Source organism: Molothrus aeneus, chromosome Z (genome assembly GCF_037042795.1).
Source record: "Molothrus aeneus isolate 106 chromosome Z, BPBGC_Maene_1.0, whole genome shotgun sequence".
Lineage (NCBI taxonomy): Eukaryota > Metazoa > Chordata > Aves > Passeriformes > Icteridae > Molothrus > Molothrus aeneus.
In genome coordinates, this window is record NC_089680.1 from 13,877,741 (window position 1) to 13,949,829 (window position 72,089).

At 37.1% G+C, this 72,089-nt stretch overlaps 1 protein-coding gene across 2 annotated transcripts; it reads left to right on the forward strand.

Annotated features, from left to right (window-relative positions):
* Positions 1–23,471: 23,471 nt before the first annotated feature.
* On the forward strand, positions 23,472–40,011 carry DIRAS2 (DIRAS family GTPase 2). Of its 2 annotated transcripts, none has more exons than XM_066569579.1 (2): positions 23,472–23,560; positions 35,965–40,011. In XM_066569579.1, the coding sequence occupies exon 2, from the start codon at positions 36,004–36,006 to the stop codon at positions 36,601–36,603; it is 600 nt and encodes a 199-aa protein (XP_066425676.1). In that variant the 5' UTR covers positions 23,472–23,560; positions 35,965–36,003; the 3' UTR covers positions 36,604–40,011. The 2 variants fall into 2 exon arrangements, with proteins under 2 accessions (XP_066425676.1, XP_066425677.1); XM_066569580.1 differs by lacking the exon at positions 23,472–23,560 and adding an exon at positions 23,580–23,763.
* The last annotated feature ends 32,078 nt before the right edge of the window (positions 40,012–72,089 follow it).

Below are 72,089 nucleotides of genomic sequence, written 5' to 3' on the forward strand. Positions count from 1 at the left end.
AGAAGTGCCCCAGCAGGACAGGAGCCAGCAAGTGTAATGCCTCCTGTAGGCTGAGCAAGAAGGCTTTATCCAGAGGCTCCCCTAGATCAGAGACATGGGTTTGCCTCTGCAATATCTTGCACACAGACTGTCATGGGATGGTAATAATAACGGGAAAAGCTGCACTTTATTTCTTTATTTTAAGGCTATTTTAATTGTCTTTTTCATTCACTGTAATTTCATTGTGTATCATGTTAACTATGCATAAAGGAGAAAATAGGAACAGGAGGAAAATTTGCAAAGAAAGTACCTCAGTAAGACTCAAGCAAGATTCTGTGGGTCCTTTTCTTCCTTTTTTTTTCTTCTTTTGTGAATAGCTCCTTTTCAGGGGGAACTCATGCAAGATAAAGTAATAATAAGGAGAGAAGGAAACTCATCATGTAAAGTTTTGAAACTAAAATTTTGATGCATTGAAAAGGGGTTTGAAAACAAAATGATGGACAGATTTTATGTGATAGAGTATATTCAAACATAGTGTGAAAAATCAAATTCCTATTTCTTCAAAGTTCATAAATTAAAAGGTACCTGCTTGCTTTTTCCTGGGATATTTTTGTTTCAGTTTTGGTTTTTGATTTTGTTCTGGGTTTTTTTGTGAGTTTTTCTCCTCTAAAATACACCATGATGGATTTTTAGCACAGAAATTTCAAAATCTGAATAGGAAAGGGGTTATGTGTTGCTTTAAGTAGTTGCTGGAGTAGGTAGGTGTTTTTGTACATAACTTTACAGTCTTCAGCTGAATACAATATTTTTAGTATCTCATTTTCCTGATCTCCAAAGTCTTATTTAACACCTAGCAGACAAAAAGAACACAAAAGAAAATGTTTATCTGAGTCATGAAAGAAAACATGAAATATGGGTGTTTAAAAGAAGGAAGTCTATCAATAAATTTTATTATTGTTTTAGAATTTAGACAGACTTTTCCCCTGCCAGCATTCTGTAGAAACTCTGGTTTCTCACTGCTTTTATTGGCTTTTTTATCCACTGTAATTTGATTGGGGAGTCTCTATATCATATCTTGATACTCATATAATTTTTTCAGAGTCTGTATGTTATGAAACAAAGAATTACTTATTTTTTTCCTGACAATTGCAGCTTAAAATCACTATTTTCTCCTCTTTTATTGCACCTGAAGTGTTCAATTGAGTTCACATCCTACTTTCAGTCTGTGAGGCTGTTCAAAGTAGTTTTCAGACTAGAATGTTCTAATGTAGTCTAGGTTCTAGACTAGATTACTCTTCAAAAGCATTTTTTTATGGCAGTGTGGGTTGACTATGCAGATTCAGGATCAGATATGCAGCATTACATACTTAGAAATCATAGCATATAAAGCCATTAAATAACGTATTGTAAAGAAGTGAAAGGATCCTTACCCACATTGTGCTGATGTTTTAATCTTCTTTCTTTTACTTTTCCCTATACACAGGTTCAAATGTTATTGTCTGTACTTCTGTGTTGTTTGCCACCATCAAGCTGATTTTTAATTTATTTGACACCAATGTCAAACTGTTGCTTCTCAAATATGCCAGAAGAATTACTTTCAAGCTGTGGAGGAAATGACGCATCATAGCTTTGATTATTTAGTAAAAAACATGAATGTGAAAGAATATGGTTCAAGATGAGTGAATGAAGGATTCCTCTCATATTTCTATATTATAAAGTGATAGACATTAGTATTAATCATTGAAAACAATTTAGATACATTTTCAAACATCAAACTGGTACAATCACCGCATACAAATCTTCTCTTGTGCATGCCCATCTGAATGGATGTGTCATTAGCCTGTGACTTGCCCACTGGCCTCTCAGGCTCTCAGCTGATCCTGATTTCCATCAGTACCCCACCCTGCTCTCCCAGTGGCCAGGGAGGCCACTGCCTGTTCTGCTCTCATTCCCCCATCTATGCAGCATCCCTGCCCTTTCAGGGCAGCTGCTCTTTGCTTCTCCTTTGATTTTAAAGGAGAATTGCATGCACATATCAAGTACTAAATTTATTAGCATTCTTTGAAACCTTACTCTGTGCAACCATCTGTTAGAAAAGACATGCTTGTCAAAGGCCAAATCTGCTGTCAGGAACTGCCATTTAAAAAAAAAATATGAAAGGAAGAAGCCAAACTCTCTGCTTCATTAATGCAAATTTTCTTGACTTCTTGAAATATTACAACAGAAACCTCTGAAGAAAAATGACTGAAATATTCCATTCCACAATACAATAACAGAATATTCCAGTGACTTTATAATTAGTATAACTATAAAGAATTTATAATTTTTACTTGTCTGCAGAATTGTTCCTATTTTGTTGGGTTTTTTCTTTCAGGTTGAACAAGGAGAAAAAAAATAAAAAGAAGAAAATGAAAAAATGAAATGGTAGAAATTCTAGAAAGAGATTTATATATCAATCTCTTATATAGAGATATAGAGATATATATATAGAGATATTACAGAAATCTTCAAAGAGATTTGTCAATATTTGTTTCCATGGATATTTTGATTAAGCAAAAGGGAGTTTTTGGAATCCAAATCTATCATTTTAGCATTTGTAGAATTTTGTAGAACTGAGTGCAAAAAAAAAAAAATTATTGTTCAAGGCATATCATGTAAAGAAAAATGTAATTTTAAAACAAAGTATGAAAGCAAAGATGCTGCTGTTTTCAGTGCTCTGATTTAGGAATGGGGACACAATTTAGTGTCTCCACTGAATTACTCCAAACCATGCACAGTTCCATTACTCCCCACTCTCTGCATGCCTCTGCGGTGGAATAGACAGGAGAATCGGAGGCACAAAAGGTAAAGGTCATGGGCTGAGATAAGTAAGATTTACTGGAAACAGCAATGAAATGAGACAATGAACAACAACATCAATACTAATGGCAGAGCATACAAAAAAAGGTGAAAAGTTCACACTTGGTTGCTCACTGTGGAACATCTGACAATAGGGAATACCCAATTGCTCCCTCTGCTGCACTGTATGACCTAGAAGGGATCTCTTTACCTGTTCTCAAAAAGTGCTGTGAGATTGCATAGGATAATCCCTGGGTCCTCCTGGCTACTGCAAAAATTAGCTTTGTCCTAGCTGGAACCAGGACAATGTGGGATGAGGAAGAGAGGCATAAAAATTCCTGGAGATATTTTGTCATCAGTGACCATGAAAATCTCTCAAAGTATTTTGCAATCATTTGGTCCCATGTGAAGGGAGAAATACATCTGCTGAAGAATCAGTGTCCAGATGGCTACTCCAAGAGTTAACAGGATGGCTTAATCAAATGCTAAAGGTAAAGGATGCTGGAGCAAGAACTGGATTTAGCTCATATGTTGTCACAAGGCTGACAATGACTAGCTTGTAGAAGAGCTGCTTGCTTAGAACAGCTTAGAACATAAACCTATGGCTTGCTAAAATTCAGCAATATATAAGAACATAGTTGTATGAATGCTCAAGGAAGTCACCTTTGTGGTTCTTTAAGTCAAAACCAAAGTCATATGTGAACACAAACATCATAGAATCATGGAATGGCTTGAGTTGCAAGGGACCTTAAAGATTATCCAGTTCCAGCCCCCTGACATGGGCAGGGACACCTCCCACTTGTCTAGGTTGCTCAGAGTCCTGTCCAACCTGACCTTGAATGCTTACAGGGTTGGGCATCTGCAGCTTCCCTGTGCAACCTGTTCCTGTGCTTCACCATGCTCACAGTAAAGAATTTCTTCTTAACACATGATCTAAACATGCCCAGTTTGAAGCCATTCCCCTTTATCCTATCAGTATGTGCTCTTGCAAACAGCTAGATACTCATGCCAAGCCTTTTGTGACGATTTGCTCTCTTCCTGTAAGTTCCCTCAGATGCCGAAAGGCTGCAATTGGGTAACCCTGAAGACTTCTCTTTCCTGGGTTCAACATCTGCAATTCTGACAGTCTTCATCATAGGAAAAGTTCTCCATCCCTCTTGTCATCTTGGTGGGCTCCTCTGGGCTCACTTCAACTGGTCTATGTCCTTCCTGTGCTGGGGATCTCAGGGCTGGATGCAGTACTCCCAGTGGAACCTCTCTTGAACTCCTGGTTGTGCTGCTTTTGATGCAGCCTAGGATGCAGTTGGCTTTCTATTCATCTATCTTGGTTTCATTCCACTTAGACTCTCTCGGATAGAATCAAATAATTACAATGTCCCTAACCTCTGCCAGGGCCTACGTCAAATCTGTAGATCAATGGTAGACTAAAGCATCCTGTGACTAGTTCCATGGCTTTCATCTAATGCATTTTAATGCTTATGGAAGAAATGCTAATCAATTCTGTGAAATTCCTAGATGTCATAGAAGAGATCTTCAGAAAAGATAACTTAAATCTCATAAAAACACTGGGTTATGAAAGTAAGGGGTAGGTCCAAATTATTTTATGCACATACACAAAAACAAAGACTTAAAAGTATTTAAAAGACATCAGTATTTAACTAGACAGAGAATATAGAGAAATGGAAAATGTACCATAGCCTTGCTCAAGTGTTTTGCTGAAAGCAAAAGAGTAGTTTTTAGTATGTCTCCTCTGCTTCCTAAATAAAACCTGTGCTGAGAAGAAATGTTGGGACCTGCAATTATTATTGCAGCTGTGTTCGGCAAAAGACTCCCATGAATATTTCCAGGGCGTCAGTGAAGAGACATTGGTTGCCATGGCCAAGCAAGGATCAGGAAGATAATAGTGACTGAGTGGTCTTTGTCTTAGTAGGCAATGTTTCAGCACTGAGTATAGTGTCCTGCCATGTCATCATCAGTGTGTTAGGCAGATGGAAGAGATGGAGGAGAAACAAGAGCTTTTTCACAATCTGCAGTGGCACAGCTGTTGATCCAGGGTCAGAGACAAGAATATCTTTGTAAACAAGACACTTTCCTCACGACTGTTTTTCCAGATGAAGCAACAGATTCAATGTCAATCCCTATCTTCTTATAATCAGAAGGGGAAGTAAAAGTTCAGTGTTCTGTGGTAGTTGTTTATTTTGTTTTTTGAGAGGTTTTTGGGTTTTTTAAACAGCAGAAGGAAAATGTTGAGAATCAGTAAAAGGCTTTTGTGCATGGAAATGGGCAGAAATTCACACCCTCAGGACTTAAGTCATTCACTCTTCCTTCAGTGAACAGAATAAGGCTGGTACAAAACCATAACAGAGCTATTAATTATTAACTGCAACAGCAAGCTGTCCTGGTTTAGGGCAAATTTGGACAAGAATTTCCAAATTAGGGCCCCTCCAGTAAGCAAACCCACACAGCCCCTCCCCCCAACCGGTTCGGGAAGGATTTCTCGGAGAGGAGTGGAAAGAACCTGTTTATTTAACAGGCACAGCATCCCCCAGCACACAAAATGAACAATACCGGATGGCAACACTCTGAAAAGAGATGACAAATTCGGAAAGTCTCTCTGGGGGTGGTCACTCTGTTCTCAGTCCCTCCGGCGCTGGGGCTGCTGCTGCAGGCCACAAGGTGCAAACTCTCGGTGTTCCCAGGTCCCAGTCCGGAGCAGGTTCGAAATGGTCAGAAAAGGAAAGGAGAAACAGTCCAGGAAGAAATTGGACAGTTTAGCTAAACTAGCTAAAGAGCAAAAGCAAGCAGAAGAGAAGTAAGCAAGAGCGAGAGAGCAAAAACAAAAAGCAAAAGCAGCAAAAGCAAAAGCTGCAGTCTCTGTGTCCCGCCAGGCTGATAAGAAAACCAAAACAAAACTTTCCCTCTCCAGAGCCGGTCTTAAAGGTACAGAACATAATATCCAACATTAACAGAACACATGAATGGGGATACAAGCATCATAATGTCACCCTAGGACACTCAAGATATGTGGAAGTAAATAAAATCAGGTAATTTCCCTTTTTGGGTTAGTAAAATGTTACTTCACTGTGTTTCTCTTTGGGTGGCTTTTGTCTTTAGCACTGACTCAGTAAAGGTGAGCCAAGGATGGATTTGTTCCATTGTATATTTATGACTCCCCTTTAATATTTTCTTGAGAATGAAGAGACTATTGTTTCTTTTACATCTTGATTTATAGTTGACCTGTTTCATAAAAAGAAAGATGTTTTCCAAAATACCACTGATTTCAAAGTAGCACTTGGGCAACTTGATGTCTTGCTTAAAGAGAGCTGTTTCAGAGAGATAAATTTTCTTTTTTTTTCTGGTCTGGATTTTTTTATTTTTTGTTTGTTTGTATGTTCTTTAATTTGGGGAGCAAATGTCATTTCCTTTCTTCCACCAGCTTACAGATTCCATCACAAGTCATTATAAATTATTATTCATTAGAAAATTATAGAACTGTTTTGAAATAGAAGGTAAATGAATCCATAAAATAATTTCTTCATTTTGTTTTGTTAGCGTTAATAATTTTCCATTTTCTGTGGACATAGTCCTTTCTGGTTCTGGAGGATACCAGTAGGACTTATTTGTCCAGCTTAATTATACTCAGCATGACATAACTGAGCTCACTGATCTGGCGTGAGAATATATATCCTAACTATCATGCTTACTCCAACTCAGACACATAATGGGAATAGCTATAAAAAGAGATGTGCAAAATAACTGACTCAATCTGAAGCACGCCTGTTGCAGGTGTTTGGTTAAGATTTCCCTGTAGCAGTGGGACAGGTACATTTTGATGAGGCCACAGACTACACCTGAAAGAGGGCAGGTACCATAAAATGCCATGTAGGAGCCTGAAAACTGTCCAGTAATTGGAGTTATAGGTGGGCGAAGAGCAGAGATTCTCAGAATGTTCACAATTAATTGGAGGAATTGGCCTGACGCACTTTAAGACTATGTTAAGTTTCCAGCTCAGATAGAGTATTCACCCTCAGTAACCTCAGATGATAAGATGAAAACCGAAAAGCACAATTTGTGCTTCAAACTCCCATCTGACTTTTCAAGACTTACTGAAGAAGTCTAAATGTTTTCTGCCAAAATATGCAAATAACACTCAAAGTCAGAGTAATACATTTAGGGATTTATTATTTGTTCATATAAATATAGCTTAAATAGAGAGTGCAGTATGTTAATGAGTTCCGACGCACAAGTAGCAGCTGTTTTAAATGCAAATATCCCATGAAAAGCAATTAGTTGAATGTTTCTTCTTCATCATCATCATCATCATCATCATCATCATCATCATCATCATTTCTGAAATCCTGTCCTTCCCCTGGGGTTTCTGATGTTCCATACTCATGAGTAGGCTTGGTATGACAAGATCATGGTGGTGGGTTTTGGTACCATCTATCCTAAAAATACTCAAATCTATTTCTTGATGTATTTTAGCCATCTCCTCTGCAGGGTTGGTTTTGGGGTTGTTTTTGTTTGATTTTTTAATTTATTTACTTTTTGGGGTGATTTTGCTTTGTTTTTTACATTTTTTATTTTGGTTGTATTTACTGGGCAAATTTCCAAACTCTTAGGAAATGTTAGCTTATGTGGGTTTCAGTTCCTAAAAGTGTTCTCATGTGATCACTTTCAGAAGCACATGGTTGCCAGCAGCCCACAGACTTCCAATTCAATTACATCAGCCATGTTGCAGTGCTTGAAGCAGAAAAAGACTTAGCACTGCATTTTCTTATTTTGTACCGTCCTCTCAGATGATGAAAAGACTGCAAATCTGTACTAATTGCATTTTCTGGACAAATTTTAAAAAATGCATTAATTATCCTTTCAAAATGTTGGACTTTTGCATTGGTTGGGCTGTGGAAATTGAATATATAACTGCTCAGTACCCAATCCCTCCAATAAATACAGTCAGTGTGATGTGGCCAGTAATCTACATAGATTCAATGATCATTGCAGCTGAGATTCTCCAAAAAATCAGGCAGCCACATGTGTTTAATGAATGAGCAAGATACTGGGAATATGTCTAGATCCTTTTATTTCAATGTCTCTGTCTGTCCTGGTTTTTAAATGGAGTAGGGAGCTGGCAAAGTAGCCATGAATACAAGTAAGTGGGGGTTTTTATACAGTATTTTGTGAATAGTATGTTCTATTTACTGCCTGAATGTACTGTAGTACCAGTGACACTATGGTATTCATTGTTAGATACAAAGAATAATTATCTGGCTGATATATTAATTTCTGTTATATGTACTGTTATCCAAAATAAAAAATCTGTTTTCAAGCTTTAAATGTACATCTAAAGAAAATAAATTTATTTATATATTTACGTATAGCTACATAGAGACACACACATAAGCACAGACAAATAAATGCATAATTTTAAAATGCAGTATAATTGAATGGCAAAATTGCATAGATATGAAGAAATTATTGTTACTGCATTTGAGATGTCTAACCATTAAAATACCTGACTGTGAAAAATAAGTCCGTTCTGAAAAACAAGGAAATCTGTGGAACATAGAGTACAAATCTGCTTGGTGACATGTTATGTTCACCTAAAACTGTAATTCAGACAATTATGGAGAAATTCTAGCTACAGTAAAACAAATGCTACCTATTCTGGCCTGCAGATTTCACTGCAGTGTAATCAAAAAAGGCAGCTTCTATACCAGGGTCTTTTCAAAGTATTTCTTTATCATCTGTTAAAATTGTGGTAGCCTCTGACTTAATGTACTTTTCATACATTCTGTTGGAGGCAGAATGACCTTTACCACATCATTCAAGTCAAAGATGTTATTTTAACTTTGTTCCTGCACTCTTTGTCCCTCAAGGGGCTACAGATACAATAGTTTTCATTTCCCATTTTTATTCCATTTTCTGATTGCCCTTTATTACATGTCCTCCTGTTCAGTACATTAAAATGGTCTTTCTGGGAGCAGGATCCTGAAACTTTACCCTGTTTGAAGCAATTTAGACTGTCCAGCAGCCCCTCTTCCTTTTCTCATTGTGCAGAAAGTTGTCGCATTTAATAGCTTCTGACTATTTCTGTTCATATACGCTTAAAATCCTTACACGTGTAAACAAAGTGGATAAAAAAATTAGATATAAAAATAATTTTTGTGACTAATTTGGCTTTTTTTTGATTAAGCTTTATCCATCACTTGCAGTATTAGAGGTGGTGCATATTTACAGAAAATTCTTGTGATATTCTGTCAATGAAAAGAGCTCTTATAAGATTGCTGGTTTAACTTGCTCCACTCTAAGATACTTTGTTATGTGAAAAGGCAATTTAAAGATAGCTAAAATGAAAAAAGCACTCTGATAAATTACAAACCTGATTCATTTTCTTGGCTTTATTCATTCCTGGTTTGTAATGCCAGAATTGTTGCAGCAGGACAATAAGTGAAAGGATCCCTGGAAGACCAAATGTGTACAGCATTAGCTGAAATTTACTATTTTCTAAATAGGATACAGAAGACAAAGCAGAAAAAAAAGACAAAAACAAAACAGCAAAAACCTCCATAACTGAAACCAAACCTACTGCATTAATGTAGGGAACACCTCTTAAAGACCAGAAATCAGTGGGGGTGCTGACAGTCTTTGTTGTTGTAAAACATGTACTCAATTTCATAATCTGAATTTTTGCATCAGCTGTTTTTACTTCATCAAGTAGTATATGCCATAAATGATCTTTTGACTCATTAACTGTTCTTTTCCCTGTTTCTGTTCTGCACCACCCAAGGAAATGCAGATCAGAGCACTAAATATCAGTTAATTCAGTTTAAGTTTCTAGTGTTGCCTAAATTTTAGGCAACAAATGTTATATTGTCTTTAGCTACACGTATTGGATTTCACACAGACTGCTATATTTACATAGACCACACTTAAAATGTCCAAAAAAAAAAGCGTCCTGGATAATAATATTTAAAAAATACTACTAAAAATATCACTGGAGTCCTAGAGTCATATTTGGCCTCAGTTCACATCTTGTATTACTGTGTGGTGAGAAGAGTAAGCTGCAGTACTAACCTGGTCTCTCATAGCCCTGGTGATAAAACATCTTGGTGATGGTTAACAGCTGAACAGCAAAGTCACCATTGTGCCATTTGAAGCCGAAAAGATCCAGCACAGGCATCATAAAAGGTCTAAAGCAGGAAAATTGGATGCACAAATGATCCAGTCACCCCTGCTGCTCAGAAGTCTAAGTTAGAAACGAGGTGTAACATCATCACGTGTCACCCTGGTCTTGTCTATTCTGACGTCAGGCCACACTTTTTTTGGGAACTTAGCAGTCTGCAAGGCTTCCAAATACAGTCATGGCACTCCTGTGTCCCTTGCAGAGCCACAGCCAGCTGCTGTCAAAGAGTCCACTTGGCATAAAACTGGCGCTGACAGATGCCATGAAATGTTTTCTAGCCATTTTGAGTCCCACCTTACAAAGTGTTAGACCAAAACCAGATGGGGGACATCTTTTCACTCCCACATTGCCCATATACATGATAGACCTACTGTGGGATATTGTATGCTTCTGCTTTATACTCAGGCTATGCAGTCAAACAAAAAAATCCTGAAAGCAGAGTCTGAAGAATCAGATTTTGATTTGCTGTGTTGACTTGAAAGGAAGATTTGTGAAATATGGTTTGAAGGAAGTACTGCAGTGTGGAAATCTGCACCTATATGCCAAGAAACCTATATGCCAAGAAACTCTGAGCCAGAGCAGACTGCTAGTGATTTGTTGCACATGGACCTCTGTCTTCACTTTCTTAGCTTTATGATTAATCACAATATTATTACTGTAGAATGTTTCTGGTTAATTTATACAATTATTAAAAGATGGAACAAAATAATTATTTACTGGAAAAATCTAAGCATATTAACATGCTACACATCCTGGTGATAGTATGGTGGCCTGGTGTCAAAAAATACCTTCTTCAGGAAAGGTGGACAGTGATATGCCCGTAAGTTTTTTTGTATATCTCATTTAATCTCCCTTGCAAATACATTTTTAAAGCATCCTGTACTTATTTTAATTAGACCATTTTTATTTTATCATTTCTGCTAGCCACTCAAATTCCTTTTCTGTAACTTTCACAAACATTCACCAGCATATTGCTGTACTATGTTACTCCTATGAGTTTTCAGAGTACTGGATTTTCTATGAAACTACCAGACACTTCAAGGTTTTCAAGAGGCAGTGGTGAAATATTTCTGGAATAACTGTGTAGTACGCCATAATGTCATATAGCACAGTGCAAGAAGTTATCAAATTTATGTCAATTTTAGCAATAATTTTGTATATTTTTCTGATTAGAAGTATTTTTCTTCATTGTGCTCCTGGTGAATCATTCGTCTCATAGATTTCTAAGACAGTGTCAGTACTTTTGTTCTTGAGTATAAAAAGTGGAAATTTAACCAAAAAACAGACCACAAACTTTTTTTAAGCTACTAGAAATTAGATTTAATCTTAATTATATAGAAAGTTTGATAAAAAGATAGATTCTATAAAGATCCATGTGTCTTGTAATAAGAATTACACTTTTGGATAATGTTTTATATTTTTAAAAAACTATTTATGTTATACATGCTATAGAATAAATTTGTTGCTGCAATAAATAATTTTAAAAGCATTGATTTCAACAAACCTGCAATTTAACTGTTTATAACATTGTCCTTTTAATCCTTTCTTAGAGAGGTAGAACCAAAATTATTATCTTCCCAAATATAACTTGACATTTAAAAAAAAATCTCCGTTAGGCTTACTCTTGTTCAGGGTGAGATAGTTTCAAATAGATTTTTTTTACCAGTGCAGCACCAGGGGACACCCAAGGTTGTCATTACTGGCTAGGCAAGCACTGATGAACTGCTGAAAATGGAACAGACAGAGAAGTTTCCCTCTGTGAACTCTAATAAGGTGTCATCTAAGACACGTTATAAACTTCCCTTCACAGCTTTCTTTAGGGATTGATAAGAGGGGGATCAGTTCTGGTGTCTGTAGCCTCTCTCAGTTCAGCTTTATGTACTGAATTTCCAGACAGACAGAGGAACATCAAAAGTGCATTTGAAAAAACAATGTTGGTAATCTCATTGAGAGGTTTCCTATTCCTGATTCATGAGATAAATGCCTGGATGCTGGGTTTTTGGAAATTCCTTTAACAGAAAAGTTAGAGCAACTTGTGTTGAACCATGTCCATCAAAACCTGCATAAAAAGACTAAAGTGCAAATGAAGGTGGCCATAATATTGTGCTAAAGCCAGCTCTCCTGAACAGAACAGGACTGCATTCAGATGCTGAGGCCACCTTTTCCCTGTTGTGAAAGAGTTATCTCATTTTTTCATAGCATGAGGGATCACACAAGGCATTCATATTTAAATTCATATCATCCTGAAAGAAGACCAACAGGCTGGGAAGGGAAGCTTTCAGTCTGTAAATCTTATGCTACTCTTGTACTGAGGCTACATGAAGTTTGGTGTATTTCATTGTCGAAGCTCTGTTACAAATCTTTGTTTTCAGCTCTTAAAAGTGTGCTGTGAAGAGCTCAGGCCATTTGTGGTGAAGTTTATTTCCTTTGTAGTGGAGCAATAGTAAGGACCTCATCAGAACTTTATTTAGGTCATATAAAGGCTTCTCTGAAGTACTGATAGATGCTGTATTTTTGGGAAATGTACACCAGATTTGCATGACTTTTGCAGACTTTTGAATGTTGACAAGGTCGGGGGACTGGTGTGAAATACACAGACCTATACAAAAGCAAGCAAAGAAGGCAAGGCTAGTGAGCACAGAATAACCCTACCACTAATAATGTGAGGCCACAACATGACCACACATAATGCCTTGGTAAAAGATGCTGACTCATTAAAGACTTAAAGGTAGTTAGCAACAGTTTTGTTTTGTTTCGTTTCTTTTTTTTGATCGTTGTTGTTAGTTTTGATTTTTTGTATTTTTGTTTGTTTTGTTTTTGCTGGGGGGGAAGTTTTATAAAATGTTAGGTAAAAAAAAGGTGTCTTTAGACCAGGCTATTTGCGCCAATGTTTTTCAATGTTACTACCTCATGAAGATGAGATTGGAAGTTCTTGCTGACAAGAATTCACACTTTCCCAAACTCCTGAACTGAGTTCTAGATTTTACTGTGTGGAACAATAGCAATGCCACTACCTACTGACTTTTGACACTATGACAAGATGCCCAGATCTGACACTGTTGGGCTAATATTTATTTTAAAAACTCAAACAAACAATCCTGAGATTACTGGATTCATAACTGTGAAAATGTCCAGATAATCATTGCCAATAGAAATTTTGTGACTTTGGGGTTATTTTGTGGTGATTGAAGATCAGAAGGTCATGGTGAAGGTTTGTAAAGTAATGATATACGCCCAAAAGAACAGAAAGAAAGCTGGCATATTGCATTTAGTCAGATTCCCCAAACCAAAAGGCATGTATATTTAAAATTTTGCTTTAATTGAAATAACAAATTGCAGACTTACAAGGAGCAGCTTCTCTCTTTCTCTCTTTTGCTAAAAGGTACATAAAGAACTTCAATTAAATCTTTTAAGCTATTCTTCTTTCTTGCTTTCTCTGGTAGCTTTCCTCCTTAAGGAGAAGCCTTTGTGTTTAACTAAAACAGATTAAGAATCCCTCTCTAAGCAAATCATTTGTATGCATAGTGTTTCCAGACAAAATTTTATTTAATAAAATGTTTGCCTGATTCCAATTTGTATTCATGAATGCAATTCTTTCTGAAACTATATAAGGAGTATTTTACAAAATGAAACATTTCATGTCTACACAGCAATGAATTAGAGTTTATCTGTGATGTATCAGCAAATTTAGCAAGGGAAAAGCATTTGCTAGATTTAGTAAGATTGTTTTACTCTCAGAATGATGAAGTGGTAGCAGTTAATGCAAGTGTATTCTCTCTGTCTATGCCAGTACAAACTATTTGGGAAGAATATACCTGCATTCATCCTTGTTCTAGCACTGCAGCAGTGTTACAGGATAGAGAGGACTCATTTATTTGGAACAATCTTACTCAGAAAGGTTCAAAGTCTCAGCTGTGCTAATTAGTACATCTTGAAATCCAATTTTGATGAAGACAGGCTACCACCCACTAAGTGGGGCTTAAGTCTGCTTTACCTCTTACAAAACAATTTCAATTTAGCCTGAGAAATCCAATTTTTCAGCAAGTTCTATTACAGAAAAAAAGGGTTACTAGACAAGTTCTGTCTAGTAGTTAAGTGGGCTTTTCAGGAAAATTATTTTCTTAGGTTCATTTATATACCTGAATGACTCCCTCAGAATGAATGCAGTAGTGTCAGTGGTTGCATGGCTACACAGTAAGTTAACCTCTTACATATAGGAGGGCAAACCTTGAATTTTTTGGTCATTGTAGCTGTGGGCTTTTCTGGGCACTAGCAGAGGTCTCAGGTGTGCAAGCATAGTGTCACTGAAGGTGCTGCACTGCACTTTTCAGCAGATTGAATTACTTTGAGAGAACTGATGAGCTAAGGAAGTTGTACTGGTTTTGACTTTGGAGCTGGCTTATCTAGCCAAGGGTCAAGTTTCTCTGTACCCTCCACACTTGAGACATACTCTAAATTTGTTCTTGAGACAAACTCTAAATGACACAGAGCCTAAAAACAGTAGTCATACACTCACCATCCAATTCTACCACTTTACTTCAACAGGAATGTTCAAACAACTCAAGTTTTGATTTAGTAGGTGCCTAGCTGGGTGTCTGCACAAAGACTCTCATGACCAAAGTTAGAGTCCAGGTCTTTTGAAGCTTTCAAAGCTCCAAGCAAAGCCATATTTTTGTATATTTACAAGAACAAGTATTACAATAAAAGTGGCACAGAAAAGAGCAGAATTAACTTGCACATGTGGTATAATTCTTTAATTTTTCTTTATTTTTAAAGAACTAATTTTCTTAAATAAATATTATTAAGTTACTCTGAAAATGTTGCAAGATAACATTTCTTATTTCTTTCAGGGAAAGCAAATTCTGTCTATTCCTACATGTTGTGTCGTATAATAGCACACAGCCCACACAGTAGGTAATTTGAATGAACAGCAGGCCTTCAAATTACTCTAAAAGGGCTGTTATATTTCAAGCAGAGAACATTTTTATTACAGTCACATTCTTGACATCCCACAGGATGCATATACATTTTTTCTTCTCTATTGATATCAGACCAACAGTCAACTAGCTGGAATAAATGGGCATCTCGAAATAACCGTGAACAGTTTACAAATACAGGTACCTCTGCTTTTTGATGCTGGGATATTTTGTACTGAGAGAAAGCTCTATTTTATACTCAGTAACTGTACCATGAATTGCATGCAGGAAGCCTCATCACATACAATCAGTGATTCACAGTTTCATTCAGAGCAGACAGCTACCAATGGCATTATTCACCCCAGTGAGCAGGGATTTGTGTAATGGGGCTTTCCAAAAGTATTAACACAGCAGTGAAGGGAGGTGGCAGCTCAATATTTTCTATTAGTGTTTGACCTTTCGTCATGCTTAGGACCTTGATGCAGCCTTTGCTGCTTCTCTCTTTCTCCCGAAAAAGACATGCCCTTTTTCCTGTAGTTATGCAAGGACTCAAGCAGATGGGAGACCTACACCCACATGTTTAATCTATGTTTGCTTTCTCACCTTGTTAACTCCCTCCTTCCTCATCCTCACTGTCTCTTTCCATTTCAAGGCTACAGAAGGTGTAGTTCATTATAATGAACTGCAGTTCATTAGTGGTGCTCTCACAACCACAGAAATTCTTTTGTAAAGACCTCCCACCCAAAGAAGTCAGATAAAAGACTACAAATTTCACAGTGTTCAAATGATAGTTTGCAAGATCTCTATCACCTAAAAAGAAAACAAACAGACCTTGTGATTCATATAAATGCACACATTTTAATGCACTAAACACAGGGCAGTGGAGTTGTCTAGGCATTTTTTTAAATCTTTCCATGGGGCTTAAGTTTTGTTTTTACTGTCAACTGATATGCAGCACACACGAGTTCAAGAGAGCTATCTATCCATAGCTTCTGGGAATGACTAGTGACCAGACAGTTCTCAAGGACTCAGCAAAGTCTATTCTTAGCACTGCTACCAGTGGAGAAGGTGAGCTTGGACATGTGAATTCACCTCTACTCTACCCACTAAAGTACAGTGACATCGATTTGTCCTTGGGTTATGATCTGATATGTAATTGGGAAAGTTTTAATGCCCCTCTTATTGTTCATGTTTTAGGGTAAGTGAAGAACATGCAAACTCTGCTTATAATCTATTCAAACTTGAGCAGTATTCTAAAAATTGAAGGTCTATAGGTTCAGTTACTTGGCATAATTATTAGACGGGTAAGTAACTTTTTGTCAATGAATGGAATTCACTCCAAATGAATAGAATCTCTGCAAAGAAATTTTGCCTACCCAAAGCTGTCCTTGGGAATGTTTTTTCCTGATGTTTTGGCAAACATTGTTACAAAACTGGATTTGAATTTTGTCATATCCTCTAAGCAACTTTCACTTTGCATTCTCTGAGACAATTCATAAAAAATGAGGAAAAAAAAAAAATATTTTAATTGGTGTTTTGCTTCATCATGCTATTTAATATTGCTTGATCAAGATACTTAAGTCTATTGTGATTTTCCACTGTGGCAATTCCATGTTTCTGTGTGGCTAACAAATTTACTCAAGATTGTGTAATACTAAGAACATGCAGAGCCATTCAGAAGAGAGACTGTTTTTGCCAGGAGGATAAATGGCCCTGGCCTGCTGGCTTCTGCAGGGAGTCCACAGTGATGAGATGAACATGGAGCAATGGCAACTGGTAAGAAGGATCAGGTGTCATTGATGCCATGGCATTTTATATGGCTCTACAGGTAATGCATAAATGTACAGATAGATGCCTGCAAAGGCTGTAAAAATGCTAATACATTGCACAGAGAAATATGTAGTAAGGACCATGGAGAAAACTGAGAAGTCAGCAAAAAGTAAAGGGCAGATAGAAATATTTCCATTGTTTATGTGGAACCCCACAGAAAATTTAGCAATAAGGTGACAAGGGGGAATCTGATAGTAATATTAACAGGGTTTTTAATTCCCATTATTTACACAGTTTTCATCACTGAAAATACATTCAACCTTTTCCTTTACTTTGGTTGGCAAGTAAGGAATCTTAGAGGGGAAGGGGTGGATCCCTGTAACACGAGGTGGCACGAGGCTCCTGCCATTGCTAATACAAACCTTCCTGATCAATGCCAGGAGGAGGAGTTGTCTGCTCAGTTTTCACTCTGACAAGTGTTAGCTGAGCAAGCTGCCCTGCAGAAGCAGTGAGGAACACAAGATACTCTCTGCACAGATTGTCAGAGCTGCTGTCCTAGCCTGCATGTTCTAGCTTCCCGGGAGATTGTCACAGAACTTGGCCATCATGCTGGAACATGGATAGGTGGCTGTAGTGTTCAATATCTCTCTTTCAGCCTTGACAGGTAAAAATCAATTTCACTTGAACAGGTAAAGGGCAATGTTTCTTCTAGCTGAGTGGGGGTAACCTGTAAAATCATCAGCTATTCTTGGCAAGCTGATGGAACACTGCTTGTTAAAATATTTCTAGAGACACACAGGATCTCTGCAACAACAGCAATGCTGGTGAGACTGTTGATTCAATGGTGTAAAGGGCTGACAGAGTGGGACAGGGAAAGTGAAGCACGTCAGTCTATCACTCTATTACATGACAGTGAAAAAGAAATAGACATGTTCTTAAACTTGCTTCATGCCAGACATCTTACTCAGGGTCTAGTTTCTGATTGATATTGATTTCAAAAGGTTTGTTCACTGTGTCAAACACCACAGTAGTATTTGACATTTCATGACACAGTGAGGAGAGCAATCCATTTGATGATCAAGCACTGAAAGACCACAGGGCTCAACTTAGCAGATGCCATTGGCAGATACATGACTCTACTTCCCACTGTGAATATCCTCAAGAAAGAGATGAGTAACACCTCTGTTAATTTACTGGAAGCCATGAGAAACAGAGTTAAGATCAATGAATGACATGTAGTTAATGTCATTCATCTATGTTAATTAAGTCAAAAGTTTCTTAACCTTCCTCCTTCAATGAATTTTCCTTCAGGATGTCTGGCTGATTATGGGTCAAGCACACTGTGGGGTTTAGTGTGAGTAGCAATCAGTAAATGGAAGAACTGTTCTTAACAAACAAATTTATATCCAGTATATTGTGCCATGGGTGCTTATGCATACTAATAAAGACAGAAATACTCTGCTTTTCTATAAAGCATTCTTAACCTGAATTTAGAGATTTCACCAACTTCTAATAATGTTCCTAATAACAGTAAATGTGGTTTAAGGATTTCTAACAAAGCTTGGTTACTGTTTTCTCCTCAAAAAAGTTGAAAGTGACCCTTTTTATGCTTAGAACAAAGAAATTTTCTGTTCCTCTGGCAATTATAAATGCCATCCATACTTTTTTTAAACAATCATGTTAAATACCGAACAGTGCTACACTCTCTTACCCTTTCACAGAAAATCAGGTTAAAAGCAGTTAGCTATCAATTTTCAGTGACAATTACACTCTCCCCTGCATAGCCCAGAAAGATATTAGAGAATGCACTCAATGGTCTACCTCAATGGTCTACCTTCAATCACCTTTATGATATTTGACATCCCAGAAACCAATGAGTTTTATAACTTGTGTTGCTTTCCCTGTAAATCTGCAGCAAATCTCTTGCTGTCGAGTGCTCAGAAGGAAGTTGAAGAGTTGTGACCCTCATACAGACAATAAGGCAAAACTGTCTTCTTGCTCCATTTCCTTCATCAGGAATCAGGTTAAAACTTGGACAATTTTGGTTCAGAGCAGAACAGTCAATAATGGAGATTAAAAAGTCAGAGAGGTGTCTAATGGCAGCTGTATTCATCCTATTGAGGTGTGAGTGAGAAAGACTGGCTGAAAACCACTGAAAACTGGCAGAGAAGAAAACAGCACTCTGAAATCTGACAATATTTTCTCCAAACTACCAATTTCATCTATAGTCTGTAAAGAATGATGTCTTGCAATTTTCCAGGACTAGCTGCTTACTTTTATTGCAAGCTAAGGGCTAGGCAGGATTTTATTGCAACAATAATTTTGAAATTTATGTGTAACTTTTGTGTGCAACACAAAGTTTCCTTGCAAAAAAAACCACCAAAACAAAAACAAACCCACAAACAAAAAACCAAAACCAAAACAAACAAACAAAAGTCCTGAAAGTCCACACCTAGCAAAAGCAGTGTTCCATCTATCTGCCAGTAGGGCCTGAAAATAATACAGTGTAAAATGCCCCTGTCCAGAAGAATTGCTTTCTCTACAACACAGAACAACACTGGTTTTCAGGTGAAACTTTGCCATTTAAACATGCTGGGTAAGGACCCACCTTTTGAATCCAATCAAATCAAGAGGCAGTCTGGAGTTCCTTCATCATAAATGAGAACCTTGATTACAGCCAGGAGGAATCTGGTCCCATCTCATGGTTTGGGTGTAGACCATGTACAGCCTGACACACTACATATGTTTTAATCACATTTGATTTATACATAAGATGTAATTCTACCAGAGGTAGTCACCTACACCTCCAGTGCATTGTAAATTGTCTGTGATGCACTTAGATGAATAGGAAAAGTACAGTAAATAATTTGATTATCATATTTTTTTAATGATATGCATAAGTTTGTTGATAACTGGTTGGTTTTTTTCTGAGTTTCACAGGTTCTAAGCAGTATGCAGGCACTAAAAATACCGTGGAAGTTTTATGCTTCATTTACAAAATGGTGGAAGTTGCCTAGTATTCAGATGTAGTGCACAAATACAAAATACAGTCTTGTGCCTACTGCCACACCATGGCAAGAGCAGGACTCAGCAAATACAGGGCATTAAAAGATCTACGGCTGACAATCAGCTGTCCTGGAGAATCACTCGCAATAATAATTTTTTTTTGAAGACTAATTTTTCCCTGTTGGACAAAATTCCAGTAAATATTTCTGATGCTAAAATCTTTTGCAATGTTCCCATACTGATGATGTAGATTAGCTAATTTTTTAGTACAACTAAATACAGCATAGGAAGATAGCAAAGTATGAATTTAAATTTACACTAACTATTTGCCATTTTGAAGGATGGTTGGAAAGAAGAACTAAATTTCTTTATGACCTTGCATAACTAAGAGAGTACCTTCCCAAACATGCCGAAGAAATAGGATATATTTTAGCCAGTTTGTGGTTTAGTGAAAGTATTCCAGAGAAACAGGTTAACAGGAGGAAAACCATCCTAGAACAGAAAAAATTGAGCTTAGTCCTTGCTCTCTGCTGCCTTCTCCAAGATTTTGTTCTGCCTTGCAGAGAGAAAATCTTTACATGTGAGCCACTGTTTTACATCTTGATCTTTTCCAGGGAAACGGAAGACTTTCTCATTTTCCTGTGCACTATATAGGCCATGGATTGAATTTTGACTCAAAAGCTGTACTTTCAGTACTCATGCAGGTTTGTGCTAAATGTGCATTCAAGCTTTAGGCAGCTCATATTTTGCTAACTAAGCAGATCTCTTGTTCCTTGAATGCCCTCTCTGGCTCGGATGCAGCACAGAAACCTGACAATTATGTAGCTTGCCTAAGACTTTTGTTCATGAGGGAAGCTTGTAACAGAAATACTCTGGTAGAGCTTTGTGCCCTTGCCTTCTGCACTTTCACTTCTATGCAGTAACAGATGATGCACACTCTGTGTTTTATAGAGTGGAGCTCTCTGGTGCCACTGGGAGAAAGGAAGACCTTCACTGCAAACAGACGCTGTCCATTCTGACCCACATTCACGTGCATCCGTGTCCAGAGAAATGCAACCTCCCTGCAGCTTAGGGTAGGAAAATATTTACCCAGCTGTGCCTCTGCTGGCCTGTGTGGAACGGACAGGGGTGTAGTTCTCTGGGATTCTCTGCTGGGATCCCATGTGAATAATATTATTAGGTGAGGCATGCCTGAGATTTTGGAAGCCTGTCTTGCCTAGCACACCTGAACAATGCCATTTAAAGCAGAAATTTTACAAAATGCTCACTGATGGGGGTAACTGCCATGTTAGTTTTTAGCAGAGATAGTCAGGAAAATCCCCCACAAAATTCTTTTACAGTGAATTATAGCATGGCAATTCAGTACTGTGCTTCTAATCAGAAAAATATTGTGGTGGTTTTGGTGGAAGAGAGCCTTGATGGAAGATGTAGAAATTGTTGGACATTTTGTTTCTTAGTGAGGTACATATCTGCAACCTGTACATGAAAAATTTCAGTTCCTTGGACAGGTAAGGAAAGAATGAAAACAGTCTATACCTATACTTTTATTTGAAATAAATTCAGTTTTGGAAAGAATCAGCATTTTGAAAAAGTATGTTTTCAAAGTTTGAACATCCATCCTGTTAGAATAGGGTGCAAGAACTAGATTTCCCAGACTTGTAGTATGAACTCAGTGATTGAAAGCTGTGGCAAGTCAAGACTCAAATTCTACAGATGCTTGCACTCTTTTTAAGGAAAATTGAAAGATGTGTTCACAATAAGGATGCACTCACTGAGGACTGAAATCGGTTTACCTTTGAAAATTATTGAGAAGCCATATTCTTTGTAAATACAAGAGCACTTTGACTTATTAAATAAATGGGTCTGGATTCTGAACCCATGCTACCATGGGCAGAATCAGGAAAAATCACAGACAAAATCCCTGAGCAATATTATAAATTGTATAACTTGACCGTTGCTCTGTTGCAGTAATTATATAGTTAGACTACAATTTTTAGTTTACAGTACAATTTTTTCCTTTTGAGATATTAATCAGCTAAGTCTCCATGCACACAGGATTAAGATATTGCTGAGAAGCTGTGACAAAACCAAAGGCAGGGCTTTGTTGTCAGGCTCTGGGAGCAGGCCTGCAGCACATGGTTTGTTCCACATCTTGCTGCCTGCCTGGGAGCCTGTGGAAACAGGGCTGAGGATTAATCTGTAATGATTAATTCATTAATCATTAATGAACTGCACATTAATGAAAATTATTTCCTCAGGCCATATTTTGCAGGTCATCATGTATCCTAACACACTTAGAGGAGAAACATCACAATTTCTCCCTTCAACAAAAGTGTTAACACAATAAATGAACCTTTCATAAAAGCAATCAAAACAAATCCATTTTTAAAAAACAAATTAAATCTATTTTAAATGCCACTGAAGGTGCCATTTAAAAATTATCACACCAGCTGTAAGAAGCTAGCTGCTCAATTGGTCAGTCACAGCAAGCATAAAAACTGAATCCTTTCCTTGCTGCTGTGACAGGTTCTGGGTGTGACCAGCCCTTCACAGGGCAGTGCTCCTCAAGATGGGCATAGAGCCCTTTTATGTCACAACTCAGCTACATGCTGGCAGCTGGCTTAGAAGAGCCATAGTCCCTGCTATCTGCTTATAAAGGTAGCATCTCACAGATCACACAGTATTCTGATCCACAAGGATCCCCAAGTCCAACTCCTAACATACTTGTTGTGGGATTGAACCCACAGTCCTGGTGTTTAAAGCACCATACTCTAACCAGCTGAGCAGATTGAGGGGTCCACACACCTTCTCTGGGGATTCACCCAGATTCATAGAGACACCCTGTACTAATGCTTCGTTTCTGCAGTGACAGTTCAAAGACCTTCAGTAGACCTCACTTTTAGCCTAGAAAGAAAAGTGTTAGAAGCTGCTTTAAAAATAAACATCTGAAGGAGACACTGGATTTTGCATTTGGATTTTTCCACCAAAAAAATAAAGAAGACCAACCAAAAAAACAAAGCAATCAAAAGAAAACCCAACAAAACACTCCAAAACCCAAAATACCAAAACCAAACTAACAAAAAAGCCCCAAGAAAACAAACAAACAAAAACCCCACAAATAAGCCTCTACACCATTAAAAGTGGAGAAAACCTCTTAATTTATCTTTGTCTATAAATCTCAGCAGTCCTGTTTTATCCTGACAGTGCTGTCAGGAAATAAAAAAATCTGATTTGTTTCAGATGAGTGAAATTCTGAGGTGCTATGTTGGACAAAAGCTATTTTAAAGGCACGTTTTTCTTTCTACTGGTTTGGGTTTTGGTTTTGTTTTTTGTTTCTGTTTTTTTTTGGGGGGGGGGGAGGTTCGGGTTTTTTGTGAATAAATATGAGACCTAAGGGATTAAATTTCCAAGTAATAAAAATCAGCACAGCTCCATTGATCTGAATAGGGCTATGCTGTTTTTTGCCCTGGGGATTAGCCTCACCAGAGGTTTTGTAAGCTTTTTTAACTTAAAGAGACAGGCTTGTTCTCTGTTTCAGAACTGAAAGAAATAGAGAATTGTGAGCTCAGGTTAATGTAATCTACAGCTTTAAATGATAAACTAGAGCGTGTGTCGAGGCTTTAGAGACTAATTGTAAAAATCTACTACATTGGTTGAGAGAAGCAGAACATTACAGCTTTTGTATACATATGCCCACACATACATATATTCCACAATTATTCAGTAGGTGGCAGTTAAAAGCCTAGATGAGCTTTGCAGTCGCCATTTAGGCAGCAGCGCCAGCAGAGGCTGGAGTCAGTGCGCCCGTAAAAGCAGAAGGAGGGAGGCTGCGATCCAGCCAGCAGGAGCATTACCCAGGACCCAGGTACCGGGGCAGGCGGGAGGGAGGACGGGCAGCAGCCAGCCCCGGGCGCCGGGGGAGGGAAGCTGCGGGCGGCGGAGCCGCAGCCCCCCGGTTCAGAGAGGGGCTCCTTTCTGGTGGAGGGAGCCCCGGGCAGAGAGGGAGAAGAGCTGGTGCAATGACAGACAGAAACTGAAGAGCGTTTGAAGCTTTCTGTTCCTACACAGGTAAATTTCTTTCCATTGTTTTTCTACACTATCTTGCACAATAGGCAAAGCTTTGCATGGAATTTCGAGGTCTTCCTTTTCTTCAGCCAAAATCCACAATGCTCACTCGGCCAGAATTTCCTCTGAAGTCGGTAGAGTTTTGCCTGAGTTACAACTGCAAGATATGCTCTAAGCTAATATCTTATGTAGAGAACATGGCATGCTGTAAACTGAGGCTAGCAAGGAAGTCAGATGCTGGTCATAGACACACTGGCCAGTTAATTATCATTTTTCTGTGTGCTGGGATGCTAGTAATGACCTTTTTTTCAAGCTGACTTTCATTAAAACCCAATGTGCTGAATTTTGCCCTAGTTTATAGAACTGCCACTGCAGTGGCTTAAGGAGAGATTAATTTTTTGTTTCTTTGAAATGAAAGCTACATTTCAACTTAACTGATAGAAGAATATAAAAATGTGGGGTCTGAATAAAATAACACAAGGTGTTTCTTTCTCCAAGACGGATACAACTTTGCAGCATCCCACTGACAGACAGGATTTTTTTCCCAGTAGATTGTCCCTCTTCCAACTGAATGAAAGAATATAAATCATGAAAGACCATTCTCAAGTGCCTGAGAGCTACTGAATCAGATTTGATAACACTTTATCCCTTTCTATCTTCCCCATGAAATGTGGGATGCTCTGTATGCTGCACCACTTGGACACAGAAGGGTGAACACAGAATGGAGCAACAAAATTGGATGCATTTTAATCTTAAAGAATTTTCTGAATGTCCTGTTCTCTCATGAGTACCTAGTGAGAGGACTCATATATGCCTGTTTATAAATGCACACACATACAGTTGTGTAGGCTGCATACAGCTATGTACACCCCACTCCTTTTGGGGCAGACAAGGCTGATGAAACTGACTGCTGTTGTATCTTCGCCAAGATTTACAGTTTACCATTATCTAGAATGCTTGCAGGTCTCAACATATTTAACTCTGGCTTTTACAGGGCTATCTTGGCTTGCCCCCCTCCCATTCCCTTTTTTACTTTTCTCACTAATGGACTTCAGTTATGCTCAGGAGCTGCTCTCTGGGGCCAGTCTGTCCTCAATAAATGCAGTAGTACCCAATTCATGCAGAATGGGTTTTGTGCCATTGTTCTGGAGCTATGAAATGTGATATTCCTCCAGGCTTCATGCTTTCTCTCACACCACATGCAGCAAATCTAAGGCTCTTGCATGAAGAACTGTACAAACATGGAACAAGTTCAACCACACAGCTACAAATCAATGGTCCCATGGATATGGAGGAATGAGTGTGATGTGCAGCTATTTATCCTTATTCCTGGTAAGAGAGGAGAATGAATTGGTATAAATGAGCTGTGAATGCACTTAGGCTGGAAGATTTCAAACCATTAGAGCAGCAAGGTTCTTAAATTACATTCTAGTTGAAGTAATACATAGAAAACCTTTTAAATACCTTTTAGTTGTAACTTGATGGAAGGGATTATGTGAAATGGTTGCCTGCAAAGGCAAAGCACTGAATCTGATAATCCAGAAAGTCTCTTCCAGTACTGAATACCATTTTTACTTTTCTCTGGAAGTTGCCTGCACTAAGGAATCCCTTTGCAAGCGAGTGAAGATCTTCGGAAATACAGTTTTCCAGGTATCTCACATCAGTCAGATGAAAGCATATTTCTGCTCTGTGCTGCACTATTGTTTACACCAGCAGACTCACAGGCACTGATGAACCTCAGGCTGAGTAATATCACTTTCTCACAGTGCAGACCAGGGCTCTTAGGAAGTTGATTGGAGTTCAGAAGCTCCTTCTGGCCAAGTGGTCATGATTATATTACACCAGCATTGCAGTCTCTGTAGTGCCAATAAAAATAGTGGGCTGTACATGAACTGATACTGCTGTCCTGAAGTCGTTATTAGCACTGTTTCTAGTTTCCTTTGAGGATAACCTGATAACTTTGTTTTCTGGATTTCTTTTGTGCTAACCAACACAGCTGCCCATGTAGAGATCCCAGCATCATGTGTGAAAAATCAGACTTGGACTTTCATTGTGACAGAGTACGTGCTATTGCTCCCAAAACTAGATTTTTAAATAAATGTGCAATAAATAATATTCTGGTTCAAAGATGCTCCTACAGAAAGACTGCATCCAATTTCATTCATATTCCCTTTTTCTCTCATTATTCAGGTTATAAACTTATATTTTTTCTTTTTTTTTTTTTAATGGTTTTATTTTCTACATTGATTGCATTCAATTCACAGTGTTGCTCAGTAATTCTTCTGTAATACATAATGAGCTGCATTTGAATATGCCCTCTCCCAAACTTAGTGCGAGTATCAGGACATTTGTACATGTAAGCTGAAACAGTATTCACTGTGGGACATTTTGTTTGGTATCGAGACTGATTCCAAATTTTTATTAATTTTCCCTTAATATTTTAGATTACCATGAATAATTGAGCAACAATCAATATTAAATAGAGGAAGAAAAAATGGCAATTTTGTAAAACATGGATATTAGTAATATAAATTTCCTTTTTAAATGACCAATATCCAAAATGACCAATATCCAAGAGAAAATATTTCTAGACATTTTCTTTTCCATTTGGGATTTTAATTTTAAATACAGACGTTTCCAAGTATCAAACAGTTACTTTTGACTGCATTTTTATTGTGACATCAAAATTTAAACATGCATTAAATTATCTTACCTTACTGCTGGAAGAGCAGTGGAAAAGACCACCTGAGTGTCTATGCAGATGTACATACTAATTGAAGCAGAAAATATTCTCATTTACCTTGTTGAGAAAAGAAATATTGATTAGTTTTCAATCACAAAGTATTGATAAAAGAATAATTCTTGAGATGGGTATCAAGGAAAGACAAGAAAATGTGGAAAAGTGTGTGTCAAGTCTGTCACAAATGCACTTTTGACTCACACTGAGGTCAGGAGCACCTCCTATTGATGAAATAACTTTAAGTTGAATGTTGATTTTCTCTATCTGAGATTAAAATTAGTGTTTCTGGCTATGCACGTCTACAATATGCTATGGCAGGAAAATCCAGTCAGCATCAGCCTGACTGCAGATAATGAAATTGGTTTTAGCTGAATCTGAAAAGGATTCTCAAAACTGAAGCTATGTCAGCCTTTCAGTTTCCTCATTCAAAATATGTATATATTAAAGAAACCATATGAAAAGAGCAAATCCATTCCTGGACTGGATTTTGTTGTTTCCTTCCCAAAATGCCCAGTAGTTCTTATAATTAATCTGAAGCTAAGAAAAGAACACTTGCCCTTCTTTTATTTTTACTTGTTTATTTTTTATATTCTTCCCTGAAAATTTAGCTGACAAATTTTATCTCTTCTGAAAGAGTTAATTATTTAAATAATCAAATATTAGCTACTATCAGTAACTAAAATATTGCAGTTAACCCAAATAAATAACATTACCACTTTCCCACTCTGTACACGTAAAGCTTATAGTGTGTTACTCAGTATGTTTTTATCTTCAAAATATAGTTTTTATAAAATTTTTTAATACTACAAGGAAAAGAAACATGCATCTAGAAAAAAATTCTCTTAAGGCTAAACCTACTTGTCTTATTTCAGAATTGAAAGTAGTGCCAGTTGGAGTGCTGAACATTTATAAACAATCAGAAAGGTGGTATTACTATATTGTAGTCCACAGTTATAATTTAATTGTTAGTTTTCAAAATATTCGGATTTGCAGAAGAATTTCAGTAGAAGAACAGGCTGCTTAGTAGGGTCTGGAAACATATCAATGACTGTATTACATTGTTTAATTAATTATCAGGGATCATTTTGGGTCCTGAAACCCACTGCATTAACCTGTTCCCAAGTTATTTGCCAACAAGCTAGTGGCAAAATGTTCTGTTTAAGCCATTGCTTTGAATGGAATATTATTTGGTTATGAAATCAGAAATATTCCAGTGGTCAGGATAGCAATCTAGCTATCCTTCCAAGCCAGACAAGGAAAATTAATGACAGGAGTTATGTCATAAAAAGATACTTAACCTTTAATAATTTTGCTTCTATAGAAGATTTACATAAGTAGTCTCAAATTACATTAACATTATGGAATTGAGAACTACAATAAAAGGCAAAATGGCCACCAGTCTTCAGTGTTTCCTCTGATGAATGGAAAATAGTCTTCCATGAATTTACAATTCTTCTGTGTAAATATACATATTTATAAGGAAATAGCTTTTGGTCAACGCTGGGATTTTTATCTCACAATACTGAGATCCATAAGTCAGAACCTATTTTTTTTTTGAGTGTACAGCTGGAGAAGCAGAAGTTCACGAAACATGTAAAGCCATTGCTCAATACCAAAAATGATTCTACTATTAGAAACCAGAGGGGCTGAAAATTCATACTGAGTCTCTGATCCTGCATTTGCAGGTGTGACAAATTCTGGTTTCTAATCATACTGCTCTGTCCAATGGCATTATGTGTTACTTGTTGAAAGGCACACATATGATGTTGTATCTTGATTAAGTTAAATCAATTGAAAACTGAGGAAAAACTACTGTATTTAGTTAATTAATTTGGGGAAAGAAACTTTAAAAAAAGCACTTCCAAAGGGAGCTAAATAGAATTCTGTTTTTTTGACATTTTTATTTCTATGTGTGCATTAATGACTACCTAACTACACATATGGAAAGTCTTCTGAGAAATTTGTTTCTGAGTTTTGATGATAAGCACTTAGAGATTAAGACACTGGTCAACCAAAATACTCAAGTAGTTAAATCAAGAAAGTATCTGACATGCCTAAAGCAAAGCCTGAATTTAGACAGGAACTCTCATGAAATTCTCCCTTTTAAATCTTAAGATTAACCAAGCCACTAAATAGGAAGTAACAACCAATAGGACACCTATGCACCCTGGGTAATCTTAGAATAATATTTCTGGTTCTGCACAAAAGTGAAGGTTTTTTTAATGTGGTAAATGTATTCACCTGTCCATCCTGGATAAATTTAGCATAATATTTCTGATGCTAATTGAAAGTAAGGTTTTTTGGTTTTTTTGTTTTTGTTTTTGTTTGGTTTTGGTTTTGTTTTTTTCACACAGTAACTGTGTTCAAGGATGCTGAATCTTGTTTTACGGTAATGGTTCATTAGTACATATCTGTTGCAAAAGAGTTAGTTCTGGGTAACAGAGCTCTCAGGCAACAGCAGAGCAAACAATTTCAGTGTGTCCCTATGTGTAGAGCTCTTTGCTGGATCAGGTCCAGCACCTTCTTAATTTTCTTCACATGAACCCTCATCAGGGAAGGGAATCAACAGATCCTACTGCGTCATTCAATCTTCTGCCACCAGTCCTGCTGTCTTCAACAAGCAATGCCACTTTAGTTAAGCCTAATTCCAAAAATCCATGCTATCTGTTGTTCGTACAGGAAACATTGTCTATTTGTCTCTACCCTTTCTTTTTTCCAGTTCTTTCCTGCCTAGCAAAACTATTTCTGCCACAACATCTGCTAGCCATATGTTAGCCAAAGAACAAGTTAAGATTTTCATACAGTCACAACTGTGCATGGGGGATTTCTTTCTTTTACCAAGGGTTTCATAATTTCTTTCTTTTACCAAGGATTTCAAGTTTTGAAAAGGCATTTTTGTGGAAATGAGATTTTCAACATAAGTGTGATGACTACAGGACAGCACAGAGGCTGGCTTCTACCTCCTTTACATACAGCTGCTCTTAAGACAATAGTCTCATGTAAATACAGAAAAAAAATGCAAAAAATTTGTCTGAAAGCCTCCTGTCCTTTCTATTTCTCTTCTGTGTAAGGCCAGGATATTGAAGGAAACCCGCAAAACCTCTTAGGGAACTCTCAGAAAGACTTTGTGATGTTAATTTCAGTTTAAGGACTCTAAATTATTAATTTTCCATGCAAATTGAAATGTTTTCAACATTGTAGAGAACCTAACTCTAAAATGAAATCTGTTTTGGTTTAAACAAATTGAATTTTTAGTTTGAATTTTTGCTTTCTATGAATACATTGAATAATAAAAATGTCTGATTTTATTCCTTACTTTCAGATAATCAAGCAAATTTCACAATAAGGACAATGTGTCAGATAAAATCAGCAGGTTTCTGACAGTACTTTTTTTGTGAAGAAGATGCCATTTTCTAAGGAAATCTCTCTGGTCATCTTTCTATAGCTGAAAAGAATTGCTATAAATGCTTTTCTCTCCAACTGTTGTTGAGAACAACATAAATAAAAAGTGCTACTGCATTTATGCAGTGAAAAAAAAATCATGATTTAGACTAGCTGATCATCAAAGAGCAGACTTTCAAAGAACATTTTGTTTCACATTAGAATAAAAAAATTCTTTCCCTAGGTATTAGAACCTCATGTTGTAGAAAAAAGTTTTTTTAACAGTTATCATTTGGTCTCCAAATGTGTCCAACTTACCCTTGACTTGAGAAGACCAAATAATACAAGTGAAGGAATAGAATGAAAAAGCAAGTCTTGTATTAACAGATGAAGGCACTGGAAGTAGGAAAGTCCCCATTCTTAAAGTGCATATTCATTAGCAGATATTGTGAAAATACTCCCTGAGAAATGTCTCTTTATATGCACAACAAGAAAAAGATCCTTGCAGAGCTCTTTTCCTCTTTCATATAAATAATGTGACATTTTTCACCTTTGATGTTGGGAAATGGACATTGATCTTACAGTCCTGCTGTAATCCATCTTATCTATAGCTAGATCCTTCACCTTGCACCTCATATCTTTGTGTCATGGTGTCATCCCTGGTTAGCCTCATGGACTGTTAATTTAAACTGAGGCAAGATTTTGAACTAAATGTATTGCCTGTACTTTATTGGTTTTTCACAATAACAATGACAATATAAACAGAGACATCGCCTTAGAGCTTAAAAAAAAAGAAAAAAAAATACATGACTGACATGAAATGGTTTTACTTGAGGAAAAAAAAATTCAGGAAATTAATACACAGCATCTGACAACTGCTGAATTTCATATCAGACTGACATCTCAGTAGGACATCATAAGACCTAAAGAAACTAGATCAGTTAAGATGTAATCAAAGCCTCTGACTCCAGAAAGCGAAGGCAACATCACACTGTTTTTTAAAATGAATGCAACACTAAAAGATATAATCTAGTAAAAAAAAAAATCAACTAAACTTACAATTTGTGACATTTTGTGGTAGTCTAACAATGAAAACATGGTGAAAATCTTTTGCAACAAAACCCAAGACTGGAAACATTGGAGATAGGTTGATTTATTTTCTGTGCTTATTTTCAAGCATAAACTGAAAGAATTCACCAGCTGCGAGTTCTAATCTCATATTGCTCTAAGAGTACTCAAGTAGATTAGTTTTCAGAAGTTATTTTTCAGGCTTCCTATAGCTTTTGGCTGTTATTGCATATGCCGTATAGCCTAAATATCCACATGGCAGGCAAGTCATAAGTATATTTGACAAAAAAGTTAGGCTATAAAAAATCCAATTAAAGATTACAGAGAGCTGTGGAGGTGCAGTGGCTAAGTAAAGGATCAGTATAAATGATTTCTTAAATGCTAATATACTCACATGTAATTAATTAAACAGCCAATGAATGTTAGGAGTTTAAACTATGAAGAGCATAATCTGTAACATGAGTTACTTTATTTAGACATTTAAAATACATATTTTTAATAATAAAATGCACTATATAATTAAATAAGTCAGTTTATGTCATAATTACTCAGACCTTGAGCTGTTTCCTTCTGTCAGAAAAACATTTCAATTCTTTCACCTGGCATATCAGAAATATCTAGGGAAAGCATGCAGACTAACATAAAGGTCTGTAGCTAAGTTGGAACTGGAGGCAGTGGTTAAATATGTTGCCCCAGTGAATAGGCCATCAAGCTCACCTGCAGCAACTGAGCTAGAGCAGCTCCAGCCTTGTGCTGGCAAAGTATCTGCAGGAAACATAGCTAAGTCAGCAGAGGTACAGACTCACTGTTTTGTGAGACTCATTGCTGACCTTTGTAGTCAGACAATTCAAAATGAATGGTATGAATGTATGTTATGAAAATTGCTTTGGCTTTTCAAATAAGTGTAGTGTTGATAAACTGACACTTTAGAGATAGGTTTTCACTGTTGTAGTTTGTGAAAGCAGAAAAGGCAGCAAATGAGGCTTCATTACAGAATAAATCCATTCTAACATGTAAAAAGCAAATATTTTTTTCTGTGCAGATTCTGAAAGACTGGTTTTCTGAATCACAAATGATCTTGTACAGAAAAATCAGATTTTAAGGTAATTTTTCCATACCCTCACTGGCCATAATGTCACAAGCTGATTAAATAATGCCATACTTTATTTTGTCCTCCTGTGTGTTTTAGTTAACACATTTTAAGACAAAGAAACATCAGTAAGGCAAGAGGGTGGTATGAAAAGCATTAACAAATGAACACTTGTGTGCAAGTCCAACCATTCATATAGAATGATTGTCCCTGCAGGAGATTCTGTGAGCAGATCAACATAGAGAACACAAAAAAAAAAAGATAAACAACATTTGGGGAATTCTTTCTGTGTGTGATCATAAAGACTTGTGTGAGCTCTTTTTTTGAGGGGGGGGGGGGTGTATTTTTTTTTTTTTTTTTTAGTTCCTGAGCACGAAAAATGTATAAAAATCTGTAATTTTTTATTTTGGCAAAACTGAGGATCTTCAGGACTCACAGACCAAACATTTACTGGGGTTACTGCTCCTTTGCAGTCACCCTGGCTGGGGAGGAGTGTCTCTGTAGAGAAGGTCCTGGTGCTTCGGTCATGGTCATGATCCTGGTGATGGTCACGGTGATGCTCGGCAGTGGCCCGGCGGCAGCAAATCCCCCTGCGCCTGTGTGTATGCACAGGAGCAGGGCCAGCCGGCCGAGGCAGGTGACAATCCCCCCTGCCCAGCGCTCACGGGACAGCAGCAATGCCGCCTGTCCGGTTCGGGCACCCCCAGCCGGGAAACAGCCGAGAAACTGCAGCAAGGGCAGGTGGGGCACCGAGGGGTCCGGGGCTGGGCGCTGTCCTGCCCTGCAGGCTCAGGGACCAGGGCCGGCTCAGCCTGGGGAAGGCAAAGTTCAAGGGACAGCAAAGCACAGCCCTCGACACCTACAGAAAAGCCATCAAAAAGGTGGAGTTGCACTCTTCACAACAGTAGATGCTGGGAGGAGAGAAAACAGGTATGGCTTGAGTACCTTAGATTAGGAATAAGAGGGAAAAAAACATCCTGACAGTAATTTTGCATCAGAGTTTGTTTCCCAGAGAGACTGTGGGAAAGATTGGGGATTTTCACATCTGTACAGGATAGACAACCTTTTCCAGTGTCATGGCTGACCCAGCTGTGATAAGCAGTCTGGACCAGAAACTACTCAGGTCTCTGCCAACTGGAATTATCCTTTGATACTATGGCAATGTCTGAAGAATATCTACAAAATCTCCCTACACATTAGATCTGCTATTCTTACCACTGTGAAGTTTTCCTATTGTCTAATGTGAATTTGTTCTACAATGCAACCACATAACCTCTTTTTTTTTTCACTACACTCTCCATCTTTGCAACAACTTGCTATGTTTTGAAGATTGTTACCATGCTATTTCAGGATGTCTTAGAACTTTTCTGTATGCTTAATACTTCAGACCATTAAGTGCCCCACTTAAATTTGTTCTATTTATTGGGCTACTATATGTGTCAGTTTTCTTGGAGATTTCTGAGTATTTTTAGAGTATACAGTGTAATACAGCAGGAGTACAGTCAGCTAGCTTTTAAAATTGTATTTTTCTAGTCCACATTTCACTGATTTTCTTAGTAAAAGTTTTCATAGTGCATTTTTTCTCCTAGTGCTGTAGCTCCTAGGCTACGTGTAATATGACTGTGCCATGCTTAAGCTGCTTCTGAAGTGGAATCTGCAGATATTGCTCTCTTGCCTTTTTACTTACAAGAAATTATTAAACTATAATTCTTATGGTAACTCATTCTGTGCAGACATCCACAACTGTAAGCTCTAAGACTGTTCCAAATTTGCATGTCTGCAATTCTTACATACAGATTTATTCTCAGTGGAACAGCATTATGCTAGCTTCTTCTCCTCATTTTTTTTCCAGCTATGTTTTTTCCTTTCGTTTTAACATAATGAGCTGCTCACTCATTTTATTTGTTCCTCAGAGGGTTTTGCATCTTCTATAAACACATACATGAGCATTTTTTCTGAGGCTACCTTTTCTTTCCATTCCTTCAATACTGCTGTCAGAAAAACAATTTTGCTTCAGTGCCTCAGGATGAGCACTCTTATTTATCAATCTTTCCTATATTTATACAAGCCTCTAAGAGTGACAGTGAATGTAGCACAGGAGAGATTGAAGGGGTGAAGCTGCCTTCTGCCTGAAGCCAGGCTGGGTAGACAGAGCTGTGGCAGCTCTGCACTTTGCCTCGGGATCAGCATCCCCAGTTGCACTGGTTATTCTGCCTATGGTATGGCAGATGAGGAAGTACAACTCCTTCATCCAACAAATTATGTAAGGACAGATGTTTTCAGCTTACTCAGACATTAAAATTAGGACACTATAGGATGCCCTGTAAAAGAAAGATAACTACATCAGGATATGCTTGAACAACAAACTGAAGATATTAGTGCAGCATGCATTGCTGTAGCTTAAGCCTAACTGGCATAATGAGTATCTGCATTAAAATGCAGAAACAGAAAATTTGGCATGAGCTTGCAACAAGAATAAGGGCATGGGAAGTCCACTAAGATCCACACCGCTAAACCATCAGTATTGTCTTGCTGCTAGACAGGTAAAAAGTAACTTAAAATCACCCCCTGCAATGCAGTGACTCCTTCTGCTGCATTGAAGAAATAGCTTGAAGGCTTGCTTTCAAAAGGGAAGAAATTCTTTGGGTTGTTCTAGATTTATTGCTGCCCAAGCAAAATTACAACAGGAAAATTTAATCACTTGGTGCCATTAAGACACTTGGGCAAAATTCCCTATAAAGCCTGCCCATTTTCTTCAGAACAAATACAGATGCAGCAAATTTTGCATTTTTTTCCATATGTACCCCTTATATATAACAGTTTGGTCTGAAGAGTCACAATACCCTATGCTTTCTTTAATTTTTAGGGTTCATTTTTAAAGTGTTTATTTGCTTAAATCTTACTAAATATACAAAGACTATGTATACTGATACGCTATGTACCCATTGAGCTGCTACTGATGGGAGGACACATTAATCTTCAATTTATTTAAATGAATTCTAAAACATCTACAGCTTGTAAACATGTGAATATTTTACCATTTCTCTTATTTAAAAATTATTTCCATATTTGTGGTCCTACTATACACAGATGGATTTTGTCAAGGGCAACTGACTGCAGGAATCACAGAATTTTGTGACCTTTGACATATGCCCTTGCCAACCTTAGCAATACAAGCCACTAAAAATGTTATGAATATGTTTGCAGAGCCTCTCTGATAAGTATAGCTAGTCTAGTGTCAAATATCATCGACTGCAAGATAAATATTGGAATAAAGAGGCAGACTGAATGTGAGCAATCTGAGTTTATCAAAATGTACTCTTTGACCTGAAATGCCAGTGGCAAAACACACTAAAGTGGGACATGTGCTCCCATGGAGTTAAAAACAAAGGTCAATAAGTGCTGTTGCTGAATAATCCACAAATACATCTTAGTTGTTGTTTAGAACTGTAGTCTAGTCATAGTGGGAATAAATTCCTTAGCTATTGAAAAGCTGGAATATTCAGAGTAATTGACTGTCATACAGTGATCAGTTTTGACTATTATTTTAGATCTATTTAAGATATAGAAAGATAATTCCCTTTCTACAATTTGTTCAAGTCAAGGCCATGTAGAAATTCCCAGATGCAACTTTTTAGTCATGTTAATATTAGTACAGTAGGAAGAATACTGAAGCACATAATGTTAATTAAATATCGACCATGAAGCAACAAAGATGGTATTTTGCCACCAGTCCAGACTGGATTGCAAACCCTAATTTACAACTGAATTAAATAATTCTGTAACCCCTTGCAAGACTTATTAAATTAGTGCAAGTGCCATCACTTACATTACATTTATTTGTCTTACTGGGAAAGATATCACGGCATGCACTCCACACTTGTAGTAATGTCTCTCTCTTTGTTTTTGTTGTTTTCTCTCCTAGGTTTTCCCCCCTAGCTGAGCAAGTGGCACAGAGAGAAACATGCCTGAGCAAAGCAACGATTATAGGGTAGTTGTGTTTGGAGCTGGAGGAGTGGGAAAAAGTTCTTTGGTCTTGAGATTTGTGAAGGGCACTTTCAGAGAGAGCTACATCCCTACCATTGAAGACACCTATCGACAGGTGATCAGCTGTGATAAGAGCATATGCACTTTGCAGATAACTGACACTACAGGGAGTCATCAATTTCCAGCCATGCAGCGTCTCTCTATTTCTAAAGGACATGCTTTTATTTTGGTTTACTCCATCACCAGCCGACAGTCCTTGGAGGAGCTCAAGCCAATCTACGAGCAAATATGTCAGATTAAAGGAGACATAGAAAGCATTCCAATAATGCTGGTGGGGAACAAAAATGATGAGAACCAAAATCGAGAGGTAGAAAGCAGTGAAGGAGAAGCCATGGCTAAGAAATGGAAATGTGCCTTCATGGAGACCTCTGCCAAGACGAACCACAATGTAAAAGAGTTATTCCAAGAATTGCTAAACCTGGAGAAACGCAGGACTGTGAGTTTGCAAATTGATGGCAAAAAAAGCAAGCAGCAGAAAAGGAAGGAGAAGCTGAAAGGAAAATGTGTGGTGATGTGAAATTGCATCGTCAGGAATCAGCTGTGAAGTCTCATCTGACAATACGCATGTAAACCCATAGACAGCAAACAACCATGCAAGACCCTATTTATTAGTATCTGTTTTAAAAGAAATACTTGGAAATTGAAGAAATAAGGTACTGTAATTGCTTTGAAAAAAATGGAAAAATAAAAATATGTGTAGTCTCACAATCAATTAAAGCATATCAGGAAGAAAACAAAAGATGTCCTGGAATACCTTATTTTGTAATTTACAAAAAAGAATTGTCATCATTCACATAATATGAAAGATTGGAAAACAACTTAATATTACCTGCATTTGCATATAATTGCAAGAGAAAACAATGTGTAATATCAGAAGAAAAACAAAGAAGTGGTAGTAAAGAAACCTAGAACATACAAATACATGCTGGTGGTGTTAACCATTTCCTTAAAAAATGCTGTGGATGAAAAATTGTATGCCATTTTAATTACTGACCGGTGGGACAGTGTGCATAAGACAGTCTTGGATCGCCTGAATAAATGAACTGTTGCGCAGTAAAAGGAAGCATGGGGATAGCAGTGAAGAGGGACAGATATTGTCTCTATGCCCCCAGCATGATACTTCTTTCTAGTATGATGCAGTGTTTTAACTGAAGATCGTGGAAAAGCCAAGTCCTGTAAGTTGGAGATCATCTTTTCTGGGCTCATTGTTTCAAGGACAACCTGAGTTTTTAGCCTAAATATATTTCAGAAGAACAAACATTTATTTGTGGAGAATGCCAGATGGAATGGTGTACATATAAAACCAGAAAGCTTCCCCAGGGAGAACTGACTGGGTAGTTGCCTACGAAAGGCTCTGTGGGAGAGACTCAGTTCTAATGCTGCTGCCAGTTAGATGAACACATGGTGTGGTTAGTGAATGAATGCAATGCTTTTGAACTGGTGGTACCCTTGGAGTGGGGTTGGCATAATATACAAATTATCATATTAGCTGACTGATACTTCTTTACATTACTATATTCCAGTTAGAAGGGTTTATGCTCATGCCCTACGAGGTCTATTGCCTTTATATTGTCAGAAGTATTTTATATTTGCCGTTTAAACTACTTATTTGAACTGCTGTGACTATAGAACCAAATATATATCTGAAGTTAGTGACCACAAGAGTCTCTAAAATGGGGGTTTTTGGGATGAGCATTGCAGGATCTGGAATATTCTGCAGTCAGAATGGAGTTATAATGCAATACAAAGTTCAGAATAGAAAACACATTATTTAAACATCCTGTCAGGGGAAAATGCTCTTCTCAAAACCTTTGAAAGGGAAGAAAAAATTGTGAGCTTTCCTGGATTTCTGTCCAAAGCTTTTTAAAAAACTAATATGAATGATTGAAGTATGTATCCTAGTGATGACAAAGGCCATCTATGATAAAATAAGCACATACAATTTTTAAACGACACATTAAAATTGTGTAAGTCTCAATTTGTACCTTAGGAACTGCTTTGAACCAATAAAAAGAGCCTACCATATTTTTTAGTAAATGTTTATGTCAAGAAACATGGGAAAATTAAGTCGAGTACTAATATTATTAGCCTGCATGCTAGTGCATTATAAATATTTTCCAGGGGATGTTCAAATGCAGTGTTTGCATTAAAATTTGCTACCTTGTTCCTTTTGAAGTTATTGTCTTGCTTATCTTCCACATTTCTAGCAAATGTGCAGATATTTCAGAGGTAGAGTAATAGCATACAAAAGAATTGCTACTAGTGCTGTTTAGAGAGGAGCACAACTTCTGTCATGCAGTCAGAAGTGCTGGCACCTGTAGAATTGAATGTGAAACTCCTACTGATTTCAAAGAGACAATTTTTTTTTTGCTGTTTATTTTATTGCATTAAGAAGCGAAAACTGGAAAGAGCATGGAAAAATTAATGCTCTTCATTAACAGTAAATTCCAGGCTCTTACACAACACTCTTTCTCCATAAATCTCAGAGCACTTTGCAAAAATGACATCATTTCCTTAACTTCTCAGGTGGTGAAAGTGAGGCACAGAGAGAGGAAACAACTGCACATAGATCGTCCAGCAGGATAGTGACAGACCCAGGAACAAAAGCAGTTCTCCTCTGTCACAGTCCCGTGCTCATTCTGTGTTTTGTCAGACTGTCTCTTCACATTCTTAAATAGTTCCTGAAACACATAAAGAAGCCTGGTTTGACCTATACAGCCAAGTGCATCTTTCTTGATAGTCTGTCAATAGATCAAAAAATATTTCCACATCAGGGATATAAAACACTTAAAAGCACTATGTTTAGTAATACTTTTATAAATGTTTATACATTTACTCTTTTTAAAAAAAAATTGCTGATGATGCTCAACATCACAGCAATGGATTCCATGGATGAAGCTGTAAAATCAGAAAAATTATCAACGTTAAGGCATAATGGGTCACATACAGAGGTCAAAAGCCCTCAGATGCTAACACGCCGGTGCCAAAGGTCATCATGTGTGGCACATGCCTTAGCAGCCAGCATAGAATTATGACAGAATCTCAAAGAGAAAAATAAAAACTATATATAGAACCTTTTAACATTATTGCTTGAACTGGAGGAATTATTTACATAGTAAACTATCTTGCAGAAGTACAATATAGGGGATCTAAATTACTTAAAATGTACTGACTGCAAAGATATTACAGGCTGAAATTTAGCCCTGGACTTTTATTTTTTGAATGTGCCTCATAGCAAGAATAGAATAATTGTATAGCAAAGATGGAAATAAAACAAGTACCTGCCAATGTTTAGGCTTGAGGACCATATTCCTTTAGTTCCTAGCTGACTCCTCACCTGCTAAGTAATAAGCCATGAAGTATTTCATGGACTTGCATGTATCAAAGCAAGGCCAGAACAGAAGCAATATTACTCAAGGACCACAGACTCAAAAGAGAGCATATTTTATACCCTTGCATTGCCATCCTTGTTTCTACTATTAGATTTTACATATCTTGCATATGTGTGAGCTGGTTTAAAATGTTTGTTTTGCTATTACAAATCGAATTATTTTTTTTAATATGGAAAAAATAAGGTAGAAGAAGAAAATGTACAGCTTTATTACATTTTGTGTTTTATTTGGGAATGTGGTATGACTATAATAGCCTGTTTAAAATGTTTATGCAAAATATTTAAAACGTGTAAGTTCTACAGTGAATTTTAGCACCCAGAAAACACAATCTAGCCAAAACAGATCTTTAAAATGCATGACTTTTATATGTAGATATGAAATATTAGGGTATGTTCTCGTCATGAAAATGTGTTGTTGCAATTTCTTTAGCAAATATTTTGTTTCAAAACTGAATAAGAAGTCATTTGTGTCTACTAGTTTCCATGTTTGTGGTGATCTAAACATTCAAAATAAAGTTTTAAATCTTAACACAAGTTTGGAAGAAGTCTTGTTGTTGCCTGTATTTGTTTGATTCATATTATATATTTTTTGAAATAGCAAAGGCAATTCTCTAAATCAAAACAGACTCTAACATGTTAGGCAGTGTCCCAAAATCTTCAGCTCTACAAATCAGTTCTGAGAGAGCTAGAGCAGTATTACCTTACCTAATACTACTTCTATTATACTCTGGCAAACACACAAAGAATTCTACCTCCACTAAAAAAAAACTAAGCCAAACAAAACCAAACCAAAACAGCTTATCAGTGGATGCTCCTTTTGGCCAACAAAAAGCAAAATAATTCTGGAAGCAAAATAATTCTAGTCTGTTTTTTATTATTTGCTTTAAAATAATGGCAGATAGAACTATATGCTTGTGAAAAATTAATACTTAATGTATGGATCCTGCTATTCCTGCTCATTTCTAAAAAAATTCTTGATGTTCTTGCAGAACTTCCCACTATTGCATTCTATATTACCAACTGTTGCAAAAAATGTCAAAAATAATAGTTTACAACTTCTTGCAATTCAGAAGATGCAGCTAAAGTTGTTCAGTTAAATAATTATTTTCATATGCAAGCAATAATTACTATTCAACAGAGGAAAGGATCCACTAACAATCTGAAGTAAATAGACACAATGATAGGCACTATAACCAGTGACGAAATATTGAGCACTGACTGTAAATTTAATGTTACTGTGAAGTAATTACATTTGTCAGCCCACAAAGCTTTTTATTTTTAGTAAAGAGCTCTTATGAATTCTTATTATTTTATTTTTTTTTCTTCTTTCAGTATGCTGTCAGTTACTGGTCTTGGTCCTGATTCTGGCACAGTCTATGGCAAAGCAGTGGATGTGCCAATTCATTGTCTGGGGTTTTACACAATACAGTCAGGAATTACTTTATAGATGTTATCATATTCCACAGAAATACCAGAAACATTACAAAATTCCCTTGCTTTGAATATTTTTCCCATTGGTTACTACTCCTGTTTCCCAGTGGAAAGTATTTTAATTTTTAACTCATACACTCATTCAAATTTGTGAATACCTGCCACACTTATTTCACTAGCAATTTAACTGACATGGTTCACCCATCTTTGAAGCACATTTTCTAGTTAATCCACAAATTTATTTCACGTACTCAAGTGTATCTAAAGTTTAACTCCACTAAAACTGCAAAGAGGGAGAGCGGAGCCTTGAAAATACATGGAGGGTGTTCCTTGTGAAGGATGCAGACTCTTCTGTAAATTAACCAGATGTATTTGCAGTTTAAAGAAAGCATTAAAACTCTTCTGTTTCTATAATTTATCTTGGTTGAGTACACTATTTCATAACGGGTCATAGGGGTTAGGAAATTATAAAGAAACTGAAGTTCGAAGGAGGAGCTGTTATTCAATCTGATGTATTTATTTCATACTCAGATGACAATAAGTGGCCCACAAGATGGATCCCACAAGAGCATCTCTATTCTCAGATTCTCAGATCATGTTGCAGCTGGCAAGGGGAAGGAGCAGGGCAGGGATGCAGCACCAAAATCCACCCCAAAACTAAAATCAGCTTCTCAGCCTCCACACCTGTTGCTCTAAAAGCTGTGGATGACAGTGTCTGTCACATGGAAATTACTACTGTATTTGTATTAATTTCAGTAGAGAAAGCAACAAATAAGCAGAATTGGTGTTCTTTCATTAGGCATGTATGGCAAATATTTTTTTTAATATGTAAGAGGAGAAAGAATGTTGTACAGTATCTTTCAAAGAGAGATGGGATGACCATTGAGGGGCCATTCATCCCAATGTATATCTGTTTTGCTGCAACTTCTGTTCAGTGTTATTAAAAGATACTTTGTCTTTGGAATTTGCCTTCCTTCTTTACTGGCTCAGATGTTGCTGCTGACCAGGATGGTCCTAAAAATTATTCTTGGCTTATTTGTTACTTTTAATTACAATAAAATAATGTTGCATACTTGGGCACATGAATTTGATTCCAGATTTCCCCTGTAGGCTAGATGTCTCCTGTGCAGTGGGCTCATTGTAACAAAGTAGAAGTAGGAGGATTATAATTTGGGGGGTGAGGTAGACCCAAAGAAAATTGGAATGCCAGAAAATTTAACATTTTACAGAACTTTCTGTTTCCCAGAAAATTTGAGATCAGCAAGGACTCCTAAAAGTGTTTTCAAAAGAAAAGGCAATATAGAGTGGTCGTGCTAAGCTATACTAATGAACATGGCTCTTTGGACCATCACAAAAGTAGATTCCACAAGGAGAGCAATAGCTTCTCCCTCAATGATCTCATCAAATCTTTAATTCCTGATAAAAACAACTTTACCTAGAATAGATGACTTACATGCCTGTATAGAACACACTCTATAGCCACAGGGTTTCAGCTCTCTTTTTTTTCCTCTTGGACTAGTTTTGGCTGAGGTAGAATTAATTTTCTTCACAGTGGCTGGTATGGGTGTGTGTTTTGGATTTGTGCTGTGTCGGGATCTCTAGCTGGTCAGAGTGACCCCAAGAAATGTTAGAAAGTCTCTTTTCCCAGACCAGTGTTTGAAGGAGTCAGAGCTCTTCATTTCTCAGTCTCAAGGTTGTTTTTTGTATCTCATCTATAAAATTCTTTCTCCTGTCCTGCCGAGGACCACTCAGCAAGACAGTCAGAGGCACTGTGCCTGCCCCCGGGATGGTGTTATGTCTTTATACGAAAAGCTACATGTACAATATTTACAATTACTTTGCACTACCTATCATCTATGTTAAACAGTGAGCTTCTACTCTAAACCAATCTAAAAGTGCCAACATCACAGCAGAGGACAGAGGCCAAGAAGAAGAAGAAGGAGAAAGGCAGGACATGCCCAGATCCCTCCATCTTGCCTCCCTGAATCCCCATTCTAAAAATCCCAAAATCTAGTTTTTCATCCCATGATAAATTCACTATCATTCTATTTAATTTGTCATGGCTTGCAGATCTTCATCTAAGGTTGGTAACTTGCCCCATGGGTCATAATCAAAACCACAGGCATCTTGGGCTCTGTGCCAGGGTCTCTGAGACCCCTGGCAGGTGTCTTGGCTGCTAAGGACAGCCAGAGGGATGTCCTGGCTCCTGACAGTGTTGAACACAGTGCTGATAATTTAGAGATGGTTTTGATATTGCTGAGCAGGGCTTACACACAGTCAAGGCCTTTCTTGCTCCTCGTACTGCATGCTGGTGAGGAGGGTAGGAGTGCACAAGAGGCACAAGAAGCACGAGAGGCACGAGAAGATGGGAGCAAACAGCTGATCCCAACAGGCCCCACCAGACCATACGGCATCATGCTCAATATATAGAGCTGGGTGACAGGGGAGGAAGACCAGGGACATTTGGGGCCATGACGCTTGTCTTCCCAAGTCACTATCATGTCACTATCACTGCTCTCCTGGAGGTAGCAGAAAACCTGCTTGCCCATGGAAGGAACTGAATTCATTCCTTGAGAGGCTTTGCCTGCATGCACAGCTTCTGCTTTACCTACCAACCCATTAATGTCCATTTCATCCCATGATTTTTTTCATTTGTACTTTCAAATTCTCTGCCCAATCCCACTGGTTGCAGGCGTGAGGAAGCAGCTGCTGTGGTACTTACTGGCCTGCTGGGGATAAGCCATAATACCTATTTAGTCCAGGCAGTCCTCTTTCCCACTACATGGAGAGAGACCAGATGTCCTCCACAATGAAAGGAGATGACCTCTACAGCCATGAGCACCACTCCCTTTTCTTCTGCATACCTTGCCCTGAATCACGGCTTGCCTTTTAAAATTAAATTAAAACTCCACTGGAACAACAAAGTCTAATACAGCACCAAGAGTAAGCAAGATAGTCCTACAGAAACACATCTGTAAGTGACCAAATAATAGTATCTTTATATGTAGCTCTAGGAAGTGCATGTTCATGTTGCAACAAATGGTAAAACATTTTGTAAGCGTACAGAGGCTGAATTACAGACAATGGCTTTTCTGGGGATGCTGAATGCAGAGAAAAGGTGAATGTGTTTATTTTCAGTGGTAATATTTCAGAAGGTTGAAAAAAACGAGGAAAAAGCCAGTAACATATCCTTGGAATTATCCTAATGGTAAAATTTATTAGGTCACAGGTGAATCATTCAGAGCAAGCAGCATTCAATATGAACCTTAGAAAAAGATTGGGGTAAAAGAAACAGTCTTAAATTCTGTCCTTTCTTTTTACTGCCATAGCCATATTTGTCCATGGTTGCTCTCCTGTTTTTTTTCAAACTCAAATCTGAATTGAAGACTGCTTAATTATGTAAATTTGTCCTTCACCTAATTGTTTCATCATCTTTTTGTTTGCCTCATGAAAAAATCTGAATACCATTTTGCAAAAACACCAAGTTACCCCACTGTGGTAGACAGCAATTTAAATTTTTTCATTATTTACTAGAAAACAGTTCAAAATAATGTATTTATAATGTAGTAATAAGAGTCATCAGTAGGCAACCACTCTGTTAAATCCATTCCATGAAAGAAAAAAAAATCCTATCAGTTATGTAACCACACATAAAGCATGCTCCCATTGTAGATCTGGAAAATACCATGAAAGCCAGATGGATACAAATTAAGAATTTCATTATGGTGAGATGTGGGGGCTGGAGGGAGGGTGGGGCTTGGACAGGGAAGTGCATCTGTCTATCTCTTTTCCCTGCCTCTCCATGCCCTGAGAAAAGCCAGAAAAGCCAGTCAGCCACACTGCCTTTGCCACAGCCAAAGCACCCACTTTTCTGCTAGAAAATATTTATAGAGCAGAGAGAAAAATCAAAAGAGCCCCATTTGTGGCATAAATAACTGATACTTATATAATGTTGGCAAGTATGGTGATGTGAGTGGATTCAAAAATTATGTGAGTCAAAAGTAATATTAAACTTCAGTGTTATGGTATGGCCTTCAATGCCTGTGAATTAAGACATAGTTCTGCATCTCTCAGAAGTTACCATGTCTAAACATCGTTGGGTCCATTCGGTTACACAGCACCACTTTTAACTATTTATGGAAGCCAAATTATCTAATTTTAAAGAATCAGTTGTGGTCAAGAAAACATTATTCTGCACTATGTAAATGTAGGAGATAATGTATTGTTAAATGCAAACTAGTAGTTAAAACTGTATTCTATTTACTGTTGTGATTTGTTTTAACATGTAAGTTGTGTTTCCTTAGAAGCTTGATATTAGTGCTCTTCTACTGGGTCCTAATATGAGTTAGGTTAGGAAAACAAACTTCCATATCAACATCATTTTCAGCAAGAGATTTTTAAATTACATTCAATGCCAATTAGAGTTTGTAATTCAACAGCAGTTTTCAACAGTCATTTGTAGAGACAGTATTAGTCATCCTTTTCTCCCACAAATATGGCTTAAGGTTTGAAATATCACTAAAACAAGTATGTTAGAGCATCAGAAGTTCAACCAGAAGTTTGAATAGGGACAAGTTTAGCTTCTATTTTTACTTTCAAATGCATGGAAGTATGTGCAAGTTCACATTTTTCCAAGTGCTAGGAACCAAACTTATTCTTGGTTTAGTTTGTAATAAATTTGTCCTGAAGTTTTCCAGTTTGTTTTCAATAACACTGTATTTTGTGTGGTCACAATGCAAAAGGCAGATAAACCTGTAAATTACAACAGGAGACTCCTAGGAAATGTTTTTCTTTTCTGTTTTCTAATTCAAACTTTATTTGAACTATAGCAAAGTAACTAATACCCATGTATCCAAATTCCTCTAGTATACAACTGTAGCAACTTTTTTTTGTTCTTGAGGTTGCAGGAAACGTACAAAGCATATAAAGTGAAAACTGTATTTCTCTATGTCCTTTAATACTGTTTTATGAAATAGGTGTCAATTTTTCAAAGTCTATCATGTCTTCCAAACTTTCAGCACAGGGTGAAAATCTATTTCCTTTGGATACATCGGTGCGTACTCTCATGGTTCTCATGCTCAAGATGTGTTTAGTTTCTAAAATATGGTGTTATTTATGTATTCTTCACAGAAGGTTTACATAAAAATAGAATTTTAAAAAGAGATGAAAGGCCATGTTAGATGAAAGCTTTCTTGAGCATTCATTTGAAGATAGTTTTGCTGAGGAAAAAAAAGAGTTCTCATCTCAGTCTCAAAAGGAACAACAACAGAAACCTATTGATTTCTGCTTTCATTGGCATGATTGGCTTTGCATATGGGAAGTAAGACTAAAATGACCATGTCTTAATTGCACCATGATGCGAGAAAGTCAGAAAGCAACTGAATGGTAAAAATCCCCTGCACGAGATGATGGTGTCTACTGACTTTACTTTTAATTCATGTCTAATGGGAAAAGAGGCCATATTCCCATTAGAATTGTAATGCACATTGTAAATTGTAAACGTTCAACATTTGAGAGTATTTAAGTAGAGAGAAGTTAAGTAGTCTTTAGCTTAGATTTGCTCAGTGACTGGACATGGGCACTTACTGACCAATAGCTCACTTCACCTCTGATGAAGTGCCTATTTAAAAAAAATAAATTCATGGGTACCACTCCTCTTCTCTTATCCTCTTATCCTGTACTTTGTATGGGATTATAAATAAAAAATCCCCAAATTAGTGGGAACAGGTCAGCTTTCCTTATTCTTGGAATATCATATTTCCAACTAGCAAAAGTAGAACTTCCCAGATGCACTGGGAAAGCTTTTGGTGTTTTTTGGCACATCCATAGAGCTGGCTTTCAAAGAGAGACAAATGAAGGAACCTGAATGGGTGGGTGTTCTTTCTGGGAGTAACACTGGCCAATGACCTTCAGTGAAAATTACATATCAAACGTCTTCCCTTCAGTTTTTTCCTTTTGAATAATAAGAATATCAGACATAAACAATTTCTGTTGCTATAGTTGAATGAAATATGAATAGCATAAATACCTTTATAAGACTTTCTACAACAACATCCATTTGTATTATTTAACACCCAGGGAAAATATCACACAAAGACTTGGTCTTGGATTACAAACCAGTGAATGTTCAGAGGTAATTCAGCTTTTCTGTCTCAGTGTAATGTTTTCTCTCCAGTGGAGGCAACAGCTGGAGCGCTGTGTCCAGTTCTGATCTCCAAAGTACCTGACAGACATGGAGCTCTTAGAGCAGGTCCAATGAAGAGCAAGGAAGATGATTAAGGACTGGAGCATCACTGTGAGGACAGGCTGAGGGTACTGGGCCTATTCAGTCTTGAGAAGCGAAAACTGAGAGGGGATTTCTTTCCCTAATTCCAAAATTCTCAGCTGAAATGCCAGGGGGAATAGAGTTTAGACTTTGTTAAAAATAAAAACAGAAAAAAAGTGAAAGGCAACTCTGAGACTGTATTTTTGATGCTGTTTTTTCTTTTAAACTCTGTTATGTTGGTTAGACTTTTGCCCTTTTGCTTCTACCTCAATTAAAGAGAAGATCCTGGGAAATCCTAGTAACAGTTCATAATTATTTTCCATCTCTCCTCAGCCACCTCTACAGCTAAACTTTGGAGAAATAATACATGCAAGGTTTCTTTCTTTAGGAATTACAATTTCCATATTACTGGACTTTTTTTGGCATTTGGACATACTGTGATAAAATAGAAAAATCCCCACCTGGCAACAGAAGTTGCCAGGTTGGCAGCAGTGTGGCAGGAAAATCCTTCTTCACTGCCTTTTTTTATCTTTTATTTCATCATTGCACAGAGAAGGAGTGTATCTGCCAGATTATTACTTTCTGGATTTTGTTAGCTTTTATATTTCCAGATATGAGGAAAAATAGACTGGATTTAGTAATTTATAAATCACAAATTTGTTTTCCATCAAAAATGATGACACATTTATTTTATGAAAAATCTGAAGCATGGATGAATAAGAATCTTGGTAGTTTATAAATTACTTTAATGCCATATGGACAATATGATTAGTATAGCAAGCAATCTCAAAGGGAGATTAATGATGAGATATTCATTGAAAAAAAAAGCCAAACCTGTAAAAACACAAAATAACCAATCTAGAAAGTTGAATGCCTCTCAAAAGTGTTGATAATTTTTGTGAAACTATTCTTTTGTTTCTTAACATCTTCAAGCATTCTTGGAAGGGACATTATGCCTGGAAGGGACATGGAAGATCTCATAGAATTTGAGGATGATAATTTTAATTTTTTAAAATTCTGCTTTATTTCAGTGACTGAGAAAATAAAAGTTTTGATTTACTGCATTGGTTGCAATGGTTCTTTTTTTGTCTTCTGTAAATAAGAATTCTTCATGGACTTAAAAAGCGCAAGTCTTGTTTCAGCACTATATGTGTCTTCTTTGTTTTAATGAACCTGCGCATTCAAACACATAATCTGATGCTTTGAGGAGTACACTACTCTGCTTGAGATGATGCTAACCAATGTAGCTTACAGGATTGCAGATTAAAGATTTTCCATTTTATGAACAGTTTAAAAATTGTTTTATGGAGAGCAATAAAAGCTAGAGTACATTAATTTCTTATTTGTTCCTATTAAAACTCATTTTCTGTTACCTATATTTAGTTACAGTAGGTTATTAAATATAATTATCTAGTAATTTTGAAAGTCAGTTTGCTATGGAAAAGTAATGTAGAATGACAGTTTTTTTTAATGTACAGATTTAAATGCACTATCGAAAACTTCAGAAAAAAATAAAAGCTGTACCATGGTTCATTCCCCAACATAGATGAAATTCTTCTGTGTATATTACATGAGGTATTATTGATACCTAAAGAGACAGAAAATTATTAATATCCAGGTGTTGTTTCATTTTCCTGTGTTTTGTTTTCAGAAGACGTATGATGGTTTCCAGCACTCACAATGCTCTTCTGCCTATCTGAGGGATAGATGGTAAGGTCATTTTATAAATCTGCATGTAACTACAAAGATGAGACGATTCACTTAACTCAGAACCAGGAAGATAAATGTTCAGGATCTTCAGGTTCAAAGGTTCCTGCTTCCTTATTCACTGCTACTTGAGTGTCTGAGAGAAAGGCAATTGCTTTTTCCATGTTTGGTAATATCAGGGCTCGCTGAAATAACTACTGCTTAAAAAGTCACCTTGAAGTACAAATCAAACGTGTTATTTAATTCAGGATTTCTAGTCAATTATTCAGGCTGCAAGATAATGTAACATCCAGATTCAACTCTTCTAAAAGCACAACTTTTTGAGGATTTAGGGTGAGAATAGCCATAGAAAATTTCAAAATTACCTGAGGAGTTATCTCATAAATATTTTTTCAAAAGCCACTAACTGATAATCAAGAAATATACCGATAATGTAGGTAGCAATATTTCATCTAGATAAGTATCAGCTTGCTATTTTGGTTTGATGCCACGCAGTGTTACCATCAGAATTTTTTTCAAGATAAAACACAAAAAACCCTCAGAAAACCCAAAAAACCACAAAACAAAACAAACCTCCTAGCTTCCCAAAAAACAAAAACAAAAGACCCAAACAAACAAAAAAAAACCAAAACCAAAACCAAACCAAACCAACAAATACCCACAAACACGCAAAACAAACAACAAAAAAACCCCCAAACAAACAAAAAAACCCCAAACCCCAAACCAAAACAAAGAAACAAAGAAACAAAAAAAAACCCTTTCACAAAAGCAGGGGAAAAAAAAAAAAAAGCCAAACTCTATGCCATTTAGCAGAAAATTGAGATTTTTGCACTGGTCAGTTAGGTCCAAATTCTAGATGAGGTAATTGAATCTGACTACATGAATTGCCTTCCTAAATTTAGATTCACATTTCTGAACAGCATGAGATGTGGTTGACATGTCCCATCACACAGAGAAGCATATCACTTGTGTGTGGGGAGAACAAATCCAGTCAGCAATATATTCTCCTGGGATTATTGTCAGTGACAGAATATGCACTGCTAACAACTGTCATGCTTTTGGAAGAATGCTCTTTTGCAATCCTTAAAAATATGAGTTTTAAAAGAAGATCACAGAGAAATCCCAGTTTCATGTTAGGAATACAGTATCACACCAGCCCAGCCTCATCAAGAAGAAAGCAAGAATTTGTGTTGTTTAGCACTCTGTTTTCACTGGTCGGTGATGCTACTTTTTTGTTAGTTCATTGACAGGTTTCCTTCACAATCTGAGATAAGCCAGTTTTCCTTTTGTGGGGTTCCTGCCTAAACTTCTTTGCAGAGGATGTAATGAATAGGAAGCCAAAGCATTGCACCATGGATGACAGGTTTCACTTAAAAGTTTCTCCTCATAAAGGAAAAGTGTGCTTCCAAATTGAAGAAAACCAGCAAGTTCATGAGCCAGTTGCTGTCCAGATATCCTTGATGGGATACTGTTGATCTTGCCAACAGAGCTAAAGGTGAAGAGCTGAGGGACACTTGCAGTAATTACCAGGACAGCAAGCTGGCATAGGGAAGTAATTACATCTTAGGTTCAAGGAACTTTATGGAGTCTTCTTCTAGGAAACCATCCCACATCCTGAGTTGTGAATGGGGACTTCTTCAGGGAAGGAGAGAAAATAGAGCAGCAGCTGTGCCAGAAATGAAACTTTAGGTTTCAAGGCAAGATGTGAAAACTTTGCAACTAATTATTTTCTAAGAGCCCATTTACTGACAGATGAAGAAATACAATTATAAGAAGTTTGTCTGAAAAATACTACCATTTGAAATAATGTCCTATTCAATTACATGGCATCAAATCAAGTGGAGAGCTGACAATATCTGACATGTAGAAGGCTGTGGCCAGCAAAGCATAATGCTAAATGTCAGTAAAAAGATACAATAAATGTGAAATCTTTTCTATCAAACAGAAAAGTAGTATTAACACTCAAGGACATCCAGTCATCCATTCCAAAATCTTTGGGAAATACACAGCGTGAACGTTATCACCCAACTAAATATGTTTTAATAGATTTACTTTAACCCAACTATTTTTAGTTGGTTGAGGTGATGTGAGATAATATAATTATTGCTGATATCAAGACAAAATTGGTTGTCTGCAGCTCTTAAAAGGCAGCCTGGGCTTGCTCTGACAGGGGCAGGATCCACACAGAAGATGCCTACAACATCTGGAGGCAATTGATCCAGTTTTGCCCAGTATCCAGAAACATGTTACACCCTCCTGCAGGCTGATGTTTACCAACATCAATGCCAACCATCACAGCTCCCTCCCACCCTGGCAGAAGGTGTGTGTAGGGACGCACGCACAAAGACCTGACTATCATTCATTGCAGTCATAACAAGTCCCAGAGTGCCCCAACCTACACACTTTTAAAACTCTCCTAGGGAAGGCAGTTCCACCACATCCGTAGGAAGCTTGTTCCAGTGTTGGACCACTGTTTCAGTGAGGAATCCTTTTCTAATATCTAATATAAACCTTTTCTGTTGCATCTTGAGTTCATTTCCTCTTATCCTGTCACTCACTGCCTGGGAGAAGAGACTGACTTCCACCTGGCAACACCCTCCTTTCAGGTGGTTGGAGAGAGCAATAAGGTCCCTTCCCAGCCTTCTTTTCTCCAGGAAAAAGATCCTCAGCTCCTGCAGCTGGTTTCTTGACCTTTACTCAGCTTCGCTGCTCTTCAAATAATACTATGGGTATAGTTTTTGATACACAGTCAATGGACTTGCACACTCAAGTTGTTGGAAGGATAAAGTGTGACTATTGCAGAATAACTTTACTCTGAAATTTTATGTACAAATCTCAGCACCAATATTAAAATCAAATATTGAACACAAATATTGGAAGTACTTTTTGTTAGTATTGGAAGTACTTTTTGTTAGTATGTAGAAATGCTTTGATGAGAGGGGACCAGATTAGTACCTTTAGTTCTTATTGTGATTTGTCCTACATTTTTATTACTTTATCTGAGCAGTTAGAAAATGTCTGGCCCTGAAAAATTCCATTTGTTTTCTTAAAATGGATCATGCTACTTGGTTGCTTTTATGTTAAAGTCTTCTTGATGATGAGGTTTTTTTTTTAAACTGACAACTTTAAATTTAAAAGCAAATTAACAAGGTAAAGAAATGCAGAGGAAAATATTATTTTATATAGTACTTGCAACTGTTCATTTCATAGTGAATAAATTACTATATAATTCAGATTATTAGAATGAATAAGGACATTCTAGGGTTTAATTGATGTAGCAAAATCAGACATATTTTTATGTAAATCTGAAAATGAGGTGTTCACTTAGATGTACAGTATTACTACTATGCTTAAAAATTTAGACTAAAAGTTTTCAATCCTTAAACATGAACAATACTTAAATAAAATACAAATGTAATTTCCATTTTCACAGTGCTGCTAACTAATTTGTGTGGTCTTCTTAACAGCATCATTTTAAATGAGACGTAAGAATGTAATAGCAAAAATTAATTTCCATACCCAGAAAGCTTGTTGGATAATCCAACATAGGTATAATCCCAGATTATTGATGATTAAAGAGTGCAGGATTTTAAGTAAAATGAAGAAAAAAACTGAGTAACATTTTTAAAATTAATACTCCTATACTGCATGCACCAATAACTACATTTAAAAGTTGCTATAGTAAATAAATTTTAAAGATTTTAATTTGACAATCTTTGCCTTCACCACTTCTTCAAGGCCAGAAAATAGTTTTCTCTTACATTTGAAATGGGTGAGACTGCCTTACATTACAGATTGTTTTTAAAAAAACCATAAAACCCACAGTGACAAATCACATGATAATCAGCTTAGTTTAGATTTTTCTCATATTTCAGAATAATATATTTCTATATATTTAATACAGATGATAGGTTTCTTTTTTGAAAACAAATAATTCAGCTACGTTCTTAAGGAAAATCACTTCCTTTAATATTTTTCAGATTAATTTTTTCCTCTTAAATGTCTTTGAGATTAAAATATGTTAGCATATGTGACACAACAGTTTGTTCATGTTGTTGACTGTCCAATATCCAGGGACAGCCATAACACTACAAAAATGTAGATAAGGATTTTGACATAGAATTAAGAAACATGTAATGAATATTGCCGGCAGACTTTTAGTGCTGAACCACCACACGGACATAAATTTTGTGCTAGAGCTACCAACTGAAGAAAAATTCAGTCTAACAAGATCAAAAAACATCTTAGAAACATAGTGCATGGATTAAAACTGTTGTAGCATAGCATGTGTTTGTCTGAGAATTTTTCCCCCCTCCACGTTTCTGTTTATTCTTTCACGTTCTATATCATCTTAATATTTAGATGTCTGGAACACAAGTCAGAGAATTTAGCTGTAGGGAAAAAATAGGTTTTTTATTCAATTTGGAGGGAAGAAAATAAAGCCTAAAAAAGCACTTGACATACTCATACAGACAATTTATTAAGCATCTATTAGCAAAACCAGGAAGTGTATATGTACAAAAGATATATACAATGCCACTACAGTATCTCTCTCATAGCACTTCCTACTGAATGTAATCAGAGTAGAGAAACCCCATTACACTTCCTCACAGAGTTACTGTCCTCTGAGCAGAGGACCAGCTGACACAAACAAACTGAAACAAAGGCAGCGCTTTCATTGACATGATGTAGCTACTGTGCTAGTGGCTTGCACATTGCACTTGATTTCACAAGAGTAAAGAAAAAAATAAAAGAAAATTACAGCCACTGTCCAGCTCTGGGTGGAATATGGTACCACAACTGTTTATCTCCCAAAAAAGATGACTCCCAGAGGTAGATGCTTTGGGCTTTGTTTCTGAGGTACATCTACAGATTTAATTAGCCCTCACCTTTAAAACATGTTACTCCTGTGAAAGCTGCTGGTGCTAATCATGTAAAATGTAGTCTTTTGTAAATCTTGAAACTTAAGCAAAGGTAGAAGGTGAGAAAAAGTAGTCAAGGCTAAGAGAGAAATGCAAATTACTGCAACTGGAATTCAAGGTACAATTTACAGGTAAATGAAGAATTCTATTTTCAGAGCTGTTTGCTTTTAAGTCTGGAAGTTCTGTACAACATAGTTGTACAAGTATCTGCTCAGAAATTAATATCCCAAGTGGAACCATTATATGCTGGGCAGGTAATGGGTTCATTTGTGTCTAGAGATTGATAAAGGATGAAATTACATAATTTATGGTCCTGTCTGTTTGTGAAAACCTCCTCCTTGGCTGGTAGGAGCAGTTGCAATGCTGAAGAGAGTTGCAGCATGCAAGTGGTAGTAGCGCATGAGCTACGGAAGTCTGTGAGATGGATATAGCAGATGAAGATAGGGAAATGCTGATATGAGCAAAATTTTGGTTCATCCAGACAGCCACTGGCAGTTACACTAGGAGTGTGGTTTGAGGGTGCTGCAGTGCATAATCACAGAAAGCATTGGTTGGAAGGCACTTCTGGTGGTCGCCCAGTCACATCTCCTGCTAAAAGCAAAAAATCAATGGTGGATTGTGCTAATCAAAACATTTTTTCAGTCAAATCTCCACATCTTCTAGGTTAGAAGTACTACAGCGGAAATTTTTTCTTTTTCCCTTGCTGTAACTTCAGCCTGCTACCTTTCATCTTGTTCCTGCATACTTCTGCCTCCTGGCATGCCTGGATCGCACTATACATGTTCAGCAAACCCAGTGCTCTCAGTCTTTCCAACTAAATGTGCTCCAGTTCCCAGTTATCTTGGGTGGGCATCTTAAAATTTGTCAATATCTTGTTTGAACAGGGAGGCACAGAACTCAGAATAATGATGCAGTTGAAGTTTATGAATACTGGATAGAGGTAAACAGCCACTTCCTTAAACCTGCTTCCTACATTTAGACAGTGCAACCTAGTTTGCAGTTGGCCTTCATTACTGCAAAGACAGACCATCTTCAGTTTTATTGTCCACTAGGACCCTCAAAACTTCTTCAAAGTCCCTTTCCAGCTGTCACCTGGGTGTATTGAATTTGTTCATCAGATGGACATGACTGCAAGTGTTGTTGCATTTTGCAATTCTGTCTTCTCTTCAGATAATAGTCTTCAGTTCCCTTTGACCTTAGTTGGTCCCTTTAAACAGCACTGCTCTCTAATTTATCAATTGCTCCACACAGGTGAGTCTCATTTGCAAACTTGCCAAGCAAATACCTCCCATCATGTGAGTTACTAAAGATATTAAACAGTGTTGGCTTCAGGATCAGCCCATCAAATGCCTGACAGCATTTGTAACCAACCTTCCAGCTGTCAGCACTAGCCTTTGAGCATTATGAACCTGCCACTTTCTAAACCCCAGCAGTCCATTTACTCAGTCTGCACCTCTCCCTGGTTATGAGTATGAGAGGGACCCTTCTGAAAAGCTACAGTGAAGGTAAAAAATAGCTGCTGCTCCCCATCTGTCAGCAAACGCACCAAGCAATGGAAATGAGGCTGGTCATACACATGATGCCCTTTATAAATCTAGGCTGACTGTTCCAGCCTTCTTATTTTTGAATATGTATCCTGTGTGGGTAGAGGTTCTGTCATGCAGTGGAGTATGTAATTAAAACCCAGGTATCCTGATATTTCCTTCAAACACAGCAGCTAATCTGTGTGCTTTGAGTGTGCTCCAATAGCTAGGTGCATCAAGGAGCCAGTAAATAAAATGCCCTCAAAGATGCCTGCAGGGAAGTGAGAGTTCATCCTCTGGGCCAAGTTGGACCACACTGGTTAATACATCCAGCTACGTATGACCAAGAAGTACTTCTTTCAGTTTAGGTAGAAGAAGCACTCTTCCAAATTACTTGGCTTGGCTCATGCAAACTGGATTTAGGCCATAAATAATGGAAATGCTTCTTTGGGTTTTGGATTTAAAACCTCTCTTTTAAATGCTGCTGTCATACACTTCATTCAAATGTATAGTTACTCTGATTCTCTATATCTTGCAGCATTCCAATTACCTCAAAGAGTGCATAATTTTTACATGACCATGTGGAGATTTCATAAGGAGAGTGATCTCACATCCTGTACATGTTGCATTTTTAACATCCTGACTGATGGATGGTGTATTTTCAGCACAGAATTTGGAGCAAGACATACTTTATAGATGAGAACAAAATTTACAAAGCCTATAATAATTTTTTTTACTTGTTTGAATTGCACTTGGAACCCAGCCTGATGACTTAAAAAAAAAAAAAATAGTGCTAGAAAAAGACTTCAAGATTAGGTTCCACACAGTTTTTTCTTTCTTTTCAAATAATGCTGGTGCTCCCATACTCACTCTGAAAGGGGTATCTTTCCCTAATACACCATAATTTTAAACCTGGACTATCACTGCCCTCAGTTAAATTACAAAATTGCTTGCATGGGTTGCTTTTGCACAATTAGTCTGTGCTGCTGGCATAAACAATTCACATTTTGTTAGAATAATTAGGTTAGAATGTTTTACAGGGTCAATATTAAACATTGTTAAAAAGAACATTCTTTTTCCCCAATTGCAATTTGTAATAACTCACTAGAAAAAAAGAAATTTAATTTCATCTAGCAGGGGATTATGCATCCCTTAAAGTAGTCTTCCAGGACAGCCTTAGATGAAATGTGGTGTTTCTAGTTTGCAAGGAACTTATTTCAGTACTTTGCAATTTTGATCCAATTTATCAGAAGATTTTCTTTGTCTGTCTGTGTGTATGTGTGTGTCTGTTTGTGTGTGTGTGTGTTTCATAGAATACAGTTTATATATACACCCTAGTAAGGATTAGGAAGCTCTGTCACAGGAACTTGAAGTCTTCTGGTTCTTCAAGAAGGATCTAGGTCACCCAGGACTTCCAGAGAGTCCACTGTATTTTCAGGAGCCAAAATCCTGAAACCCAAGAAGGAATTTGAGGAGACCAGGGATTCTTAAACTACTTTTTGGAAATTATAGTTGGCATGAAATACTGACACAAAAAAACCCCGACCAATAAACAAAATAAATATTATCTTCTATTAAATAGAGGAATCTAAATATTTAGTCTTCATCTTAGGATCCCTATCAATAACCATGAAAATTATACATCAATGTTCAATTTAACACAGAGTTGTCTACATCCACAAAAAATATTTTGTACTGGAGACATTACTCCAGAAAGACAACACTGATTTTACTGGGGCAGCAAAGTCAGGAGGAACGTAGCAACTCAATGAACAACAGTATGAGCTTTGACATATGCACCGTGCATTCCACAAATGAGTTGTCTAAACCAGCCAGCTCTAGAGCAGAAATGGGCTAAAGCAGAGAAGGAAATGTGTGTAGGCAAATACCATAATCAGAGATTTTTCTGCCAAATTACTATTGAAGTCTCCTGCCACAAAGCAAAGGCACACTAATTTTAAGTATTTAATTTTTTAAATGAAGTTGTGTACTGAAATGCAGAGAGATATTTTCATTCCACGTGGGAAGCAGTTAGCATACCAAAGTGTGAGAAAAGCACTGTAAATCTCCATTTAGGAAAACTAAAGAAATAATAAAGAGGTGAATGTAAGGTTGGAATATATCAGAACTATATCGAATAATAAAATAGTTTGAGTTAGGAGAGACCTTTAAAGGTCATCTGCTTTAAACCACTCTGCCAATAGATCAAGTTGCCCAAAGCCCCATCTGACCTGGCCCCTGAGCACTTCCAGGGTCTTCCCTCATTGGCTTTGTTGTAGGCCCCCTTCAGGTACTGGGAGGCTGCTACAAGGTCTCCTGAACCCTTCTTTTCTCTGGCTAAACAATTCCAGGTCTTGGCATCTTTTCTTCACAGAAGAGGTGCTCTACCCTCAGATCATCTTCACAGCCCTCCTCTGGACTCACTTGAATAGGTCCATGTCCTTTTCATTCTGAGGAACCCAGAGATACACACAGTACTCCAGGTAGGATGGCAGAGCAGAGGGGCAGAATCCCCTCCCTCCCCTGCTGCCCACGCTGCTCTGGATGCAGCCCAGGACACGTTTGGCTCTCTGGGCTGGGAGTGCCCATGGCTGGGTCATGTCCTTCTCATCAGGGCTGCTTTGCCCAGCCTGTATTACGTTTGCAATTGTCCTGATCATGGTGCAGGACCTTGCACTTGGCTTTCTTAAGCTTCATGAAAGAACCTTCTCAGAGACCTGATTCACAAGCCTATTGTGTCCCTCTGGATTGTATCCCTTCCCTACTGCATGCCTATTTTACCACACATCTAGTACAACCCCTTTGCAGCAGTGGGCAGGGAAAGAATGATATGATAGATGAAATAATAGAATTTCTAAATAAAGCTCCCCTTATTATTTTACTACCTTTTATTTTTTTTTTCTTTTTTTCTTTTTCTTTTTTCTTTTATAGAAGCCATAATGTTTCAGGAGTATGAAAAAAGAAAAAAGATAAAAGAGCATAGTATCAATTCCAGGACTTTGACCTGCTTTTTTCACAAGTACCAGCCTTTCTAGAAGAAACAGAAGATTTTAAATTTATTATTCATCCAATCAAGAGTGGGAGTGGGGGGAGGAATCAGAAAACCTTATGGTCGTGCCAACCAAAAAACCTGCTTTCAGGTCTGACTTCAAATTGAAGAAATACATTTTACACACTAAATCTTTTAAATTTTAAAATAATTCTACCATTCAAAAGCAAATGAAAGGCATAACTTCTCAGGGAAAATCCTCCATTAGCTTTAAGCAGGCCTATCTGTATAATAGTACTGTGTTATTAAATACCATAATTTAAGATTGTGATCTGAACATCAATTTGTGGCTGAAGTGAACATGTTCCTCAACAGAACGTTTATGCATTATATGAGACAAGAAACAGAAAAACTATTCTCAATCTGTTTTGGAAATTACCTGGGTGTTCTTATGCAGGAATACTTCATGAACTCAAGTCCCCTTCAGGCTTTTGAACTCCAAGCTTGTGGTAGCAGAAATAGAGAGGACGCTTTGACGTATAATGTCATTATATTTTGTCTCTGTAGCATGGCCTCCGCTCTTGAGCATTTCCTTATTTTAATGTGACTGAGAACCTGCCCTGCTCTTTTCTGCCCATTGTTGCTCATTCTGTCGTACACTTCTGAAATGCCATGAAGATATTCCTCCTGAGGCAGGGAGCATAAAAGCTCTAATTTTGACAATAATGTGATGCAACCTGACAATGCGTCATTAAATGTCATCCACTGTAAACCTGAAAAAAGGCAAATAGCTCTAGCTAAGATTGTGTAGGAGCACAACACAGCCCCACTTCACTATAGATAAAACATCACTATCCTCATCTACAACAAAATGTCACCTTTTACCCTTGCAATGCCTTCTCTTGGTTATGAACATTGAATTTCTTGCTGCCATAAAAACAAAAAAATCCTGGAAGTGACAAAGAATGAATAAATTACTGGTGGAAAAATAAGCACATTCTATTGACAAAATACTTCAGCTATAATAAAAACTAGCAGAAACCAATACTCAATCCTATTTTCTCCCATGTGATATCCTTTACCTTAGGTTAAATATTTTTTTTCTGTTGATTTTACATCCTTTTCCAATCTAAATGCAACCATCATGTTTGATAATAATGAGAATAATGAGAATACTTATTTTTCTTTTTTTTTTCCTTTGCATACATTCGAAATCTGTCAGAGGGCTTCATTTCAGCTGGAAGGACTAACATCCTGTTCTTAACCACTAGGGTATATTTCTGATCAAAACCCCTTGGCTCCATTGTGGAAGGAGGAAAATGGCTGATGAAACAGCATAAAAATTCCTTTTTTTTTTTTAGTTACCACTGCTTTATTCTTTGCTTTTATGTGGTATTAAGGTTGTAAAGAATAGATGTTTTATGGAATAGTTTCTTTGATACACTTTAAGCAGCTCAACTGGAGATTGTCTGGGAAATCTTGTCATAATAAACAGTTCCTGTGAAAGACAAAAGAACTTTTTGACTAATTCTTAGTCAGACTAAATAATTGTCTGAAATATGAATTTTTTTAAAATATTCTGGATTTCTACCAAAGCAAATGCCAGCTTGAGGAGATCAGTTCTATTTTTACAGTTTCTCTTCATTATTAGGTCAGAATTAGGCTGCCGTGTCCATTCACTAAAAGAGTAATTTAGATTAAGTTTTATAAAGATGCATGTTATAAAATGGGAACATAAGGCTAAATCGACATGTTTTGGCATAATTTGCATTTGCAAAATGGCTTTTTTTTTTCATGTTTTCCATCACATCGTGTAACTGAAGGGTTTTGAAGCTTGGCTTCTACCTAATGAACTTTTACAAAGAAGCAAGGGCAACTGCATAATTCTTAAATTAATGAATAGCACTGAAATTAAAAGTTTGTACAAAGTGCATTCTCCTCAGGATGACGAGTGCACAGTGTCCTTTCCCAAGGAGACACCAACTCTTATTGCAAGACTCCCTCAGATCTTGGGGTAATGACCTGGCTGGTGCCACCCAAGCTTCCCACCACACTGGAAATTGCTGGATCTGCTGCAAGATCTCCTCCTACACCCAGCTACTGACCTGTCTCTTCTTTTGTCTTCCTGCTCCTTCCCTAATATTTCCCTTCCCGTTTTGTAGAGCAGGCATGACCCCACAGACCCTAAGTTTCAAAAATGTCCCTGTGCCTCCTTGCAATACTTAAGGCCATGGTGTTCTGTGCTTCAGAAAATAAGGAAAAGACAACTTTCTTAAAAGATAACTCGTCTTTTCTGAGTGCTATTTAATAATTAAATTGGAAAGAAGTATTCATCTTCTTCCTTGGCTGAAAGAAAAAAACTAAAAAAAACACAGAGGCAAAATGTGAAAAGAACAAACTTGAAGAATATCCATAAATTAAAATAACTAAATATATATAATATTATAATATAAATCTCTCTATATAATAATATATAATATATATAATATTGTAATAAAGTAAATAATTGAAATATCCATAAATAGAAAGGAACTATTATATAATTTTAGATGGAAATTAAAAAAAAATATGTATAAGCCAATTAAATTACCTAAAATTTAAAAAAATTAATACTTTCTTTCGCTCTGCTCTCAAACACTGTGATACCTTCTTTCAGAGTCATATATCACAAACATCTATCTTTTACAAATATGAGCAAACTCACAACATGTAGCAAATCTGTACACTCTTCTATAAAAGAACTATTAAATATTGAATGTTAGGAGATAAATGCCTAAGAAAAATTAATTAAAAATTAATAAAGTATTTGCTGGTGATCAGATTCAAATATTTTAAAGCAAAATTAGAAAAAGTAATCACCTAGCAAAATTATTTTTCACCTTTTTTTCTGTAGAAGTTTCACAAGCTAATGGATCATTCTAGCTGAAGCTTCTAAATATTTTCATTCCTTGTATTTTAAGACTAATAGACTTCATAAATCATTAATGATTAGTTGTTTGCTCTAGAAAGAACAGAGTGTAGGCATATGGCATCCTCACAGAAGTACCAGCTTTGAGGAACAGGACTTGAGGTTCTTTCATGCAAATATTCACTTCAATTTGAGCAGCACTGATGCCTCACAACTATAAGAAATTAACTATAAGCTTTGTAGTTATAGTTTTCCTAAAAATGGAATTTCTTGTTTAATTATGAGATATATTCACCAACTGTTAGTAGCAATACATATTGGTATAAAACTACCTTATGAAAGTAATGAAATACTATGATTAAAGCAGTATTTGCTTATGAGGTATTAGATACCATTGAATTAGAGCTGAATGCATTTTAATTATATCATATATTTACATTTTACTTCAATTTCTTTATGATTCTGAGAAAGTTAAAACCATTACATCTCTTCCTGGAATATCTGTTTTATTTAGATTTGGAGTAGGGTGAAGCTGTGACTGTTTTGCATCAATGAGGAAAAAGAAATAGAAAAAAAATTGCTTACAGCATGTTTGCATTTCAAGAGTGAATAATTTGATAACAAGCAATTCTGACATAAAAATTAGTTATTAATCACCACCATCTAGCACACTTCAGCATATTTTCTTCAGGTCTATATTTATTTTTCATGGTAGAGGAAGGCTAAAAATGACACCTGTATATATCAGAAAAAATTTATTTGCAGATTTTAAGTCGTATTTCTTAATTTAAGTTCCTCAATTAATTACTGTTCCTCAGGAATTTATATTTAGTGATAATGTGTATACCCTTGTCACCTAATACTTCTAATAAGTCATAACTTCTGTATTTGAGCTGACTCAGTTACTTAGATTCTCTGAGTTAAACAATGATAGTCTGTCCCCCTGAACAGTTAAGTTCCAAAAACATCATGAGAGAAAAACCAAAACATAAAATCTGAAAAAGCCATGTCAGAAAATATAAAATCGTGTAAAGTCACATATCAGCTACAAATTCAAGCAGGACTGATTAATTGAAATCATGACAGTAGCATCATACAGCAAAGTCATTATTGAAAGACTAGTTCAGTTCTACTTAATTCTATTTTCTGTACAGATCAAATTCATGATTTTTCCCCTCTGAATGAAATTCATCTGTGGCTAAGAAAATATCTTATAGAAGGACTTTGGGAATAAAAAAATAGACCGCATGAACTTTTTGCTGTGTAAAAGGAAGTGAAGATTTCTCTTCAGCACACACAAAAAGATCTGACTGTTCTTCCTCACCCAAGTTTTAAATAGAAGCAATGTCACTGAAGTCAGCTAGAGTCACATCTATGTAGCCATAATTTATACAGTGGAGTGAAAATTCTAGACTTGGTTTTCATAGTACATAAGAGACCTGCAGATGATGAGCTACTATTCTATTAGAGAATGAGAGAAAGAAAGACAAATTAGAGAATAAAAATATTAAAATATTATTGCACTGTTACAAGGTATAGCTCTATAAATCTTGGCTTGTGTATTAAAGGATAGGCTATCTTGGGATTATCTCCCTACCCTATGACTCAGATTCAAGATTGATCATATCTAACATCTGAAAAAGTGTGGTTAACTTTTATTTCCTATTCATTTTCATTTTTTAGCACCCCCAATTCCAGAATTTGGCCAGGTCCAGTAGGGAAGTGCCGGAGTATCTCAATAGGCTCTTCTCTAAGCATCTCCACAATAAACAACTAGACAGAAAAGAAGCCCAATCAACCCAACAAAAAAACAATAAAGTGCTCAACAAAAACCCAATTAAAATGCTTTTTTCTTAGATGAAAGCCAGCTTTTACAGATCTGTGTACCTCAGCTAATTCTGTGAGCTCTTCAAAAGATGGGAGACGTGCCCTATCCCAGCTCTGAGAGCTGCTGCTTTATAATCAACTTAGGTAAAAGCACAAACATCCTTGATTCTTTCTTTGGAACTCAAGCCTGAGATCACCTATACAGCTTGTGGTCAAAACTAATTGCAATTAATGACTGAAGCTTCTTTTCTGTTCATTGTTTGAAAGACAGGTCATATCAGTGCTTTCAAAGACCTTGGGGTATCTTGTTGGAAAGTAATAAGGACTCCTGAAATCATAGCAAGATAGAGGCTCTGCAACATAGTCTGTATTTCAATAAAAGCACACAGACAACTTGAACTCTAGCTGCCTGGATGTCTCTTACAAGATGGTGGTTTGACAGATTTTGTCAGTGGTGTAAGATTTTGGCATCTCTTGAAAGTACACCAGCAGCAGCTTGAACATGGCTTATGTTCAGTCAGTGGGAATCTTTCCAAAGTCAATGAACCTAGATTTGGTCCCGCTGCAGAGAACAAACCTGCAGTACTTGTTAGGTTGTGGCATTAGTATCTGCTAAAACAAATTATTGTATGCAAAACTAATGCTAAGTCAGCATGCTTCTGCTGCACAAAAACTCTGAAAATGTAGACTTGACAAATATTAACTTCTACTCCACATTAACAAGAGAGGAAAAAATGAAAGTTTTGCCAAATGTCATAAAATATCAGTGGCAATAAGGTCTTTAAATCTCTGAAAAAGAGGAAGTGGAGAATTCTGTTCTTCCTATAATGAACTATGATACTATTACCATTTCACTGAAGAGGAATTACTAAATGAAGTTCTGTTTACAGTTATACTCATTTATGTATACATAGTCTTCTATGTACACTAGCCTTTTCCCTTATAGTCACAAAATGTTTAAAAAACCCAATAATTTCTTTGAAGTATGTCTCTTTTACCAATAAACAGTATTTTTAATGCCAGCAACAATGTAGCTAAATTATCATAAATTAGACTTAGTTTATAAGATTGTACCATTATCCTGTTGTATCATTCCTGTACTATGCTGCTATGTCTAACTTCTTGCTGAGCACATTTTGTAAGTGTATTGGGTCTGACTGAGGTAAAGTTCCCAGCCCTCACAGTGCTGTGCTTTGCACTGGTTGCTGGCAGGGTGCTGACAGCACACCCTGCTTTGCTGCTGCCAAGCAGCGCTGTCCCTCTGACATTCCCCCACGTCGAAGGGCTGGGAGGGGACAAGGTCTGGGAGGGCACACAGCCAGGGCAGCTGACCCAAATTAGCCAAAGGGATATTCCATGCCATATCTCACCAGCTCAGATAGAGAAGGTAAGGGAGGGAGGAGGGATGGTCAGGCCTTTGTTGTTCCATAATGTCCCCCTTCCAGAACAGCTGCTGTGTGTGCTGCAGCCCTGCTTCCCAGGAAGGGTCTGAACATCACTCACTGATGGGAAGTAAAGATTGACTTTTCCTTCTGCTTATATGAGCACAAACTTTCGCTTTTCCTGGTTTTTGCTTTAGAAAACTGCCTTATCTCAACCTACTAGTTGTTTTCCTTCTCTGTCTTCCCTGTCCTACTGAGAAAGGGAATGATGGAGCACATGGCACCTGGCGCTCAGCCAAGGTCAAACCACTACAGTAAGTAATGACAGAATGTGTATAGATATTAATATTTGCAAAAAATACAGACATTATTTTCAGGCATCAGGAAATGTCAGTAATACTTCGGGAGGAGATCATCTGACTCCTCACAAAACTATTTTCTAAAGATCTTTCTTCCTTCCAGGAGACTATCCTCACAACTTCATTTTTGCATAAGGTTAAAGAAGCAGAATTAAATTATCAGACCTACTGCAAAGTATGCTGTTTGTTCATTCCTATATTTAAAAACAATGAAGCTGCCTTTTAAAAAAAAGTATCATCTTTTGAAATATGTATGCATAATTCAAACTGCTTCTCTTCATGTTCCATGGAGAAAGACATCACATATTCTTTTGCTAATTTTTTAACATAAAGGATGTAATTATATTTCTATAATATCAGATAGAGTTTTCTTTTGCAGTTTTTTTCACAAAATAATACTCTTTAATGAGAGCCAATTTTACCATTATGCTGGTTTCAATACCAGCCAGAAAATAGACTCAAAATAGCCACTCCCCTTCACCCACCCCTTCCGGTAACGGAAGGACAAAAGCAAAGACTATGGGTTAAGATAACAATTTACTGAAAGCACAAAGCAATGGAATCAGATCCACACAATAACAGCAGTATTAATAGCAAAAAATATACAGAAAGAGAAGGTGCTTTATGCGCCAAAAAGTGTTTACTGCTGGGAACACAACGCCAAGATGGCACACACCCCTGAAGGTCAGGTCTGCGTGGCTTCCCCACACAGAGGCATTATGGTGACTGTCCCCATGTGCCACTCATGTGGCCATCGGGACCTAGGGCCAGATGCGGAGGGGGCTCCCACAGCTTCCCACCCCCCAGCCTGAAACAATGACAAACAATGGCAAACAAGCTCCCCCAAAACCATGTCATCCCAGTCACACCAGTGCTCTGTTGAGCTCAGTTCCATGCAGGTCCCTGCACCACCATTTTTGCTACTGTGCTGCACTGGAGGGCAATCCCATGGGTGAGTGCCCCTTTTTCCAGACATTCTGATGCATCCCTTTTGGCTTGGAATTTCTGGTCTCATCTGGGCTCCCTTCCACATGGTTCAACCATCTCACCTGGGCTGGAGTAACCACTCTAAACTCCTTTTCCTGTGGCAGGCTCCGTGCCAGTGCTGTCAGTTCAGCACTAGTGGGAATTTTCATTTTTTCTGCTCTCCTTTCAGCAACATGTCTTGTAGCTGTGCCCTGGAGAAAATGGCCAGGGGAAGCGGGGGGGTGGCACCAGCAGTGGGAACCAGTTGTTGAAGGGTCTGGTGTCAAGACCTTCCTGCTGGAGAGGAGGAGGCAAAATGATGCGCTTCTGGTGGGGCACTCACTTTTCTCCCTGAAACCAGGCTCTCCAGCAATGATGTGCCAGATATGGAATAACAACCTGGCCATGCCCACACTGCACTAAGTGCCCCCCACTCCCTGACATAAAGGCAGGCATCAATTCTGATCTGCTTGAGATACAGCCTGTTTAAAATCCTCAACTATACCTCACTTTGTTCATTCTCACCACTTAAATTACAGATTTTTTTTAAAAAATCTGTTTATCTTACTTTTTTGCTGAATTTATAATTGTAACAAAGCAACCACTAAAAGCAAACCAAGATGTTGCAATTGCTGAAAGTTTCATGACTCATTAAAACAGTCACTAAAAGAATCAAATAGTGACAAAAATCATAAGACCAAACATGTATCATGACAACAAAAGTTCTTAGTAGAAGGTGTACCTCACAACTTCTATTTGTGATACTGCCATTAAATACTCTTACAGAGACAATATGGGTCAGACAAATTGAACCAAACCTATTGCTAAATTCTCCCCTGGAAGAGTCATCTACCTCTCACCATGCTTCAGATTTCACACTGGAAACAGAACTCAAATAATAGTGAGCTGTTTTAAGAAGACCACATCTTATTTCATTAACTACTCCCACATACCAGCTCTGTCACATCTGGTATGGTCTTAAATCTGCTACTATCAACCATCAGCTCCGTAACTTGAGAACAAGTACTGCCAGATAAAAGAAGAAAGTGAAACTGGGTGCTTTACTGAAAGCCTCTGCTGCACACTCCTGTTTAATTCCCTACCTCCACACACAGACACTTCTGATTAAACATCTAGTGCCTCAGGAAAAGTGATTAGTGAAAATGTATGCATGAAGGCATATTTGTGGCTTTGACCTTTCTTTAAATTTTGTGTTCTGTATAAGAGAAAACAAAACCCCAGACAAAAATGACTCAAACTTTAGAAAAAACAGCATGACAGAGTACAAATTCTCTAAATTCTCTTCTAAGTTCTAAATTCTCTTTTCTATGGGAAAGATCCTTACAAAAACTTCAAGAACAAAGTTGAATCTGTTTCCCTAAAAGAAATGGAAGAATGGGCCAGACAGCTTACTGTAGATATACAGAAAGGCATGTTTCCCTTTAAAGGAAAAAGGAATAGCAACCTTTTTTTTTCTGTGAAAACCTATTTAATTTAGACAGCAGTAAAACTAGTAAATCACTGAGTTCTGAATGTATTATCTCACAGTTACCTTTGAATGTAGCCAAATGTTCAATTGCCTACTTTAGGAGAGACCTGTGGGTCCAGTTATGACTTGTGGAGCCCCAAGAGTCTCAGTAAGTGTGACCTGCAGCAGTGCACCATCATTTCCATCTGTCATCTACTCCTGGTATGCTACATAGCCATTGTATTCTTGTCTGAGCTCAACACTTGGCAGTATTCACTGAGTTTCACTCATTAGTGCTACTCTTGCTAAACTCCTATTAGAACCACAGGTCCTGTCTTTATTAAAAGTCACACTGAGATGAGTAAATTGACTCATTTCCATTTAGGGGTTTTGTGTTCATGCATGATTAATCATATAAAAAATAAATGTGGAAATATAGGAGTTTCCACTCTTCATTTGGAACTTGAATGCACACTCTTCAGTACAAATTTTGCCCATTATACTTTCTCAGGACAGGAGTACTTTATTAAAATATGTATGGTATAGAGAAACCCAGTTCTGAGGGGAATATGTAATGCCCATATTTTTAAGGCTGTTGATGAAAACGTACTTGCATAAAAATTAACTTAGCACATGATGCAACCTTAACTGCACTTGCACTCAAGATAATTCTAACTGTATGTTCACAAATATCACATTTAGGCCTTTCATAATCATTGCATTAAATACAGCTACTTACATGAGAGATTAATTAAGTAAAGCTATGTGATACTTAGGTAAATAATTCAACATGAAGTTCTTGATGATCTTTGGATTTAATTAAAATAATACAAAAGAAGAATGTAAAATGACAATATAAAGTATAATTTTAATTTTGGCTTTATACCAAAATGACTTTCAGCATAGTAGCTACTGATGAATAGCTGTTATATACAGAACTAAAGGGAAATGCATAAATACCATGTGCATTTCCACATCACTAAGCAGCCCTCTGAGCCACTCTTTCTTCCACTTCACCTTTGCCTCCTTTCTGGTAGATGGTGTTCAGAGACTTTATGTGAAAATGAAGGAAAGGAAAAATTAAAGGAAAAAGATGTAGCGTGAAACACAGAGAAAGGAGTTAACTGGAGAAAGAAATTGCAGCATAAGTAACCAGGAGGGAAGAGCTGAGCCAGTCCCTGAGAGAAGTCTGGCACACTATCAATACACAAAAGCAGTGCAATAAGGAATAATTCAATCTAAACACCTTGCTGTCCTTCCTTTCCAATTACTGCTCACCTGTACACCTCAGTTTTGACCGCAGAAAGAGTTTTAAGGAAAGCAGGGGACACTTCTGTCAGATCATGGTCACTGCTCCTCCTGCTCCTCTCTGAAGCCAAACTGTATCTGAAAGAATGGGTAGCCATGCCCAAGCCATCTCCACATATTAAGGATACAAAATGAGTGGGAAAGAAAGGTTACATCACACACTGCCAGCTATCACAGTAGTTAGAACTGAATTGGATTTCCAGCAGGACAGAAAGCAAAGCAAACAGAAATAACATATGTACAAATACTATAAATAACTTACTACTGATGAAGTGATTTGTTCTGACTGGCTCACTTGACATCAAGCATGGCACATTATCTTGGCAAATATCTCATTCATCTTTGCAGGAGAAGCCTGGACTGTCAAGAGAAAGGGAATGCTTGCTACTCTTGAAATACTGTATACAGGGTAAAGTAGAAGAAAATAAAAATCCTGCAGACATCTCATATTTTCTTATGTTCTTTTTATTTCTTAGCACCACATTTCCTGTGGTGTGAAATAAGCAAGTTAATTAAATAATAGAATAAAATTAAAATTAAAAATTAAATTCAATTAATTAAATAACTTCACTTTTTAAAAGCCACACAAAACTGTGAAGGAAGAAAAACTCCTCCAGCCCTCTCCTTTTGTTCCCTGATTTCCATTGCATTCCATTAAACCCTTCAACTTGCAATGCTAAATCACACTGCTGTATATGTATTTCTGTCTTAAAAGAAAACAACTGTACTTCAACCCATAATTACCAATAATTCAGGAAATTTTATTAAAAAAAATCTGCTGATATGACACCATATATGCTTTAGCATGATGCAGTCTTTCACAGCATCCAGTCAATTCCTGTATGATCTCAGAGATCTGAGGCACATTTTTAACTCAGAAAAATGTGTGGAAGAGAGTCTGGAAATCTGTATCTGAACTTATGGTTCTCATCTTGAGCATTGGGTAGATGGAAATTGTTCTGTCCCATGTAGCAACTCCTTGAATAATGTCTCTATTTGATATGGATATTATCCTTCAGTAAGAAATGTTGTGGTAAGACATGGCAACAGAAACTTTTGTTCCTTAGTGCTTTCCAGATTTGTCTAGAGACTGACAGGTTTTCTTTGTGATACTGTTTACATTTTATCACATTTCTATTAAAGCCTGATTTTATTTGGAATAGAAATGGGCATTTCAAAATTATTCACAGGGAAAAGTCTGCAAAAAAATAACTGTGTCAACTAAAACATTAGGATAAAATTTGAATTGACGCTGCTTCCCACTGTTGGGATTATTCCACCTTAAGTACTATTATGGTAACACTGAAGAATTATTCTTTCGCAAAGCCTTTACATATCAGCAGAAGTTGGTTGGAAGATAAATCCACTGAAGCTTCTTAGGCTGAGCTCCAATATTTTTCTGTCTATGGACTCAGTTCTTCTCTTACCCATTTGAATGAATATTGTTTCACCGGAGATACTGAAAGGAGCATGGACTCCATAGCAGTAAACTTATAAAAATAAATAGGAGTGGATGACTGATTCCAGCAGAGCTGTAAAAAAAACTTTGTCATAGCAAATGTGAATGCTGTGCAGAGGAAGGAACTAACCCATAAGTGAGAAAAGTAACATGCATAGTTTTAAGTTTAAAATAAGTTTTCCAAAAGAAGATGTCCACGTCATCTCATTTTGAAAGGACTTCTCAAGCATAAGATTAAGTTACATCAAAACTCTGGAAGTATAAGGAGAACACCCAGGTGTTTTCCCATGGTTATTTAACATGTGTGCTTTGGTCAAACAATAGCAGAGATGACATGATGCATTGACCTTAATATACACTAGCTAACCATATTCTTATCCAAATGGGTTTCAGGGTTGCTCAGCCATGGTGATTCCAGAGCCATGAAGTCTATGCCACCCACATTAGTTAAACTCTTTAAAAAAGCACACCTCTCTGTTACAGTCATAATTTCAGTTAGCAACAAAGACATGTTCTGTAATCAAATATGCGTCTTTTAATTTCTTTTTTTTTTTAACTAAGCCAGCATTGAAATACCATTATTTGCCCTTATATTATTTTTATTTCAGATGTACCTATCCTTTGTGCATCCATTGGAAAAGATGGATCATTTCCAATCTTGAGGGAGCATTAAACATCTCCATTAAAAATGAAGAGGGATTAAAATCATAAAAGATGCCAAAAGTGTTCTGTATTTAAAAAATTAAATTTTAATTCAATTCTAATATAATTGAATTAACATATATTAATTAAAACTAATAAACATTTAAAATTTTGCGGTAAAAAGTGCATTAGAGACACTGAATTCTCCATTTTTAGGTTTTTTAGGTTTGGTTTTTTGTATTAAATTTAAGAAACTTTTACAGAGATGGTATAAAGACCATGATAAATTTACTGAAAATATATTATAGGTGTAAGTTAAGAAGCACACGTTTAATACAAACTTATAAGTATAGATTGAAATACCTATAGTATTAAAGTAAAATTTTGGTTTAGGTGATTTCATGTTCACTACACATTCACATGCAAGTTGTTTCAACAGGTAGGTCCCTCAGAAACAGAGTTTGACACTTCTCATTTTCAGAACATATTTATTTAGAAAAAAGAAGGGGCTAATTCTTCTCTTGAATCTCTAACTTCCACTCTTAGTCTAGGTTCACAGTGAAGCTCTGTGAGCTCTTTATCATTTGAAAGCCCAGCTAGGTCTGATGTAGGGCTGTAGTCCATTTTTTGTATTTCAGTCATCCCTCCCAACATGTGTGGCATGCTGGTCCCTAACCTCCAGGCTTAGCATCCTCCTTTGTAGACCTGTTTTGTTGTTTGTCCGTGATGAGATTTGTTTAGAATCCTAGCAGTTGCTATGTATTTGTAGTAAAATCCAGTTAGTTAACAACTGAAAGAGGTGAAAATAAGAAGAATATCCTTTACCAACTGCCACTGAAGCAGAACATCTTAGAGTCTACCAGACACAAAGATGGAAGTGACATTTAGTAAAATGTTGTAACTAAAGCATCAACTTACATGTGAGAAACTGGTCAGATGACATTGCATTCTTTACAGTTCCTTCTGTTTATACACAGAAAATAATGGCTTCCAGACGCCTCATGGGAGTGAATGGCTCAGGCCCAAGGTTAGGCTTCTGTCTCTGGAGTTGCTATTTGGGGTGGACTATGCAGCAGGATCCTGAAAGCAAACTTTTGAAAAACATTCTTTTCTTTGTGAGCATAAGCAGAAGTCCAGGCTTTCTAACCTGGCCCATTAGAAAAGCATTTAAATAGCCAGTAACAAAGGTAAAGCCCTTTAGTGGTGCTAAATTTCTAGCACAGAAGCTGAACCAATTAGCTGAATATAGCCTCTGAGTAGAAAATAACTTCTAAGAAAAAACTCTGGAAGTATCTTCCAGAAGTACCTTCACCTACTATTTGTCTCCCTGAAGACATCACTAAAATCTTATGCACTATGACACAGGAAGCAGGAATGCAAGCTCTTTGCAAAATGTAGCTGCCACTTTCTAAAAGGTACAGTCTCTTATTTGAAAAAGGAGAGGCCTTTTTGGCAT

Coding starts and splice junctions, on each gene's coding strand:
- DIRAS2 (XM_066569579.1), top strand. CDS start 36,004: ATGCCTGAGCAAAGCAACGATTATAGGGTAGTTGTGTTTGGAGCTGGA.